Source organism: the organism of the source record quoted next, unplaced genomic scaffold, assembly GCF_019419815.1.
Source record: "Pyrus x bretschneideri cultivar Hongxiangsu unplaced genomic scaffold, Pyrus_bretschneideri_v1 Contig15, whole genome shotgun sequence".
NCBI lineage: Eukaryota > Viridiplantae > Streptophyta > Magnoliopsida > Rosales > Rosaceae > Pyrus > Pyrus x bretschneideri.
This window is the reverse complement of record NW_025999446.1, coordinates 5596426-5668514: the sequence shown is the minus strand read 5'-3', so window position 1 is coordinate 5668514 and position 72089 is coordinate 5596426. Positions and strand designations below refer to the sequence as shown.

The following is a 72089-nucleotide window of genomic DNA, read 5'->3' as shown; positions in this document are numbered from 1 at the left end:
AAAAACAAGATAAAACACTAAACTAGACTCAAAGAATGTGAAACTAAATGTTAAAACACTAAGACAAACCAAAAGACTCAAAATGCTTTAAAAACACAAACTAAATTGATTTCTAACTAATTTGACAATAAAGTAAAGGGGGGATTGTGTTTGGACGAGATTAAATTAAATGGAAAAATTGTAATTAAAGGCAAAACGTAAATATGAATGAGATGAAAATATGGATGATGGAATAGCCAAGGGGTTCATCTCCACACATGTTATACTTGCATACAAAATTGATTCTCAGTTGGTCTTTCGATAAATTATGAAACTCAACACTCCGGATTAATTAGGTCCGCTTAAATTAACCGTCAAGTTTTCCTTAAGTTAATGAATTGGATGGGTTTGCGCAACGCAATTCACAACATTCTCCAAAAGTCCTTTACGTGAACAGCACAATAAAGATACAATCAAAGATCATTAAGTATTATGAAAACTATAAGTGTTGACGAGGCATTCGTTACTATGATGAGCATGAAACTCGTGCCAAGAATTCATTTAACGCGATTGTTTATAAGCAACCTCCACTACTTGTGAATATAAGTTCATAACGATTAGGTGAAAATCACTTATATTCTAGCGTCATATTTATGCATGAAAATTAAGCGCGCATTCTTAATAAACATTCATAAATAAGTTATCAATCAAACGGTTAAACAAATTGAATCCACAACTTATGAAATTCCAACGAAAGTTAATCAATTCATGTTGCAAATATAAACATAGTTTTGAATCACCCCCTAGCTAAAGGGGGTTTAGTTCCTCATAACTTTGAAATCAAAGAAACACCTAAACATTCCAACAACTCAAAACTTGAATTGTATGAACGTTTAAGCACTCTTCTCTTCCATTCCTTATACGTACAAAACAAAGAGAATTAAAATGAAACTTTGAAATCAAAGAAACACCTAAACATTCCAACAACTCAAACTTGAATTGTATGAACGTTTAGGCACTCTTCTCTTCCTCGTTGTTGTAGACAAGGTTTAAGGATAGGTTGGTTGGGGGGATGGAAGTGTGGAATGGAGTGGAAATGGAGAAGATGGAGAAGGGGAAGTGTTTGTGTATTACAATGGAAAATGAGATGATTTGGTGAATGGAATGAATGGGTATTTATAGGAAGAGAATGGGTGTTAATGGATGTTTGTTTAAGGTATTTGGTGGATGAGAAAAGGTGTGGATGGTGGGAATTATGGTGGATGGATGGTTTAGTGGATGTAATTTAGGGTTTATTTAGGTGAATGTGGATGCATGGTTTAGTGGATGTAAAGGATAATGGGATGGTGTGGAATTGCGGATAGGTTTTAAAAAGGGTTAATGGCTGAAAGGAATCCACTAAACCCCCCCTAGGGTGCGGCTAAATTGTAAAAATGTGTAGGGTTTAAGAAATTCAAACCCTAGCTTATTTAAAATTAAATCAAAGGCTTACGAAAATAGGAAATTAAAACATAAATATAAAGGTGCGGCTAGGAAGGGAAATAGGGCTAGGGCCTTGGTTTTGTGTCCTAAAGTGCCTATAAGGCCGTCAAAGTGGCTAGAAAATACGGACGTTTAAGTTTAGGAAAGGTTACCAAAACGGGAAACTTAGGGTTAACTTTCCTAAAATAGGAAACCTTGTTTGAGTAGGATTCCTCGTTTTGGTAAGAATTCATCGTTGGAGTAGGATTTCGTCGTTTCTTCAAGTCTTCAACTCATTTGTTCCTCTTTCGCTTCAAAAGACTCCAATTTGCATCTTTTTACACACTTTGGCTTTATAATCTGAAAATACACAAAAGTGGCCTTAAACACTAAAACAACTAAGTAAACACAACATAAATGCACGAGAACAAGCTAATTAAGTCGCATGAATATGCTCCTATCAATCCACTAAACCATCCATCCACCATAATTCCCACCATCCACACCTTTTCCCATCCACCAAATACCTTAAACAAACATCCATTAACACCCATTCTCTTCCTATAAATACCCATTCATTCCATTCACCAAATCATCTCATTTTCCATTGTAATACACAAACACTTCCCCTTCTCCATCTTCTCCATTTCCACTCCATTCCACACTTCCATCCCCCCAACCAACCTATCCTTAAACCTTGTCTACAACAACGAGGAAGAGAAGAGTGCCTAAACGTTCATACAATTCAAGTTTGAGTTGTTGGAATGTTTAGGTGTTTCTTTGATTTCAAAAGTTTCATTTTAATTCTCTTTGTTTTGTACGTATAACGAATGGAAGAGAAGAGTGCTTAAACGTTCATACAATTCAAGTTTTGAGTTGTTGGAATGTTTAGGTGTTTCTTTGATTTCAAAGTTATGAGGAACTAAACCCCCTTTAGCTAGGGGGTGATTCGAAACTATGTTTATATTTGCAATATGAATTGATTACTTTTGGTTGGGATTTCATGAATGTTGGATTCAATTTGTTTAACCGTTTGATTGATAACTTATTTATGAATGTTTATTAAGAATGCGCGCTTAATTTTCATGCATAAATATGACGCTAGAATATAAGTGAATTTCACCTAATCGTTATGAACTTATATTCACAAGTAGTGGAGGTTGCTTATAAACAATCGCGTTAAATGAATTCTTGGCACGAGTATCATGCTTTTCATAGTTACAAATGCCTTGTCGATGCTTATAATTTCCAAAGAACGTAATGATTCTAACTTGTATCTTTATCATGCTGTTCATATAGAGAACTTGTTAGGAATAATTTGTTTGCGATGCATATTCATCCAATTCAATGATTCTAGGGAAATTTGAAGGTTAATTTAAGCGGACCTAATTAACTTGGAGTGTCGAGTTCCATAATTTATCGAAAGACCAACTGAGAATCAATTTTGTATGCAAGTATAACATGTGTGGAGATGAACCCCTTGGCTATTCCATCATCCATTCATTTCTGTAAAATCCATATTTACAATTTGTTTTATTTCCAAGTTTCCATTTTTAGTTTAATATCGTCCAAACACAATCCCCCCTTTACTTTATTGTCAAATTAGTTAGAAATCAATTTAGTTTGTGTTTTTAAAGAATTTTGAGTCTTTTGGTTTGTCTTAATATTTTAACGTTTAGTTTCACATTCTTTGAGTCTAGTTTAGTGTTTTATATTGTTTTTACGTTTTTGAGTCAAAAATCCAAGTGATTAACAATCCCTCCTAATCCCCGGTCCAGAACGATCCCTACTTATACTTATACTACAATTGTCAAAAAGAGGGTTTAATTTGTGCGCATAAAACTCGCATCACACAACGCGTAGAGTGAGTTTAAATTAAGAATTTTGGTATAGTGTTAGGGTAGGGAAGCAATGTGATGAATAATTTTATAGCAGAAACAACTGTTTTATTGTTCAAATATTTAGTTGGAGATCTTTTTCCAATAGCTCACAAGTTTGTAATTTTTTGGGATTAATTTAAGGTGTTGGACAACTGCATGAGGAGCTGTTAATTGTTTTGGATCACTTAAGTTGCACCCCTTTATATGTGGGATGAGCGTTTCTGAGAATTTGTGAATTTAGATATTACGATGAATGAACACTGATGAACGTTTTGTGACAGTTTATGATTGCAACCATTATTTCTTAATATCCTTCCATATTCGTACTTCTATAATGAATGAATTTAACTAAGTGACATTTGTAGTTATCGTTGCAAACAGATAAACAAATGATGAAAGAAATAAATAAATACTAGCATTTACCTACACACTTTGTGTGTAGTGTGTCGGAACACTTTAAAAAATAAAATAAATAAAAAGGGAAAGAGAAAGGGAGAGAGGGAACGTGGGTGGAAGTGGGAGGTTTTTCTTTTTCTTATTTTTTTTCTTTTTGTTTTAATATTAGAGATATCTTAATATGACTTCTAGGTGATGGTTCAATAAAAAATAGTAAAATTTAGATCTGTGAAATTACATTATTTCCCATCGTTTTTTTTTATGTGATAGAAGACTAAATAGTCTTTTCACCTTCTTTTGTTGATAAGGAAGGTTCTATTAATAGGTAGTTTGGATAATAACGTTACTTTGTTCCCCACATTGAAATGAAATTTGAGATTATCTGAACTAGAATTAAATAATGTACGAATTGCAAAATACAAAGATAAATTAAAGCGTCTTATAGATTAAATTAAACCATAAAGTACGGCAACATAAATTAAAACATTAAATTCAATCAGCGGCACTTGTACAGTGTTCAACTTTGGAATCAGTTCTTGTCACCGACCATCTTGCTGCTCCCTACACCTTCAGCCTTCGCATCTCTTTTTCTTTTTGTCGGACGAATCGCAGCCAGCCTAGTCATCATATCCCCGTCATCCCCTTCCAGACCCACTCTTGATTCGTCCCCTAGACCATCTTCCTTGCTACTTGCTGGTTACGGGATGTAAAGGATGAGATCGCCTTCTAAGTCTGCTAATGTAAAACAATCATCCTTAACAGTCATCCAAAAACACCCCCATTGAAGTAAAAAAACTAAAATTATAATATCACACCACCCTCATCCCCTCTCTAGCGGCCAAAAACACCCCCAGTGAAGTAAAAGAAATAAAATTATAAGATCACTCCCCCACTCTCTCTAGTGGCCAAAAACACACTTAGTGAAGTAAAAATAATAATAATAATTATAATTATAAAATCACCCCCCCCCACTATTTATTTCCTTTTCAACGCGCCAAGTATACGTCACCTGCCTGCCTTCAACTTTGTATTAGACAAATACATACCCAACCAAAAGAATGAAATTTATAATTATTTTATTTATGCTGGTGCACACCCACCCTGTCCAAACCAGATCATAAATGACCAGTCACTTATTGAAAATGGTAACCGGCATCATTTCAAAATTTGGGGAATATAAATTGTCCCCACCCCCTTCCCCACTCCCACATTAATAGTTACATCATAAAGGTGCCTTCTCTTGACAAAACCCTCCATCTCCCGCCAACCCTTAAACATCCTTGCATTTGTTTTTTTCTTTTGCTTCTCGTCATTTGAGTTGCAGTACATGGTGCTTTCTTCTTTTCCGTTGGCTTTAAAGACATTGCTTCCCAAATAGTGGATGGCATACTTCATTTCTCAAACTAAATTTCAAATTCGGTGAGTTTCGAAATACCCAACTATAAATTCAAATTTGGTTATTTGTGTTAATTTGATTCATTATGGAAGTTGGTTGATGAAATTAGATGAATTAGGTTTCAGTATTGGTGAAATTATTTGATGGTATAGGATATATATGGAATTTTGGGAAAATTTATGTGGGATGTGGGCTTATGATGTATTGTTGACAGTTTGTGTATAAGGGGTAGGTCATTCTGTTTTTTATTTATTTAGTTGTATTGTTCTGTTGCAAATGATTTGCGTTGATGAAATCATTGTTAATCATATGAATTGAGTACACACAACTTGCTCATATTAGGGAATCATGCTTTGGACACTTAGATAGTGTCGACCAGCTAACCTTTAGTGGGAAATTGGTCCTAAATTGTCATTGCATAGAGTGAGTAATCAAGGGGTGAAATATTTAGAGAGATTGACATATTTAATCGGTTGCAAAGTAACGTAATTCACGAAGTACTTTTGCCTCATTACAGGGCTTCATTGTGACGAACCCTATGATATAGAGGTTGAGCCTTCCAATATCAAGCTTCTTATTGTTTCCTCATAAATTTGGTTTTGTTGGGGAGAGTAGCAAAGATAAGGGTAGGAAAGGCAATGGTAAAGCAAAGCATGTCCCAAAGAAAGGTAGGAAAAAGATTTCGGTCACCTTTTGTGGAACTTGAAAGGGCTTTTCAAGAATGCAAAAATGAGGACAAAGCGTTCAAGCTAGAACTGCTATACTTCGTCAAGGGTGTCTTGATAGAGGTGAAGAGTAATGTGGCTGTCAACCTTGAGTACTTCAAGCTCGTAAACGACATGGATAAGTTCAACAGTTATTCATAGGGTGCAATTTCTTTTGAGCAACTACAAGACAACCTCTCTTTGTGCAGCTTCTAGGAGAGGGAGAGGAAGAGTGGAGGGTGATGTTGAAGAAGATGGGGAGAAGGAAGAAAAGGAAAGTAAAGGAAGCAAAAGGTGACAGAGATCAGGATGGGGCTGCAAATAGGTTAGTTATGTTTTTCAAGTATTGTTTGTTGGTTTCATTGTGCAATAATATTGTTTAAATTTTTTGGTTGAGTACTAAATCACTTTACGTGGAGTTGTGGGCATATAAAATAATTCCCCAATTGGAGAAGCCATTAAGGTATTACAAGATGACTGATCCAGTAGCCATCTCAAGAATTCTCTGGTGGGCGACGACAAAAAAGCAGCCCATCCATGAGCAATTGCAAATGTACATCACCGAGAGCCGAAAGGTATGACTTAATTTAAAAGTTTATGAACTTGATGAATGGTGGTGAACATGTGTGAATGTTTATGAGTGTTTATGTACGTATACAATAATAATTCTGATGAGTTGCACAAAATGGCAAGTGATAGAGATTCATGAGATTGTGCCCACTGAAGCACAGAGGGACAGCGGCTTCTAGATATGGGGCGATGATGCCAATGTGGTGATGCCTAACACTTCTCATACTGTTTAGTGGGATAGTCCCGATGTTGTATGCAAAGAGATGCTTAGAGTAATTGGAGAACATGTACTAGAACAGTATGAAGAGGCTGAAAGTTTTGATTATGATGATGTTCTTATTTATGAAGCTTAAGGTGAGTCTGGGGGGAAGAAAAGGAAGGGTTGGTCCACAAGGGGGACTTCAATGACTATGGCAACAAAATGAAGGGCAAAGAAAAAGACCAAAGTCTTTTCCTATACGACTTTCATCTTTGACATCACAAAGTGCAACAAAATGGAACACGGTGAGCCGAATGATGGTGTTCTGCTAAGGGATGACGTGTTTAGACCATTGGACAAAAAAATGTGTGGTTGAGGCGATGAGTTTTTCTATCAATTCAAGAAGGCAAAGGAGAATCAGAAAAAGTAAGCAATAATTGACCTTTGGATTTTATGCATTGTAAATTATATTAATTAAACTACAGTGATGAGCCTTATTGGTTTTTGGTTACATTGTCAGGCAAGTTGTCGAGTTGGAGAATGCGGTGGTTAGAAACACTAATTTTTTGTGGCAGCTCCTTGAAATGGCAGGGTGGCTATCAACGGATTGCATTGGTGTCATCGTTTAATTACAATTTTTGCATTGCAATACATTAATTTGCAGTTGAATCTCTTAAGGAAGCATGCCGAAAAAAAAATGAGGGTAGGGAAAGTGTTGACCATGAACGTAACTAACTGGTTTCTGGTAAATATCTAACCAAATTTCTACTAATATACTAAAGTTTGGAAATTTTGATGTTGGGTGTGTTTCTAAATGTTTTAAGTGTTGCACATTCTTTTTTATTTATTTTCCAATTGTGGACAAACGTATTGTAAGCGCTTCTACAATGCAATGACAGCTTAAAGAACAACTAAAGGGCGTAAAGCAGATGCGCACAAAGAATTCTGACCAATCCTATTAAAGATGGTCAAGGGGGAGGGGAGCAGTTTTCTACATCATGGTTGGTGGATGTGGAGAAGTTCTACATGCCCCTCAACCTTGATCACCATAGGTTGTGGTTGAGAGATGAATCTTACAGTTGGGAGAATAATGGTGTATGACTCATTGATGTCTAAAACCAACATACGTAAAGCAACTACCAAATTGGCTTCACTCGCTTCCGTGTTACCGGATGTTCTTTAAAGCCTATCGAATGAGGTGAAGAACAGACTTTGGCCCATCATCGCAAGTCAAAAGTGCCCACAACAACACTATGGGTGAGTTAAAATCTAATTACATTGTTAGTCAGTTTAAAATGAATGGTCTATGAATTGATTTTCAAACTTGTTGAATTGTTGTGTGCAACAGGGGGGATTGCTGTATTTTCACTTTAAAAATGATTGAGTTCTTGTTTTGTGGCCTTCCTTCAGATAGAATTACAGCCGCCACCATCCCTAAATACCGACTCAGGATGGCGATCAACATGTTGCATCACCTTCACAATGTGCAGTGCATGGTGCATGATTCAAACTTATGGTTAACAATCAATTTTCTGTACATTTGTCATTGAAACAATGGTAGTCCATAAATAAGTATTACCTTGTTTGTATCTGGTCTTGGATAATTTTTTAATTTTTTGAGACAGTTCGTAGTTTGTTCAGATGAATTACATTTGTTCGACAACTTGTTCATTGTGGATGTTTGTAACTGATTTCTCTATATTATTACTTCTTAAGTGCCCTTGCACTTTCATATATTGAAACATTATTTGGGACAATATCTGAAACCGTCCCTTATGTTTTATTGTGGTGTCACAATTGCTCAACCGAATCTTGTATGTCATGAAGGTTTTTCACAATATACCATCACCTATGTATAATGAAACTTCGTGAACGTTTATGAATCATGAACTTTTCATAAGAAGCTGTCACAGTTCTACCAACCAAAAATTATGTGTTATGAACACTGGTGAATATTTATGAATGAAGAACTAGTCCTTATGAATCTGTGATAGTTCTGCCAACCAACCATTATGTGTTATGAAAGCTTGTGAGTGTTTATTAAAACACACACAGTGGAGACAACCCTAATCTACCCCTCCCACACCTAAACCCTAAACTGAACAAAAAAAAAAATTAAACTTATTGGATTGTCGGGTTGCAGCCGCAACCCAACTTCAATCCACCTCAAATCCGTTCCAAACTCCAATTCTCTTTCTACCTCTCTTTCCTTCTCTTTCCCAATTCAACGCACTCAATACCCAACCCTTCTTTTCTGCTTGCTCATGTTTCCGTCCGTCAAACAAAAGATACCAACTGAATAAAAAAAAGTTGAAAATTTTCTAAATCCACCGGGTCACAACAACCTGGTTCTTTGGATAATTTAATAATAATATTATTATATTAAATTTATTAATTGAATGTAAATTAGAAGTAGAGCCTTTTGGTAGAAAGATATGTCTACTTAAATGAAGTGTTACAACTTTTGACTCTTCACGAATAGTCACATGCTTTCCGAAGAGGTATCTCACATTCTATAAATAGGGAAGTCCCTTATAATAACTGAAATAGCAATTAGAACTTTTCATTCTTTACATAATCATACATAGAGTGCACTAAATATTAGAGAGTCTCATTGAGTCCATATGTGAGAGTTTTCAACACAATCGTGGTTCATAGAGCCTTGTGATTTGGAGTGCTACTATTACAAGGACGTGGTCGTTGTATCTTGGGAGATAAGCGCCGATCAACCATGAGCACCGAAGTGGGGTGTAAACTTGTCTTAAGGACAAAATGTCCAACACTTACCTCCACCGTATTTTCTAGGTTTTTCTAATCCATTATATCATGTTCATATAACATTGGTTACTTATGTGCATGCATTACCTTGATATATAAGTGCATGAATTATTTCTTGATTTTTCATGTGATTTAATATAACAATTAGACCCTAATTTTTCCAACAGTCCATTCTCAGCTATTAGATCCTTGTTCATACTGATGGTCTGCACGATTTGTCAGCACCTTAGACATGCCCAACGTCGAAGATGAGTAGGTGAAATATTAACTTCTGTTTATAACCCAGCCACTGATCCTGCGACACTAGCAATAAACTCAACAAAAGACTTTTGAAGCTTCTCATGATGTGAATTGATGTACAAATTTTAATTAATGACATGCAACTAGAAAGGGAGAAATTGGGAATTAAAGAACTACGGGCAGACATGTACTGATTGATTCATATAGATTACAGATTATACTGTACCTTAGTATGCATTTTCTTCAAATAATTACAACTAAATATAATTCATATATATATATATATATATTTACATTTCTACGTGATCCGTGTATTGGTTGCATGCACGTGAGGTGGTAGAGATGTTTGTGACGTTCTCGCACAATGATAAAAGTTACCTCTTTTCTTTTACTTTTTAGTCCTCCAATATCTTTTACATCATGCTCTCAGACCCCCCCCTAAATGTCCACCTCTTTGATCTTTTCTTTGCACGGTTTTCCACCCTTTTCCCATCTGCAAATATACGTTCATCTTTTGCTACAGGAAACGTTGGCTTTCGGGCCTTTAGCTACAAAACGAAATACAAAATCCGTCATTTTTTCTACCAAAAAATTCCTCTTTATTTAGATCCTATTTTCCAAACCAGATAGACTAATCATATTTTTGTGTGGAGAATATGATCATGAATTCAGTATTCAAGGAACTATGTATGGGACTGTAGTGCCAAACTGCGAATTCACGACTCATCAATCCTTATGCTAACCCTAACCCAAGCTAACGGCCTCTCGAAAAGCCTTAGCCCAAGTATTGCCAAAGTTTCTTTCTGAAGATGGTATGGATGTAACAATGTTGCTAGTTTTTGTATAATTTTGGTTTTTGATACAACAATAAATATACATTAAGACTTTTCACTTACAAGTAAAAAAAATACTACTAGATATTAGTCTAAGTAACTTCTTAAAGAAATGAAATAACAACACAAAATGCCAAGGACAACCATTGACAATCAAAATTGAAGGTTAAAAGAAATCAAGAGATGAAAAATTTGTAATTTGTAGGGAGTGGTCAAGAGATGTCAACATATATATTTGCTATGAAATTTGTCCCTCTAAAGATATGGTTAAATGAGATCACCACGAATAAATTAGTCAAAATGGTGAATGTTGCATGATTGTCGGAACACGCCAAGTAATAGCACACAATATATATTCCCCCAATGGGGTCCACAAAAAGTTTTGAATAAGGTTGTTAAATGTTTGTATCCCTGGTCTAGTACGTTTGTATATCAAAACATGATTCATGATTATAAAGGAGACATTAATTTGGGTAAAATGCTCTGAACAATAACTCATCTACAATAGGAGAGAGGCCCTTCCAAGTAAGTTTAGGGAATGATCTGCCTCAAAGAAGGCTAATTCTTCTCTCCACTAATTATCATAATAAGATCACTTCAAAACTAAAGACATCTGATTTTCTAGAAAAGAGGACGTCCATGGTATACTCCGAAAAATATAACCACTAATTCTTCTCTCCATTAAAATTTCATTTGTTAACTACTTACGGATTTTTTATTCTGAAAGGGAAAGAAATTAGTTAGGCTTATTTCTTAGTTCTCAAGCCTGCAGATTTTATTTGCTGATCTTCTACATCCACGGAATCAGAAATAAGGCTTCGGGAATAAGATATATTTGTATGAAATGTACTGTTAACTCATGGAGCGTAATGGTTAATCTTTTAGGATTAAATTGCAGTTGGATGGGAAGCTATGTGCCTGGAGCGTAATGAAATTTGTTTGGAAGCTGAGATTGGACATCCTTTTTCACTTGATTAAAATGAATAACCGTCCTGTCTTTAGATTGAAATATACATCAGAGATTGCAATATTTTTTTTTTCTTTTGAAACAAGTGATTGGTCTATTGTTAACTCACTAGAACGACTCAAAAACGCTGGATCTCTAGGAAGAGGCAAAGCTAGCAATGGCAACAACATGCGACAAGGTTGGTCGATCCGTAGCTCTTTCTTGCACACACAAAAGACCCATCTGAATGCATCTCACAACTTCGCTGCTAGAACAAGATGCACTCAGTGTTGAGTCCATCCACTCCATGCTCTTGTTTTCTTTCCACAAATTCCAAGCCTAAAGCAGTCAAATTTTGAAAATGTTAGCAACAAATACATAATCACAAATAAAAAGTGATTGGATATACTTGGAAGGTTTATTAGAATTGCTTACTTTGCCTAGTAAATTTAGAGATTGATCATTCTCAAAGAATGGTATATTAATTCTTCTCTCCACTTATGATCTCTAATAAGACCACCCCAGAGCTGAACACATCTGATTTTTCAACCAAAGAACCTAAATATAACTTGTTTTTCAAAAATAAAAATATAACTCATTGACGAGAATGAGAATGTAAATTCTCCAGAGGTGGACATGCTGCACAGAATTTACTTACAATGTACCAAGAACCCGATTTGTTTGTCCCCTAGTGCCACTATCGTAAAAAATTCTTGCATGCCAAAATCGGGTATTTTTGGGTTCAAATCATTGTCCAACATAATATTGCTAGTCTTTAGATCACGGTGAAATATCCTTAATCTTGAGCATCTGTGAAGGTACAAAAGGCCTTGAGCAATCCCTTCGATTATGTTCATGCGCTTTGTCCAATCTAAAAGCACGCGTTTTGCTTAATCTTGTTAACTACATTGTAAAAGATGAAGAATTGGTACAGTGGAAGAGGAGAGAGAAATAAAAGAGATTATAGAGAGAGAAATATAATTTGCTACTGACTAAATGAAGATTACAAACACTGTTTTTATAAGAGAAATCCTAACAACCTTACTAACTATATTACTAACTGTATTTCTAACTGTATTACACTTGTACCCTTAATACTCCCCCTTAATCTCAATTGGGGAAACCCAGTTTGAGATTGGAAGAACATCTGCAATCACTACCATGAAACCCAGAAAAACAGAACAGCTTGAACCAACTGCAACCTCGATTCTACAAATATTGAAATTCTCTTGAACCTTTTTTGAATAAAGAGTTTGTTATAGCTGCAGAGCAAAGGCACGAGTGTTATATCAACAAGAACCTTTTATGACAGATACAAGCTGCAGAGCAGCAAACTCAATCTACCCCAAACTCAATCTTCCCCAAACTCAATCTGCAAGCTCAGTAGGAAGCACATCCAAAAGTCTAATATTCATCTGCCTTGTGCCGAAGCTTTAATCAAAGAACAGACTCTTGTAAAGTTATAACACACCCTTATGCCGGTTATAATAATTTCTTGCGGGTTTACCCTTCGTGGGATTTACCGTCAACAATCTCATTCAACTTGGCTTCAGCCTTTAATATTTAAAAAAAAAAAAATTAACAATCTATAGTGTGACATCAGCCTTAACTATAGCACCACGGGATCGCACTTTGTGGATTTTACCAAAAATCAACTTCTTTGAACAATGGCATCGGCCTTCACAATTTCAACAACTAAAAATCAACATCTATGTAGGATTACCCTTCGTGGGATTTACTGATAGGATTAAAAGCACACCACAAAGTAGCACACAAATGTCCTATTGATTTTCCTTATTAACACTAAGATTTGTCAATTGTAGCATATGAAAATAAGGGTCTTTCCCGCAAAAGATTGTTTTATCTAACAACTCAAAATGTCACAAAAACTGGGCTGCTATCCCTACTGGCCAACCATCGAAAAATAATTATTAGACGAACTTACAATTATCTAAAGTCTACGAAATTTTATACACAGATACTAGACACACAGAGCTACACTCACACAATTTTTGGTATTTTTGGAGTTGATTTGCTATTTAAATTAAATCGAACAAAAATAGAACAGAAACAGATTTTAAGTAGTTCACAAATTAAGAAAAACGAGTTAGGGGAATTGCTATCCACCACCAAATAATCATACAAACATATTATGTTTCATTCAAATTCCTTCTATTTTCGGATGAAGATGCTCAAGTTGGCTCAATATTAGAACTCAACCTATTACTCTTTCTTATGTAGTATGTTAAGAGAATGGTGTTTTCAACTTAACTTAGTCCCTAACATGCAATCTAGAATGGCGTGTTCATAGATTTAACAAGTAGAAATCATTAAGAACAAAAAGAGTTTGAATCATCACAAGGCATCGTAAGTACTAGTGTTGTCTTACTTATCCTACAAATTGGTTCACATGTTAATCGCAATTAACAAGTACTACTCTAGAACATATGTAGGTCCTTATTCGACATGGGCAGGCACACACATATTCATAGCATTAGAATCCTAGATATGCTTACTAAGTATGCATCCGTAGAAAACACATAAAGAATTCATCAACGAGACAAGTAGTGAATCAATTTTCATCCGTTCATAAAAGTAATTCAAACGAAATGTCATAACAAACTTGCAATCACATTTGGGGCTTCAAACAGCCCCTAACTACTAAAAATTTAGTTACACAATCCTTAAGCTAAAACAAAAGATAGACATGAGTTTGAGAAAATAGAACCGAAAGAAATCGACTAAGGCTCTGTCTTTCCTACCTTCCCCAACACTACTTTTAAACCAATTCTTGCTGCATCATTTTCTTCTCCTTAACTCACCCACTAATAGCCATTTAGTGATGACAATAAGTGAGAGGAAATGGTGAAACAATTGTAACTCCTTGGGTAGCCTTTATGCCAATAACTCCCTCTTAACCCTCATCTTTAATTCTATGTCCTCTGATATTTGAATAGGTGTCAGCTGGCTTGTTCTTGATTGCATCAGTTTTGGCTGCAAGATTTATTGGATTTATTGCTTTCAATGCTTTCTTGTCAGTTACAAACTGCTCAGCCTCTTGGAAACCTTTCAGTGTTAAAACAGCCATAACTTCTTGTAGAAAAATGATATTAACAATCCGTGAAATGTTCCAGAGAATAGACATCTGTAGCTTTCCAACCATATAAGGCTCATTCTCTAAATCATTCTGAGCTGTCCACAACTTGCTTCCAAAATCAGCTGACGTGCACAGGCAGTTTTGACGAATTTGTTACTTAAAATCTCACTTGTGCTATTTTTCTTTTCTTTGCTTGACAAATCCTACAAAACACAAAAACAAAGTAAATAGCTCAAAAATATAAGGAACTAACTAAGAAAAGACAAGTGAATTTGATATAAAATATATATAAATATGAGCTTGTCAAATACCCCCACACTTAGCTTTTGCTAGTCCTCGAGCAAAACAATGAAAACATGAAAAAGTAGCAACATGAAAAACATTAGCTTCCCCCTATGTGACCCTCATAGAATTTCATTCAAGGAAACAAATCATCAAGAGCCTTAGCTAGCACCAAACAAGCTAATCCAAGCTCATCTTCCTAATTCAAATATTAACAACGACCTTTTAATCATCCTTGAAGTGTAGTGTGTGTAATAGCCATGCTAATGCAATTTCAAGTTTTGTTTTAAAACACCACATGCAAACTAGTGACCTTCTCACGGGATATACACTCAATCACACATATGTTTAGTTTAACATGTTTTGCTCAAAGAATCAAATGTGAAAGATCTACCATAAGCTTGCATAAGATCTCATCTCCACAATCATAATTGCAAAACTAAAATCAAGAGGACTTTTATTGGATATAATGAGGCTTAGGGAGAGGGTTATAGAACTGAAAGGATAGGTAAACACAAGTTCCAAGCTACATTGCAAGCAATTCTCTTGTTGAGATTTATAAGAACTCAAGCTCTCCAACCACTCTACTAATACCTCCAACCACACCCCTAAACTTTTTATTTGCTTTGTATACAATTTTTTCTTTTTCTTCTTTTTTCTTTTTTTCTTTCTTCTTCTTCTTCTTCTTCTTCTTCTTCTTCTTCTTCTTCTTCTTCTTCTTCTTCTTCTTCTTCTTCTTCTTCTTCTTCTTTTTTTTCTTTTTTTTTTTTTGAACCAATTTTGCACATAACTAAATACAAACATGAAATACCCCCACACTTTTTCTTTTGCCAAACTCCTTCAAAGTACTTCACAAACATTTCTCATAAGACAATCTCACATTGCTCACTAGCTAGCTTGGAAAGGGTAAGGAAAAATGTTTAAGGTATAAGGGCAGACATATCTAGTGATAAGAAATAAAAGGCTTAACATATACAGCTCAAATTGGCAATCTAATGATATCATTTTTCTTTTGGAAACATGCTTATTTGGGCCATGGTGATAAACCTAATGCCTTTATCCTTTTCAAGTTCATGCAATCAATGACAAACATTTCAAAAGATCGTTACACAAGTTCTAGAGATGTAAGTCACACAAGTTCATCACACATGAAAGAATAGGAGTGTATGAAAAATGCACACACTTTCAATAGGCTCAAAAGCTCACATAGGTTGTATATGGTCACTATATTCACATACAAAGCTTTAAGTCATGCTTTAGTCTCACATCAACAAGGCTATGTGCATTTGGTTTTTCAAAGATGATTAAAGGTGTACAAGGCTAAAAAGAGAATAAGGAATTTCACACAATACATGCTTACTAAGTTCTTGATCATCGTGGTTCAAATTCAATCCAATTATATCATTGGGTCGGGAAACTAACAAAAATCTAATTCAAAACAATAAATAAAACAAGACAATATTTTTGGATTTTCAAATATTCAGAATTTTTTTTTTTTTTGGGTTTTTTTTTTTTTTTTAGGGTAAACAAAACTAATTAAGAAAACAAAAGCAACAACAAGGAAACAAATTAAACCAATTCTTAGTCAAAGGGACGAAAATTTTCAATTTGGTCATTTTTTCAATCCTTACCCCCAAACTTAAACTGGACATTGTCCCCAATGTCAGAAAACACAATAATGCATAAAATAAAAATAAAATAAAATAGTAAGAAACAAAATAAAGCATTTGGACTAAAAACTTCCCCAATTTGTAGTAAAAGCAAACGATGACCCCCAAACTTCAATTCTGCAATCAACTCCAAGGGTGGACATAACCAAATGTTCCTCCACATCATGCTCCGCAAAAGACTCATAATATGGGTTGAGTATATGTCCATTCACTTTTAACACGTTTCCGGTTTTCGTAGGAAGCTAGGTCAATGCTCTTGGACCTTTGAGTATGCATATACTACATAGAGTACCTGAAATAAAAACAAAAACAAAAACACTAATTAGACAAGAAAAGAAAACAATAGAAAAATGAGTAATTAGAAATAACAATCCCTGGCGACACGGCGCCAAAAATTTGATAAGATTAAAAGCACACCATAAAGTAGCACACAAATGTCGTATTGATTTTCCTTATTAACACTAAGATTTGTCAATTATAGCATATGAAAATAAGGTTCTTTCCCGCAGAAGATTGTTTTATCTACCTACTTAAAATGTCAAAAAAACTGGGCTGCTGTCCCTACTGGCCAGCCATCGAAAAATAATTATTAGACTGACTTACACTTATCTAAAGTCTACGAAATTTTATATGCAGATACTAGACACACAGAGCTACACTCACACAAATTTTTGGGATTTTGGAGTTGATTTGCTATTTAAATTAAATCAAACAAAAATAGAACAGAAATAGATTTTAAGTAGTTCACAAATTAAGAAAAACGAGTTAGGGGAATTGTTATCCACCACCAAATAATCATACAAACATATTACGTTTCATTCAAATCCCTTCTATTTTCGGATGAAGATGCTTAAGTTGGCTCAATGTTAGAACTCAACCTATTACTCTTTCTTATGTAGTATGTTAAGAGAATGGCGTTTTCAACTTAACTTAGTCCCTAACATGCAATCTAGAATGGCGTGTTCATAAATTTAACAAGTAGAAATCATTAAGAACAAAAAGAGTTTGAGTCATCACAAGACATCGTAAGTACTGGTGTTGTCTTACTTATCCTAGAAATTGGTTCACATGTTAATCGCAATTAACAAGTACTACTCTAGAACATATGTAGGTCCTTATTCGACAAGGGCAGGCACACACATATTCATAGCATTAGAATCCTAGATATGCTTACTAAGTATGCATCCGTAGAAAACACATAAAGAATTCATCAATGAGACAAGTAGTGAATTAATTTTCATCCGTTCATAAAAGTAATTCAAACGAAATGTCATAACAAACTTGCAATCACATTTGGGGCTTCAAACAGCCCCTAACTACTAAAAATTTAGTTACACAATCCTTAAGCTAAAACAAAAGATAGACATGTGTTTGAGAATAGAACCGAAAGAAATCGACTAAGGCTCTCTCTTTCCTTCCTTCCCCAACACTACTTTTAAACCAATTCTTACTGCATCATTTTCTTCTCCTTAACTCACCCACTAATAGCCATTTAGTGCTGACAATAAGTAAGAGGAAATGGTGAAACAATTATAACTCCTTGGGTAGCCTTTATGCCAATAACTCCCTCTTAATCCTCGTCTTTAATTCCATATCCTCTGATATTTGAATAGGTGTCAGCTAGCTTGTTCTTGATTGCAACAGTTTTGGCTGCTAGATTTGTTGGATTTATTGCTTTCAATGCTTTCTTGTTAGTTACAAATTGCTCAGCCTCTTAGAAACCTTTCAATGTTAAAACGGCCATAACTTCTTGTAGAAAAATGATATTAACAATCCGTGAAATGTTCCAGAGAATAGACATCTGTAGCTTTCCAATACCATATAAGGCTCATTCTCTAATTCATTCTGAGCTGTCCGCAACTTGCTTCCAAAGTCAGCTGACATGCACAGGTAGTTTTGACAAATTTGTTACTTAAAATCTCACTTGTGCTATTTTTCTTTTCCTTACTTGACAAATCCTACAAAACACAAAAACAAAGTAAATAGCTAAAAAATATAAGGAACTAATTAAGAAAAGACAAGTGAATTTGATATAAAATATATATAAATATGAGCTTGTCATTTACCTTCTCACATCACGGACTTACCCTTTGTGGGATTTATCGTTAACAACTTCTTCTATCCTTTGTGGGATTTACCTATTCACCACACGGAACTACCCTTCATGGGATTTACCGTTTACAACTTCTTCAAACTTCATCGTATAACCGGACTTACTGTAGATTCATGCTAACAACTAAGTTGTGTAGACTCAACATTATAAGCTGAGATAAGGGAAAATTACTGCACAAGCTCCTCAACATAATTGCAGAAAAATAGTGAAGCAAAGAAACAAGAATTGGATACTGCAAAACTTCTTGAGTAATTCGACAATGAACATGAGAATCCAAGAATCCATACCCATTTCACCAAACACATCAAGATTTGTAGAAAAATCGAAAGCATGAACCCAATGAAAAGTCCAATCGAAGCAACAAAGACCAACACAATCAGAAACTTGAACATCTTGGCCATAACAACTATTGAGAGAATATTGCACCATATAACTGAAATGAAGGAAGTTATCCCCATCCGAACTAAGCTATCAAAGCCCTTTAAAGTGCAATCCAACCAGGCCATTGATAAAAGAAACAATATACTCCCAAACTGCATAAGCCACTTCAAAAAACATATGGATATGCCTGCTCAAACTTTGTTTTGACATAATCACAGGCATACAGTGCCTTACTTCCAAAGAAAACTCAAACTGGTAGTGCCACTTTCCATAATCCAACAAGATTCTTGAAATTAGGAGCACACAGACACACGAATACCCAAATCTTGAACAAATATACTTCCAATCAACAACATAAGCCACAACCAAGTAGTAGAACCATAATTCTTAACCAACAACAAAAACTTGAAAACCCCAGAAAAGATCCATTCTAATTGTGCAAGAATTCAGAGAAAAATAGACTGAAAACATAAACTTCAAATGAAACTTTTGAGCTGGGACTTTCTTCAACCACTTAGACCTGCATTAAGCATTGCTGCCAAGTCCATTCTTCAAAAGATCAGCCACACACATTCTCATACATCGTCGTCTTCCTCCCAAAGCATCAACCTTTCACTAGAATTAGTATTACAGACACCCTACATTCATCTTCTCCGTCAAAACCCATTTCCTAGAAATCAAAACAACCCACTTGCATTCTTCAAGATTTTATCTTTGTCGTCTCCAATGCCGACTTCTTCATCCCACCAATAGAATCCACAAAAGGTTCAATTCCCATTGGACTCCACCACTTACAAAAACCTCCAAGAAATTGACTCTGGCGACAAGAACTTCATCAAGAAGCACACTGGACCCGGAATTTTGTCTATAGCCAACGCTGGTCCCGGAACCAACGAATCTCAGTTCTTCATCTGTACCATCTAGACCGAGTGGCTCAATGGCAAGGCTGTCGTCAACAAGGCCGTCTGCATCCCCATAAACTCTGCAATCGTCGCAATCAAGTTCGTCAACCTCGACCAGTCCACGACTAATTTCGAAAGCAAGCTACACGCCTCCCCCAAGACAACCCAATAAGAACAATCGCGATCCCAACAATCGCATAACAATCAACCCAAGAACAATCGCAGAGGCACCGAAAATCCAATGGAAATTTGAAGAGAAACTAATCTAGGGGAAAACAAATGTAAACTAATACGAAGAGAAACCACCAAAATCCATGGCGTGAGCATGGTGGCTCTGATACCATGTTAACAACATTGTCAAAAGATGAAGAATTAGTACAGAGGAAGAGGAAGATGATAGAGAGAAACAAAAGAGATTATAAGAGAAGAGTTTAGAAAGAGAAATAGGATTTGTATTAACTAACTAAATGAAGATTACACACACTGTTTTTATAAGAGAAATCCTAACAACCTTACTAACTATATTACTAACTGTATTTCTAACTGTATGACACTTGTACCCTTAATAAATCTGCACATTATTGAACAAAAATTATTTACAAGATAAATATGAAAATTGTATAGAACATGTCAAAATTAGCTCAAAAGATATATGAGCGAACCAAAAATTAAAGAATCCAGGCTTTTGTTAGGCATGTACTCATGAACTAGTATACTTTCTTCTTCTTCAATGCAGCATTCCAAAAGCCTAACCAAGCTCCTATGATAGAGCTTACAAATCACAGAAAATTTCCTTTTTGAACTCCTTGAAGCCTTGCCTGGAAATTTTGGACAGCCCCGTCACCGCTATTTCTTGTCCGTTGAGAAGTAACTTACCCTGAATTTTCCATATACTGTATAAATGTTCAAGTAAATTAATTAAGAAAATCATGGCAGTGCCAAATATGATCAGGGATGCCTTGCCTTGTACAGCTTCCCAAAGTTTGTTAGCCTTGCCTTGCCAACTTTTATTGGAGACAGAAAACTAACTCTACTAAAATTTAAGCAATTAAAACGAAACGTGCCTAAACCATTTTAACAACGACAATACTAGCTTAGATTATGCAAAACTTTGAAAACACCTAGCGGTAAGGTGCGAATAAAGTTTGAAACAAATTAGTAATCTTGTTTGGACCAAAATTAAACACTGTGCATGTATTGGGGCCCAATACCCACGCGAAACCGTTGATGTTCAATGGGTATTTAATTTAGAGGATATGAACAGTGACCTGGCCCAATGTTTAACGATTATTATGACGTGGCAGGTTGGTTGGCAAACAAGACTGGGGGGAATTCTGCAGAGAGGTTTTGCGTGGAAATACATTTTCAATGGCAAAAACTTGTAAATTCAGGAGGATCAAGTGTGAACTCACTCCTTGCCAAGTATGTCATATCAACCACTTGACAAGAAGAGGGATCTACCTGAAGTAGAAAGCTTAGGCCATCTTCAACCGAAGGGTTATGTTTAGCACCCATACAGATTATAGCCCTGCAAGAAATTATTATTTAATGAATAATATCAGACTATATTTACATACTATCTACAACCGAATGAGACTATTTTTAGCCCCTTAATAATTATTATTTTAAGTTCTTTAATTTTATTGGTTAGTTGAATTAAATTACCATATTAAAATAAGTTTTCCATATATATTTTGAGTGCCACTTCCGCTAAATGAATAAGCCTCCAGACATATTTTGAGTGCCACTTCAAGATGTGCACATTTGAAAATTATTGAAACAATTAAAGGAAATATTATTGGAAGATGTAAGAGGGGGGTGTGTATGAAAAAAGTGTTTAAGGTGAATAGAATGTGTAGAATTGAAATAAAATAAGGTAAGATGGGCGAAAATGATGTGAGAAATGGTGTAGAAATGTCTTAGGTGCTTATAAGGAAAAACTTAGAATTTTAATTTTTTTTAATTTCGTCTAAAAAAAATCTACCCAACTGAAAAGGCTGGCTGGTTGGCTAAAAATTGCCAACTATCTGGCCATATGGCTGTCCCTGTTGGTCCCAAGATTTTTTAGCCCAGACCTCCATTAGACCATCTTCAACCCTTGGGCTAAAAGCCAAATTTTTTAGCCTGGGAAATTTAGTTTTAAGCCCATAAATAGTTTTTCTGCTCCAATCCTTATGACCTAAAATTTTAGCTCGGGATTATTAAAGAATAAACTTAGGCTAATTTTTTTCTTAAATTAAATTTTAAAAAAAAATAAATATGTAGACTATCGTAAATTAATTTTATGAATATTTTAATCTAAAAATATTTAAATTCATATAAATATTGAAAAATCACTAAATTTTCCACAAAGCAAGCCTTCTCACCAACTGTTTAACTTTCATCAATCATTCTTTATATAAACACAGGTCTAATATTAATTGATCACACAAGCTTTCAACCTTCAATCATCCTCTACGTTCACCAATATTTCAACTTTGAAAGAGTTTTTGTTTCCTAAAAATCCTCAATATCTCATCACTGGGTGATAGAAGAAGCCGTAGCAGGGCAATGCAGATGGCACAATACCAAGCAAGGCTTGACATTGATGATGCAAAATTGATCAATGCCGAAGCTGAACTTGTAAACTCGCTTATGCAATATGAGCACCATGGCGAATCTAACCATCGTGGTTCTGTCACATGGCGTTCATTTGTGTAGCATGATAAAGAAGAGTGTCATGATCGAATGATGAAAGATTATTTCATCGAGCGTCCGAGATTTCCTGCTCATGATTTTCGGAGGCAGTTTCGGATAGGGAAAGAGCTTTTTGAAAACATCTTGAACATAGTTGTCAATCATGACCACTACTTTGCAAGGAAGATAGATGTCATAAGCAGACAAAGTCTATCACCTCATCAATGGGTGAAAGATTATTTCATCGAGCGAGATAAAGAAGAGTGTCATGACCAAATGATGAAAGATTATTTCATCGAGTGTCTGAGATTTCGTGCTCATGATTTTCAGAAGCTCACATCTGCATTTCGGATGCTAGCTAATGGGTGCTCTGCAGACTCAACTGACGAGTATTGCTGACTTGCGAAGAGTACTGCTATTGAGAACCTAAAGCGTTTCTGTTAGGCAATTCAAGCCATTTATGGAGCCACATACCTCCGCAAGCCAAATCGTGAAGACTTGAAGAGGCTTCTACGCAAGGCAGACAAAAAGGCTTCCCTGGCATGATAGGAAGTCTCGATTTTATGCATTGGGAGTGGAAGAATTGTCCTACTGCTTAGACTGGCCAATTCAAGGGCCGTCATAACAAGCCAACCATCATGCTCGAGGCTATGACGCCTTACGACACATGGATTTGGCATGCTTTCTTCAGCGCTCCTGGATCAAACAAAGATATCAACGTTCTTTGGTCTTCTCCTCTGTTCAATGATGTTGTCAATGGATGGGCACCAGAATTTCAGTACAAGGTAAATGGTAATAGGTATGAGCTAGGTTACTACCTAACTGATGGTATTTATCTTAGTTGGTCTACCTTTGTCAAAAGTTTTTCTCATCCCGATAGTGCAAAGAAGAAATTTATTTTCCGAAGGCAAGAGTCTTACAGGAAGGATGTGGAGAGAGCATTCGGGATCCTACAAGCTTGATGGGCCATTATTAAAGAGCCTACATGACTTTGGCATACCGAAGACCTCCATTCAATCATGATGACGTGCATAATTTTGCACAACATGATTGTGGAAGATGAGTACATCAAAGTTGAAGAAGATTCAGACGAAGATGTGGATGATGACCAACCAACATATGTGTGAGCTATTGCAAGAGATGTTGAATATCTCGCTGCAACCACATATGAGACCTGATAGGATAGGGTCACCTTGAGTAAGTATATGAGACGTTTAAATAAATTCAAGCTCCTCAAGGTCATGACACGCTCCGCAAAGATTTGGTTGAGCAGTGTATGGCGCCAAGAGATGAACATTGATGATGTTGGTTGAGCATTTATGTAATAATTTTAGTTGCACTATGTTGTTATTTTGTAGTAATATCTTCTTATGCAAAGTATTTTGTCTAGTACGTTGGATAAATTATTGAATGGAGGTTAAATTATTGAAGGCATCTATTCTACATCGAAGTGTGGAATAATAAGTACAATAATTATTGAAGGCATCTAGATTAATAGAAACAATAATTAATAAGATATAAATTTAATAAAGTACATAAACCATATAATAAACCACATAAACTTAATACAACCGACAATTCATAAACTTAATTAATAAAGCACATAATTCATACACTACATAAACTTAATAATCATATCCACCATCTTGGCTTCGTGATGGACTTCGTGGTTGACTTAGGATATAGGGTTTATAGGATTCATCATCTTGAAATATACTCCTTAAGGCATACTTTAGCAAAATTTTCTTTTGCTTATCACGTAAGAACTTCTTCCTCTTTGGAGTGTATTTGTTGAGGTCATCATGAAATTAATTTCAAACCTATCTTGCTCCCTATCCCCTTCTTCCTTCATTTGCAAGCGCATTTAGGCCACTTTTTCTTGGCGAGTGCTATGGGTTTCGTTCAATTTTGCAATTCCGGTAGCAAAGTGTCTACTCATTGGATCTTGGACTTCCCTTTTCTCTTTGCTTCCTTTTGCTTATCTCTTCCCGAGGGCCTTGCAAAAGAAGGAGATGGGGTCATTTCATCGACACCTTCATCTCCTACATTTGTTGGTGCGGCTTCACGTTGAAATAATCTTCCCCATTGTTTGTCCTCATCGGTTCCCCACCTTGGACAATCCTTGAGGACATCCCAAGCATGTTGCAACTTAAAAACTTGATTTTCTTGGTGTTACTCTTGTCTTGTAAATTTCCATTGCTTTGTCACCCTATGCAAAAAATACATAAAAATAATTAGTTGCAAAATAATATGATGTACATGACAAATAAAGTATCAAGAAAAAAACTCACAATTTTTGTGGTGCTCATTCCACTAGCCATGCCAACCACGGCTCTCTCCAAGCTTCCCTTCCATAAAGTGTATGCTTTATTGATAGTCTTCCACCGATCATAAACATCACCACCGTCCCGCCTGCCGACATTGTAGTTTTCTTGAAACTTTGCAATGATTTTATCCCACAAAACCTTTTTATTTTGATTTGTGCTAACTGCACCATCTTCGCTAACAAAAACCCATGCCAAGCATAAAGCAACATCTTCCTCACAAGTCCAATTACGACCTCTAATATGCTCTCTTACCATGTTGAACAATTTGAAAATGGAAAGAAATGGTAGAAAGATAAACTGGAAGAATTGTAGGAGAAAATTGAGTTTTGTGTGGATATTTGAACAAATACATAGGTATTTAAAAAGGTTTTGGGTGAATTTTGAGTTAAATAATTTTTTTTTTATTATTTTAGCCGTTGGATTTAAATTTGGGTCGTTAGATCTTTTTTTACCGTTAGATTTGATTAAATTCAATCTTAGCTGTTAGATTCAATGTATTTTAAAATAACATATTCTTAAAAAATAAAATTTGAATCTAGACCATTAGAACAACCAATGGTCCTTAAATTGTGGCCGTTCAAAGTGGAAAAGAGTCGTTGGGCTCAGGGAAGTGGCCAACAGGGGCCCTGACAATAGGCCCCCCCCCGCTGTCGAGAGAGAATTGATACGAGCCGTGTGGGGCGCGTTGGCGAGTGGGCAGGCCGAGAATGGCCCAAATGCAGGCGAGTCCACACGTTTGGGGGGTGGGGGGGGAGGATTTTGTGTCAAAAAGGGCTATCCTTTTTCTTATACCACTATGACCAGCCCGGTTGCAGATGACCTTAGTCCATAGGGATTGAAACTCTATAAAAGCAATAGGAGAACAAAGGGAAAACATACTCAACTCAACGCTTAGACTTCTAAAACCCCAATCATTTTCTTTAAATCCCTTTTGTAGTCCAGTCATCATTATTTAGTTTTTAGTTCTGCTACATTCCTTTTGTAGTATCGATATTGCATCCTCTTAAGAGTTGGATTACTTGCGGCACAACCAATCCTTACATTTTGAGGATTCTAAGAATATAGGATACTTGTTGACTCCTTATTGGATCATGTTTTCGTATCTTGTGGAACAAGCATGGTCAATGTCAATGAAGTCGTCGGACTTTGCACACTGCTCTGGAACATGATGATGGTGGTAGTGCTAATCCATCTATGCAGCTCCACTATGGAAGTTGGTGAGTCCATGACAGGATTTTTGAGGTATTTAGAATCTGATCATCTTACTCCAGCCCAAGAAATTCATGGTCCCACAATTGCCCCTAACTAAGTATTTAAAAGGGTTGTTCCGCTTGAGGATGGATAGTTATCCAAAGACCATGTCTTTCGAAGTAAATCGGAATACATGATGTTCAAATCTTGCGGACCCCTAACAACTTGGCTTCCTCTCCCACGAACCATGACGTTACGTATTCAGACATGAGGTTTTGGAAACAATGGCACGAAGACATCAATGATGAGGGATGTTATGTTACTTATGCACAGCAAACAAGAGACTGCTCTTAGCGTTATCGTGTGACTTCGGCTTTCGGACACAAGAATCTCGAGATGAGGCGTTCCAAATTCAATGGAGGGGATCATTCAACTACTTCTTTTTAAATGCCTTAGGCTTTGTCTTATTTTTTTTCTAAGTCTTTTCTTCATAATTTCAAACCAAAGTATGCTTTCCTCCATTCTTTCCATAATGACTTGGAGCCTCCGATGAGTATATATGTAACCAGAGAATTTACAACATTTTCCTTCACTATTATCAAGAATTATTAGATGAAGCATGGATGAGCCATAACTTTTCAGTAAAGAACAAAGTTTTTAGGGCAACCAATATATATACTAGGAGTGATTCTAACATAATTGCATGTCGAGTCATTCGAAACCACACATAACCAAAAGTTATCGTCCAAAACTAGGCAAAGAAGCGAACACAAAATTCGCTTCACATAGAGACAACTACATATCATCAAAGTCATCTTATACTTTACACATTGAATAATTCTTAATTTTCACCAAATTAAGAAATTCTTATTTTTCAATCACTATACGATGGAATAGTAAAATTTAAACTCAAAGTGTATATCTTTAGTACTAGTGCATGTAATTTTAAATAGAGCGATAACGTTAGTGGTTTAGACAGTTAATTATTAAGGAAAGAAGAATCAGTAAGAATCGAACCTACACTAAAACGCATAAACATAATTATTTTTCGCCATTATGCTAAAACACTATCTACAGTGCATGTGCTTCATTTTATTGAAAAAACCAAACATACTTTCATGTGAACGTTACTATATTCAATTTACCGACCTCACAAAAATGTATATTTTTTCCTTTGGTACAAAGAATGAAGGGTGAATTACTGATTTATTTTTTTGGTGAAATAAGTCCTTAAATTCATTAAAAATTACAAATTTCATCCCTACTATTATATTCAATGCTATTTTTGTTATCAATTTTGTATTTAAGTGTGATTGTGTAAATCCTAGATTAGATTTGATTCTAGTTATTATTCCGTATTTGAACTTGTATTCTTGGAGGAGAAGGATTTTTCTCTCCCTTATTACTATAAATAAAGCCACTGCGTAGGGAGAATAGCACATCCTCTACACAATCCTGCAAACACATCTCTTTCCCTACTCTCTCTCTCTCTCTATCGTACACTCTCTCTCTCTTCCTGTCAGATAAAATAAGCCAGAACATGTTATCAGCACGCTCTACCGCCATGCTTAGGAATCTAACGTGGAAGTTTTCTGCATCAAACCAGCTCATTAATATCATCACGAAATCAGATTCTTCCAAATATCGGTTTTTATCTCGATATTTTTGCAGTCCTGATAGCATGAACATTCAATTGTTGAATTATGTGAATTGATAGTGCCATGAGTTGCATCAAATATATGTCCATGCATTGAATTATATGATGAATATGCGTTGAATTATAATCTAGAAATTTAAAAGAAAAAAAATAAAACTAGGGACTTTCAAGAAACCCATCCCATCACCACCACACCACGAGCCACTAGCTGTCGAGCCACGAGCACCAAGCTTGCAGCTTGTGTGGCTAAGCCGAGCGGCGAGACCATAAGTAGGAGCCATGAGTTCCTGGTTTGAAACCCAGCAAAACCCGATAACTTGAATGGCGTTTATACCATTGCAAGTAGGCTTACAGCCCATCTTTGACCTTGGGTCATCGTCTTGATGCCCTAACGAACGTCCCCTTGAGTTTTGTTGGAGATTCCTTCAAATCTCATCATATTTTTTTTGAAATTTTGATGTGAACTTCTAGGGTTTTGGTTGAAACGTTGAGATTTTCCTATCTTGTTCATATTCGTGATCCCTATTAATTCACAAACTCGCCCTAAGAATTTTTGTCCTAAAACACAGCAGCCTAAAGTAGACACACTGGTCTCTCTTCCCCGGCTATCGCACCAGCTGCGTTCAAACCTATACCCAGTTAGGGCTTGGTTCCTCTCAGCCCAAAGCTAAAACCAATTATTGGTTTTGGGCTTGCAGATTGCAACCTGCAGTAGCCCTATGTGACACCAGCCTATAGGGCTATGGTGTCCTCTTTGCACAAAATCGTACCAGATCCTAGCCTATAGCTGGTGAGTCAGTGCATCTGCACCATGACACATCTGATTGTAGCCCCCTAAGATTGCAATGTTCCTACGTGCTGCAACGCACTAGATCACGTCCCAAGAGCACCTGCGCTATGAAGTAGCGGATCAGTGCCCTTTACCGGCCCTTTTGGATCTAGCCTAAAAATTTGGGCATGCAACTCTAACCCATCCTCTGGTCTTGGACATGCAGCCTAGCCGAGCCCAACCCATCCCAATTTTTGGGCCTGGGCCACACAATGTTAGTTTTCTCAGCCCACCCGTGGGTTTTAACCTATTAGGCCCCAAGCTTAATTGTTTATCTTTTAGATAATTTGGGTTTTATAATTTTTTCACCCGCACTTTAATTATGCCCTGAAGTCCAAATAATTAATTCAATTATAATTCTAGACTTGAATATCTATTTGCATATTTTCTTGTTGCATATTTGGGTATATATACTTTTGTCTATCTGCAGGAACATATGAACTAAAGTTCATCATTCTTTCAAAACCTAAAGTTTCTAGAAACATGCCTTACTTGAAAAACCTAAAGTTTTTCCTTAAAAACATCACCCATGAAAACCCGAAGTTTTTTCAGGTAAATTTAAACCAATCAATATTTGTTAGAACCTGCGTGTTCTACGCCTATGTGAATGGATTGATTTTTTTTCCATTACACTAACCACATCCTTGTCCATTTATTTTGTGATAGGGACATGTTGAATATGAACAAACTCGATTCACCAAATTTGAGGTATTTAGAAGAAACAACATCAAGTTGGTCCAAGGTGTGAAGCTCTGCCTCACCGCAAAGAATTTGCATCCTGCCATTGAAAATGAGACGAACAACTTGGTTGGCTAAGCTGAGAAAGTCACTGCATCTTCATCGGAAAACACATTCATGGTGCACTGCAAACTGAGTACCTTGCTAAGGAAGATCCACAAGCACTTTGGCTGATTGCTTTAATCACCAAAATGACATCTTCTTGCCTTAAGCAAGACATAGCTGACAGCATCTGGGTTTCCAAGACTTTAAGTCTATGAATGACTATAATAACGAAGTTTGTCGAATCCAAACACTTCTCAAGTTTTGTAATGAGAACTTGATTAAAGATGATCTCCTAGAGAAGACCTATTTGACCTTCTCTCTACCAATATTGTCTTGCAACAACAATATAGGGCTCAGAAGTTCACTAAGTTTTCAGATTTGATCTCTGTACTTCTCGCTGAAAAGCAGAATCAGCTATTGATGAAAAATCATCAAGCTCGACATATTAGGCGATTGTTGTGCTTGAAGCACACTATAGCACAAACCAACGCCCAAAACGCCAACATAGGGGTGGTAGGGGTGGCCGGAAACCAGCCCATCAAGGTCAATAGAGCCAGGGCCCATCTAAGGGAGGAAACCGAGCCTTGAAAAGCCTTACCCTTACACATAAGGCCCCAAACTTCAAGAATAAGGGCAAAGCACCTGACACCATGGATGTGGACATGTGCTACCGGTTCACATGACCATTGACACCGTGTTTGCCGTGCTCCCCAAAAGGTTGTAGCTGAATATCATTCTTATTGTAAGAAGTTTGAATCAAACTTTGTGCAAATGGATAAACCGGAGAGTTCCAAGATAGAGGTTTTTGACTTTCAAGAGGCTATTACTCCTATAAAAAATTAGAAACTTAGACATGAACTATTTTTAATTGCATTTTTAGAACAATGGGGCCGAATTCCACCTAGTGGATGAACCCCCCTTTCTTTGTTTTTGGTTTAAATTTAAACAATTTTCTTTTATGTTTGGATTATTTGTTGGTGATTTGTTTTTGGATAGTAAGTTTGTTTTTTAATCGCCATTCTTGAATACTTAAATTGTTTTGAATGGATATTTGTTTTAGAACTTTATGCATGTGATCGATTCAAATTAATTTTATTTCTAGGTATGACTAGTGGGAAAGTTAGTTGTCTGATAGATACTGTAACCACATACACCGTTTTGCGTGAATGCATCTATTTCGCTAACTTCATACCTAAGAATGCACCTCTGACAACCATTTCAGGGTCACCCAACCTGATCGAAGGATACGGTAAGGCACGTATAATGTTGTCCAATAGTACAATCTTGACCATTGAAGAGGCACTTTATTCTCGACGTTCCAGAAGGACGTTGTTGAGTTTCAAGGTCATTAGAGATAATAATTATCACGCTAAAACCTATGTAGAAAATGGAGTTGAATTTTAGTGCACCACTTTCTACGAATATGGCCAAAAGCAGTATTCTAGAGAAGAGTGAGCATATCCCGAGTGGTTTGTATACTACAACTATACGCCCTATAGAGAGCCACTATGCGGCCGACGCTACCTTTAGGACCGCACACAAAATTACACTTTGGCATGATAGTTTGGGATACCGTGGATGAACAATGCGTCGTATCCTCAAATCTTCACACGGGCATCCACTAACCCGAAGTTTAGATTTGATTCAAGGAATCGCATGTTAAACCTACTCTATAGGAAAGCTTATTATTAAGCCTTCTTATGGCAAGATTCGTTTGAATCCTCCTATTTTTATATAAAGATTCAGAACGATATTTGTGAACTAATTCACTCTCTCTGCAGACTATTTAGATATTTTATGATATTGGTTTATGCTTCCACATGTTGGTCACATGTGTGCTTGTTCTCCACAAGGAAAGCTGCATTATCCAAAATGTTGGCTCAGGTTATCAAACTCAGGGCTCACTACCCTGATTATCCAATCAAATCTATTCGATTGGATAATGCTGAAGAATTCACATCTAAAACTTTTGATGACAACTGCATGTCAATTGGAGTTAAAGTTGAACATCCAGTACCCCATGTTCATACCCGAACGACCTATCAGAGGTATTCATTAAGCGTTTACAAATGATGCTCGATCGTTGGTTATACATACCAAGATCTCAATCGTTGCTTGGGCCATACAATATTGCAGGCGGCCATGTTGGTTCGCCTGAGCCCTGTTGCAACCCAACCATATAGTGCCTTTCAGTTAGTTACCAGATACGAACTTAACATATCACATATGTGTGTTTTTTGTTGTGTGGTCTATGTGACAATTTCCCCGCCTTTACGTACAAAAAGGAAGCCTCAACGAAGGATATGAATATATGTCGGATATAATTCTCCTTTAATTATTCGTTACTTAGAACCTTTGACAAGTGATCTATATACCACTTGTCTCGCAGATTGTCACTTCTATGAGACAGTCTTCTCGTCGTTAATGGGATATAAGAACGTCACCAGTCTTAAAGAACGACATGAATTATCGTGGATAACTCCAACTTTGTCTCATTTAGATCCCCGCACTGCTCAGTCTGAAGCTAAAGTGCAATGCATATTAGATCTTCAGATCATAGCTTAAAACATGCAAGATGCTTTCACAAATCTAGCGAGAGTGACAAGATCACATATTCCAACTGCAAATGTGCCTACAAAGATGGATGTACCAAATGTACGACGGACTTCCCTCTTGGAGACTTGTGATGCCAACTTGGCCAATCCACGTACATTAGTGGCTAGCCAATCCTTTGCCCTTACATAAAAGCATGGTAGACCATTTGGTTCAAAGGATTCACACCCTCAGAAGAGGAAACCCACAGCACAAGCCCCTGTTGAGCCTACTGTGAATCCCAACTGTAGGCATACTCATTCGATGCAACTCATGAGGAAATTCTAGATTACGGAAACGTCCTTGAAGAAACGAATCCACTTCCCAATAATCGAGAGATTTCGGCACATTATGCTAGCTTGGATGATGTTTAGTGTAAAACTGAGATGATCATCGACGATGCATTAGCATATGCAATAGCTACTGAGTTCATGTTAAGCATGACATTGAACCTCATTCCATTAATGAATGTCGACGTAGAACTGATTGGTCAAACTGTAAACATGCAATCCAAGTCAAACTCGATTCGCTTACAAAATGTAAAGTGTTTAGACCTGTAGCTCATACTCCTCCACATGTGAAGCTCGTTGGCTACAAATGGGTTTTCAGTTCGGAAGTGTAATGAGAATAACAAAATTGTGCATTACAAAGCTCGTCTTGTTGCGCAAGGCTTTTCATAATGCTCCGAGATTGACTACGATGAAACTTATTCACCCGTTATGGATGTGATTACTTTTAGCTACCTTATCAGCTTGGTAGTTTTCGAAAAACTGAGTATGCAACTGATGGATGTTGTAACTGCGTATCTATATGGGATCTTGATACGAAAATTTATATGAAAGTTCCTGAATGACTTACATTGACTAGATCAAATATTTCCAAACCTGGAACATGCTCTCAATTCGGCTGAGGCGTTCACTCTACAATTTGAAGCAAGGTTCTTAAAGATGCTAGGTGCTAGTCGAGCAGCGGGCTGGAGCCTAGCCGCCTAGGCGAACTAGGCGAATTTAAGTAAATTCATTATATTTCGTGTAAATAAATGTTTGTTTATACTTAAAATATATATAATTTCATCATAAACTACAAAATAGAATGACATACGTATTATGAAGTATGGGAACATAATGAAAACATGGGGCCAAACTGACACATTCAAACCTGGAATGTGTCAGTTTGGTATCAGAACATGGTTATAGTCGGTCCCGCACTCATCACAGATGTGATGTTGAGCACTAATTTTTCTTGAAATCTCCGATGCCATGTAAGCCTTCCATGTGGCCGCAGACGGATTTCAATTCAGAGTTATAACGAACAAGTTAAGTTTGAAATTGTGTAAAAAAATACCCAAGACAAATTCAAAACCTAGCTCTGATACCAAACAGACACATCCCAACCCATAATGTCTACGTGTCTATCCAAATCGTGATGTTCTAGCCGAATCCCAGAGAACAAGCATATAGTGTGCTCATTTAAGTATTCAATAAGTCTCTTACAATTTATTGAAAAAAAAATTAAATGCAAAATGAAAGTTATCTATTTTATGTCTAAGTAAGTTGCAACATGGGCAGGTGCCTTAGCTGGTCTAGGAGCTCTTTCTTAATTTTCAAACGCCTAGGCATTAATAGGGTCAGTGGCTAGGCGCCTAAGCGCTAGGCAGGGATTTTTAGAACAATGGTTTGAAGCAATCCGAAATAATGTGGTATAACCGTTTGAGTGAGTATTTGACTAGTCAAGGATTTGTGAACAACGAACTATACCCTTGCATGTTCATTAAGAAGTCTAATTCCAATTTTGCGATTGTTGCAGTTTATGTCGACGACATGAACCTCATCGGAACTCATGAAGAGCTCTAGGGAATTGTCGTGCACCTTATGTTATCTAGGAAATACTTAATATTGTCTCGGTCTCGCAATAGAGCACCAGTTGAATGGAATCTTAGTACATCAATCGAACTATAACTAGAAGATATTGCGCATCTTTAATGAGGATAAAGTGAAGCCTTCGAGTACTCTTATGGTCATTCAATCGCTAAATGCAAAGCGAGATCTCTTCTGTCTGAATGAGGATGATAAAAAGATTTTGGAGCTCAAAGTTCCTTATCTAAGTATGATAGGTGCTTTATTGTACTTAGCTCAATGCATTAGACCCAATCTTTTGGCAAGATACAGTAATGCACCGATACGCAGACACTGGACTGGTGTTAAAGACATCTTTCATTACCTTAAGTGTATTACAGATCTATGCTTGTTCTACCCCTGTGGATCCTCGAGTGATGTCGTACCCCTTATCTCGAGTCGATTCTCGCCTTGTTGGTTATCCTAACACAAAATACTTATATGATCCGCATAAGGCACGCTTTCAAATGGGTTATGTCTTTACCATTGGAGACACTACAATATTTTGGAGGTCAACTAAATAGACTTAGTTGCCACTTTGTTTAACCATGCTGAAATACTCGCCTTACACAAAACAACTCGAGAATGTTTCTGGTTGAGAGTAGTTATGGGCTATATTCGAAGCTTTTACGATCTTTACCTCATCGTTGATGTCCCAACGACGATCTATGAAGATAATGCATCATGCATCGAACAGCTCAAGAAGGGTTACATCAAATGACATAACACTAAGAACATTGTGCTGAAGTTCTTCTTCTAACATCAACAGCAAGAGCATCAAAAGATAGAAGTCACGCAAATCCGTTTACAAGACAATCTAGCCGACCTCTCCACCAATCACTACCAAATGCGACGTTTCAGAAGCTGGTTCAAGGAATAGGTATGTGTAAACTTTTTGAGTTGTAACATTGTTAGTTCTATTTAGAATTATGTTAAACTCAGGGGAGTAATCCTGAAGTATACTTGCTTGATCTTAATGTACGTTTTTTTCCCTACGATTAGGAGCATTTTTCCCTTTGGGTTTTTGCTACCTAACGAGGTTTTGACGAGGCACCCACCTTAGGTTGATCATATCCCTGATGACATCCCGTAGACGTTTCATTTAACTTTGCATTTCTCACCCATTTTTCCACTAGACTATGGATTTTGTCCTACTTGGGTTTTACCATAGCCATAAGGTTTTTTGTGAGACTTAGTTCCATTTGCAAGTTCCTACTTTACTTTAAGACTAGCGTGTCCCCATAATCAGTATCAGCGAGTTAACATCCTCAACTCTACATGATGCCGAATCTACTTGAGTATTAACACACTCAAGGGGGAGTGTTATAATTTTTGTATTTAAGTGTGATTGTGTAAATCTTAGATTAGATTTTATTCTAGTTAATCTTCCCTATTAGGACTCATATTCCTTGGAGGAGAAGGATTCTTCCCCCTTATTACTATAAATAAAGGCAATGCGTAGGGAGAATAACACATCCTCTACACAACCCTACAAACACATCTCTCTCCCTACTCTCTCTCTCTCTCTCTCCCTGTTAGATAAAATAAGCCACAACAATTTTATTCAATTTTTCATCAACTTAAGTCACTTGACATACTTTAGAGTGTAATAACATCATTTTCTCGCCTATATGCACTTAGCATTTCATATAAGTTGTGAATCTAACATCTAATTTACCCTCCAAAATTAACTTCATACACTATTTCTTTATGCAAAATTATCAATCTACCCTTCAATGTGTATCATATGAAAGTAACATGACTTAAATTGATGGAAAATTAAATATAGCATCTTTGAATCTAAGATTGGGGATGTGATTGGTAGATTTTTATAATTCAATAACTGATTTTCCTGAAAAAATAGTTTAGAGACCTAATTTTTACTCATGTGATAATACAAGGACTAAATTAGCAATTTCTCCAAGAATGAATGATGACCACAAAGATAGATGTATTGAATTTGACAATTTCAAACTTTCTTTCTCAATAAAATTATGGGCAGATTTCATCAATAAAGTCTGGTCAAACTTTTTCCCTAATCATCTCAACGCAAATATAGTAAACCTTGTTAATAGAAAGATCTTAGATAATCATCCACCAGATTTTTCAAAAGAGTGGTTTTTTTATACTCAAATTTTGTTTTTGGACATCTTTGTTTTTTATGTACACCCAATTTAATCTTACACGTTTATTTTACTTCTCGTGGATCTCCTTCTCTCCTCATATCCACACACCATTCTTCCTCTTAACAATTAAATACCATTATTGTTGAAGCCCGCATCTCAGGGTTGGTTTAAGATTGCTCAATTTTTTCTAAAACAGCTTCTTAAAAAAGTTGGGGCTCTTAATTGTGTTTGGTAAATAATAAAAAAAAAGTTTCTTTTTTCAAAATCACGAGTCCTTAACAACAGAAGTAGAAGCAACTCTACACATGTTTCTTGTAAAAACGCTGTTTTCATTGGTGGCAGGTGGACAATACCAGTTAATAAAACTTTCATAATGACAATCCTACCCCTATCTTTTTGTTTTGCTAAAAACACTTTTAGCACTACAGTTTATCAAGCACTTACCTACTTTTCTTTATTTATTTTTTCTTTTTTTTTAACTTACAATTGTTTATTTTCGAAGCACATCAAAAACAATTTTTTTTTAATTTATTATTATTATTATTATTATTATTATTTATTTTTATTTATTTTAAACACACCAACCCAAGACTTGCCCTCAAGCCCTTCCTTCCCAACTCACACGCAATATGTAGTTGTTACGAACTTTCATCTTGTTCTATATTTAATCTTCTAGGTTTGTAAATATTTATGCATTAGGACAAAAACTTGATGGGTTTGGTGTGATTTTTTGAATATTTTTCTGGAAAATGATGAAACTGATACTGGAAAATGAATCTCTCAAGAAAACGGTTCCGAAACTTTATTATCAACGGCATCAACTCTTCGCTTTTGCATCTCGTTTCTCGGCGAGGACATTTCTCTGCACATACAGTAGCAGCAATTTGACGTCGACTGTCAAATTTCCCAACATGTAAGTACCAAATTACAGAACATAAAAATTTGACGGATTTGGACCAATTTGGTGTTTTATTATTTGATGGGTTGGGTTTGTTTTTATTTATTTATGTTGTGGATGGAGAATGTGAGATTGGTGGTGGTGGAGGAGAAAAGGACGCGGCATGTGTGATGGACAATGGAGGCGATTAATGAGTTGAGTCGTTATTGAGTCATAAAACTGTTAATAGTTCAGGCCATTATTAGATTACATGTTAAAAATCGTTAAGATCAGGGTATGACACAAACACAAGACATTAGATATGACAATTTCTTACATGACCCAATAAACCGACATGAAACGATACGAATGGGAACAAGTTGGGTTGTTATAGTGTCACCTGTTAAGATAATGAGTATGACACGAAAACAATACGAACACAACAAACACGACCTGTTTGCTAGGTCTAGCTGAGTGCCAAAGAGGAAGAGACTAAAAAAGTCAGCATCCAACGAAAATAATTATTTGGCTTATTCTATTAACACCCCACAGATTGTTGAATAAACCTCACATACTTAATACACCCTACATTTGCTTTTTGAATTAAAAATTATCTTAATGCACCCCACATATTTTCACATAATACCCTCACATCCCACATTCTTAATATACACATTACATTTTCTACATGCACCCCATATTTTCTATACACCCCACATTTCTCAAATCTTATCAAGTTTTTAATTTTGACAAAAAATTTTGACTAAAATTTTGACAAAAGATGCCACCTGGGATTTAAAGCATATGTGAGTTGTTTTCAATTCCACCATTAAAACTCATGCCGCCTGTTTTTAATATTTGATGGTAATTTTAGGTGTTTAATTCTTCATGTAATCCCTAAAAGATGAATACGAACATAGAAGCTTGAATAATGCATCAAAGGCAAGATAAATAATTATCGATGTCGTCAAAATGACTAAAAAAATTAAAAAAATGAAGTCTTACCTCATGTGAAACTTCCAAAACATCGATTTCATGTTTCATTCATCAAAAATAATTTTTCTCAATCAACATGTTTGTAGTTTAATTGGTTAGGGTTTTGTTCAACAATGGATGGTCAGAGGGGTTTTGATAGTTGAAAAATATAAATAATAAGTTAAAAGTGATTTGGGGTGCATATAGAAAATTTTATTGTTTTTTAACCTAAAAAGGTCAAAATTGTCATTGCATAGTAGGGTAAATAAGTTATTTGATATTAAATTTTAATGTGGGTTGCATTCAACATTTTATGAGATGCTAATAAAGCCTAATTATTTTTCTTAATAAATCACTAAGTCTTTTGTGATAATTTTATATACGGATATAAAGGACTCTTTATTAATAAAATTGATGTGTGTCAACTTGGAGCCGGCCCATACAATTTAGCGCTTGGAGCCGGCCCATTATTTAAAACAAGGGCCATTAAAACGAGCCCAAATCCGCATTAAATTACAATTCCCGCTTGGTTTTTAAAATCCCGCCGCTTCGCCCAAACGTCTCTCTTGTCTTCTCTTTTTAAGCCAAAAAAAGAAATTAAAAAAAAAAAAAAATGTAAAAACTCACATTTTCTCTGAGACTTTCACATTGTCTCACCCATCGGTTTCAGGAGAGAGAGGTTAGTAAAGTGGGAAAATGCAAAATGGAGAATTGTAGGGTTAGGGTTTCGATTAAGCTTACTGATTCACGCCATGGATTCACCTGAAATTCCCAAAATCATGTCCAACACATCACCTTCCTCAGATTCTCCTCCAGTTCAAGTAAATTTACTTTTCCTCAATTTTCAATGCCAATTTTCAATATTTCTTCTGTTTTAGATTAAGGATTTTTTACTTGGCTTATTTGTGCTAATTTGTAATCTGTAGGTAGATCTTTACAACTATTTTTACTTCCTTTTTTGTTGTGATTTTTGAATTAATTATTTTCTATTTTTGTGAAATGGGTGATATGGCGATGCGGGTTTTGTTTAACTTTTGTGGGTTGAGGTTGGTGGCATTGGTGCTTTGTAGGGGTAGGTCAAAGTTAGGGTTTTGGACTTTTGGAATTTGAGGGTTTAGTGGTGGTGAAGTTTAATTTGTGATGTCTCTCAATGTGCAACGCAATCGGGTTTCTGTGAGTAATCAATGATTAAATGTTGATTCAAGGCGTTTGGAGTATGTCATTTCTGCTCCTGAAATGAGCATTAGCTATATTGATAGGAAAATCTAATCTTTTATTCATATATGTTTTCTTCGATTCAGGAGTCACCAGTTTTCAGTTACATTAGCAATCTATCACCAATACAGCCTGTGAAGGCTTCACATGCAGCGCAAGGGTTCCCGGGACTTAGCTCTCCTCCTCTTGTGTTCACGTCACCACGTGTAAATACACTCCGAGAAACAAGTTTTTTGAAAAGGTCTGTTATACATTGAATTCTAGCTCCAAATGTTTTTTTTTTCTTTGGTTGTCTCTTTGTTGTTCTTGTATTTGCTCACTTGACAGTTTCATGATTTTCATCAGGCCTCAATACCCACAATTATCTAGTGCAGAAAAGCCTAAAGCACAAGATGAAGCCAAGAAATTTGTTGATGGTCCAGTTGATTCCAAGAAACATATTACCCAACTGAAGATGGGATCGATTACTGATACTCAGGACTGTGAAACCAACAGTTCCTCAGAGGGTGTTGATGAATACTTAGCCGATCCCATGGAGATGGACGGTACAAATTCTGCTCAATCAGTCAATCCATGTTTGAAAGAATCTAAAAATTCCTATAAATCTGAGGAACCATCAGAGCAGGCTACAGAGGACCTTCAAGGAAAGCAAACATTTGATGCAAAACCTGTGAAAATTAAAGAGCTTAGTCATGGTGCGTTGCCATCTTCCGAGCGCCCAAAGGTTGGATCCAGAATATCTGTCGATAATGCTTTCAATGGAGAGTATCACCATGGTTTGCATAATCAGGTAACTTCAGATTGTTGGCTTTACATTATAAAAGAAAAGAACTAGGACATTTGTTTACAAAGGATGTGATTGTTGGACACGTTCTTACACTTTATCCAACTTTTAAGTCACAGGGCTTCGGAGGTGAATACCAGGATGATTGTGATCATACCCGTCAATCTCCTCCTGGACGTTTGCAGATTGGTCAGGTGTATGAGGATTGTAGAGAGAACGTCGGTGGAACGTCTAAGGGAATGATCGGGAACATGATATTGCATGCTCCTAATAAGGTATGCCATTTCATCTGAGTTTTTTTGTTACTGTATCCCGCTAGAATATATTTAATTTCCTTGCATAATAAATGCAAGATTATTGTAGGTCAAAAATGACCAAGGTGGCATGCATAGACGTTGTCTTCAGTTTGAAGAGGCTCCTCCTTGTGCCACTGGAAAAAGAGACAGTTCTTCTAAAGAGAAAGTTAACAATTCAGAACCACCTGCCAGCACTGCAGAATTGGAGATTGTGAAAGTATCTTATGCAGCAACTTCCAAGAGACAGATGGGTGCTTCATTGCCACCTCTATATGGTGGAAGCTCTCCTTTAACTGTGCCCAAACCATCAGGTATTGGCTTGCACCTAAACAGCATAGTCAATGCTGTACCCGTTGTTCGTGGTGCAACAACAAGCATAAAATTAGCAGATCACTACATTGGTTTGCAAGTTATGAAATCATCAGCTGTTGTGAGCCACCTTTTATTGGAGAATGTGAGGGATGACACTGAAACTTCAATTGCTGCAAGTTCCTCCATCACCCAGTCTCCCCACACTGTGGAATTTGAGCATCATGGATCTCCACTTGAGGAGAGGAAATCTGATTCTCAGAATGTTGACAGTTATAAGGAGTTGAACCAATATAGTTCACAAAAGAAAAGGTCAGAGGCATGGTCTTTCATGTAGTGTGGTAGGATTCATTCATCATATAGGTTTGCAGTTTACATGTGTGTTTGTGTATGACCCTCCAGGAAAAGAACACCAAGCTCTAAAGATAGTGATGGGTGCAAGCGGTGCAACTGTAAGAAGACCAAGTGCTTGAAACTGTAAGTGTTCTACTTTTGGTATGATATTATAAGTGCATATTTGTTTGTCACATTTCAATACATTGCTTTGCAGTTATTGCGATTGTTTTGCTGCTGGAGTTTATTGTGCCGAAACTTGTGCTTGCCAAGGATGCTTTAATATACCCGATTATGAAGATACAGTTCTTGAGACTAGGCAACAAATTGAAGCCCGTAATCCATTTGCATTTGCTCCCAAGATTGTACAGCTTGTGAGTTTCCAACAAAATTCTGGTACTAAACCCTTTTCAACTTGGTGAACTTGATGATTGTATTTGCTTGTGACAGGAAGAAGAAATTCAGTTTACACCAGCCTCGGCAAGACACAAAAGGGGGTGCAATTGCAAAAAGTCAATGTGTCTGAAAAAATATTGTGAATGCTATCAGGTCTCGAATACTTATCTATATTTCCTTGTCACAGTGCTTGTTATCTTTTCCTTTTCAATTCATCCTAAATTTGTAAATCACTTCATCTTAAAGGCCAATGTTGGATGCTCCAGTGGATGTCGCTGTGATGGATGTAAAAATGTTTATGGCAGGAAGGGAGGTAAGGCTCTAAACCAAGAAAATGTGTTCCCACATCCGTGTGATAACATTTGTAGCTTTACTCATTGTACTATGGATAACAAAGAATATCCCGTTGATATTTATAGAATTATAACATATAGTCTAGTATGTTGTGTTGTCTACTTGTTGGAACGTGATTTGACAAGATCAATGGTCTTGATAGGCAATCCAGAAACAGAATGCAGAAAAATTGTGTTAGAATATTACATATTATATTATATTATTATATCTTACTTTTATCTAAGCATAATGCCTAAAAGAATGGGCTTGTGAAAGTAAACTACAAACAATTGTTGGGTGCTTTGCTGAAAGATATCTGGAAGAACTTCACATAAATATTTGTGTGCTAGAAAAATTTATCAGTTAATCTCTATTTGTCTTATTATGTACTTCAATCTCATTTTTTAGATTACGGTCCAATAGATCATGGTGTGACTAAAGACATGATTAGTGACAAAGCCGGCAAGGAAACATTTGATGAGAAGCTGGAAATGGTGGCAACAAAGAAAGATGCTTTGTCTATTGAGTTGTATGATTCACACAACCACACTTCATTGACGCCATCATTTCAGTAGCTCAGAGTAAGAAGTCATTGATTTTGAAGTCCCAGTTATCCTGAATTTCTATATCATAATGTGATCCTAGTTAATTTTAATTATTTATTTTCTTGTTTCTCTAGTCATGCAGATAATGTACCAAAATCCCCTTGCCTTATTACAAGTTACCTTCGATCACCTGAATCTGATCTTACCGTCATATCATCTTATGAAAAATCAACAATATCCTCTCTGAGAAATTCAGAGACCAGTGGAATTCTTCTGGAGACAAGTAAAGAATTATCAGATATGGGTTATTACTGCTGGCAGGAGGACTATGACAACATTGGAATAGCAGACACTTTTTCACCAAGACACGACGCTGCCCCAACTATATGCCATATTACTCCATTATCAGATCTTTGCTCAAAGGCCTCAGCTTCTTCCACATCATCAAGAAGTCATTGGAAAAATGCTTCACAAATTCAGCTACGCCCTGGAAGTCAGGGTCTGTCATCCAATAGTTCTCTTCGTTGGTGTAGTTCACCACTCACCCCAATGACTCGGTTAGGTGGAACGGAATGTTCTCAAGGTCTGGACTTTGACCATGGGCTTTCTGACATTATGCAAGAAGAAATGCCTGAGATACTGAAGGACATTTCTGCTACCAATAAGTCGGTGAAAGTAAGTTCCCCCAATAAGAAACGGGTTTCTCCACCCCACAACCACAATCATGAGCTTGGTGCAAGCTCTTCAGGGAGCTTGAGAAGTGGCCGCAAGTTCATATTGAAGGCTGTCCCTTCGTTCCCACCCCTTACCCCTTGTAGCAGTTCCAAAGGTAGTAATACCATTCAGAGCACTGGTAATCTTCACGATAAGGGTAGGAAGAAATGATTGACTGTGACACTGATGGAGTCCACGGTGAGTCCTCGTCATTCTACATCTTGCTATGCATATTATACTTCCGAAGTTGTCATCAAAATGCTTACCTTTACATGTTTCTTGTTTCAGTTTTTACTCCGGGGTGTCACTGTGGTAACTTCTCGCAATTGGAAGCAGAAGACGTTTGTATACATTGTTATGTAGGTTAAATTATTGTTACGTTCGAATGCAGAAATATCTTCAGATATCTTATATATTCGCCTCCCCCCTATTTTTGTGATGAGCGAATTCAATTGGGTATGTAAGTGTACCAAGAGGCTGCATTTCTCAAGGTTATTGCAGAAAATTGGAAACACAACATTGTCATCTTGTTTCTCATGATCTTAGTTTTCATTTATTTGTTGTTAAATTTCATTCCTCCTTGGTTAGAGGCAATGACTGATTTGTCCCAATTCTTGGTAATTTTTGTTTTCCTTTTTTATTTGTTGTAATTTCGAAAAATAAGTTTGAGACAATCTTATGGAATAATTTATACAATAAATATGACGTCATAATTCTAATTTAATTAGGAGTGTGATTGTAAATCTTAGTAGATTGTAATTAGAATTGTATACTAGGTCTAGCCTATTGGACGTTGTATTCCTTGTAGTGCAAGAAAGTTTGTTATGTTTAGTATAAATAAAAACACAAAATGATGAGAACATCAACATAGAAATTTCCCAACTCTCTTTTCACTCTCTCTGTGCCGCCCTTCTTATTCCCTCACAAAAAAAAAAAAAAGCTTACAACACGTTATCAGAAAGATGTGTTGTAGATTTGGACAAGGATCTTTCATAACCAAGTTTACACCCTCATCTATTTCATTAATCAAGCACCTTCTAAAACACAGTTTTAATTTCAATATTTTAATTAGCCTTGATAGCGGGAATATTCACCATGACGGATAAAGCCTAACTTTTTTTTAATGTCAATTGTTGTTCATATTTCTTCAATATTATGTTATATTATATTGTATTGCTATGATGAATTGATTGTGTGAAAACAAAAAAAAAAAAAAAAAAAAAAAAAAAAAGAAGCAAAATTAGGGTTTTGCGCAACCCTGGCCCGTGCGAGCCATGATAAAGTCGTTTGCGCCTCGCCGCCAAGTAGCAAAACCCCAAAACCCTGGATCGAAAACAGCACGGTTGTCGTCCCTGTCCTTCGATCCCCACAGCCCTCACCATCTCTGGTGAGCTCTGCGTCTTTTCCGACAATATGCATTCGTCCTTCAAACTCAAGAAGGTGTTTCCATGATGGAAACACTTTCCAGATTCTTGATGAATCTCAAAGGATGCTGAGCTTGGAACCCCTCTTTGACCTGCAGTCAAACCACCACGCCCGCAACTGTAGACCCCCTACCATCGTCTGCCACTTTGCAGACCTCCGATAACCTGCACGTCGTTGATTTCGAAGCCACCACCGTGAAATTCCCCCCTTCCCGCCTAAGATCACCGCGCTAGCAGCAACGCCATTGGATTTCCTGACGAAACCGCCACCCATCTTTGCTGTGTTGACGTCGCCCGAATCAAGACCCCATGGGTGTCCTCTGTTCGGCCTGTAATCTTGAACTCAGGAAAAAAAAAACACAAAATTAGATAAAAGCACTCCAATTCTACATCTTATTAATTAAACATACATTTGTGAGTTTTCAACTTTTTATTAAAACGCTTTGTACTTTGATTAAGCTGCTTTCATCTTTATCCATATCATTTTTTTAATTTCCAACTCATCATTTTAAGTAAATTTTAAAGGAAAAAAAAATGAAAATAAGAGTTATTTATATTGAAACTGATATCTAAAATCCCTAAATTTTTGGAAAGAAAATAAGTTTGAAATTTTTTATCAAGTCATTATCCCAATAATCAATTGTTAAGAATTTAATATAATTAATTTTCAGTACAAATTTTTAATATGAAAAATTCTCTCTTGGTCATAACGTATCACTAGATTGTATGTACCAAAGTTAAGTTAACACATTGTACCAATACCATGGTACATACTAAAACAAGAATAACATAACGTACCAAAATTAGTAATCTAATGTACCCAAATATTAATTCGTACCAAAACTAAGATTATATAATGTACCAATTATGTACCAAGTTATTGGTACGTTATGTTTAATAGGATGTTAGTTGTATTTTAAGAATTTTAATGATATTTTTTATTTGAGTAATGAAAAGTATCGTTTAAAATGAATTATGGGATAATATATCTCCTAGATTTTAGGATTTAGGTGATATTAATTTGTCATTTGATTGGTAAACCAAATATATGTAATTTTTGTTATTAAAATTTAGATAAGAATGTTTGATCAAAAGTCAAAAAGTAATGGATGTTAAATATAAGAATTTTAAAACTAAGCGCGTATATCAAAACACCCAAAAAAAAAAAACAATTCTTTTAGTAGCGCCAACCACTCCAATAATTTATTGGGCCTGCAACCCATCTTATATTTCAACCAAATATTTTATTCTTTTTTTTAGGCCGTGACGTATGTTTAATAGTCCTGTAGATTACTCACATTAGGGTCCCGAAGCCACCCAAATCCTCTACACTTGTTGTATTTTCTATATTGTATTTGCTTGTAGGTAGGCAATGAACTGGAAGTTCATTAAAATTGTACGCAAAGTTTCGAATGAGTACCATTGAAACTTGAGGTTTCATGAAACAATACACCAATGAAAACATGAAGTTTTTTATGCTAAAATTAAACCAAACATGTAAAATAGAACACCGAATGTTCTACCTTTTGTTCTATGGATATTTCTTTTTCCATAGTACTAACCACAAACCTTAACAAAAACTTTACCGCTTTGGAATCTTCGACAAAAACTAACTCAAATGGGTCCAAAATGTAAAGCTCCACCGTACTGCAAAGAGTCTTAAAGCTACCATCGAAGCTAAGGTAGAAAAACCAACTGGCGAAGCTAATAAAGCAACAACCATGATCTTCATTAGAAGGCATATGCATGAAGCACTGCAAACCGAGTACCTCGCTGAAGAGAATTCACGAGCTTGATGTTTTGCACTTACGCATATTTGGGTGCGCCGTTTATGTGCCAATAGAGCCACCACTACATACCAAAAAGGGTCTTAAAAAAATGGGAATCTATGTCATTTATGATTTGCCTTCCATTATTCACCACTTAGAGCCTTTAATAGATGGTTTACTGTTTACTTTACTAATTATCACTTTGATGAGATAGTCTTCTTGTCAATAAGGGGAGATAAGAACGTCACAAATTGTCATGGATGAACTCCACTATATCTCATCCCCGTGCAACACAGTTTGGAACGAAAGTGCGACATATTTAGATCTTTACACGTAGCTCGGAGCTTTGCCGGATGCGTTTATTAATCTAACGAAGGTGACAAGATTACATATACCAGCATCAAACACGCCTGCAAGGATAAACTTGTCTCACGTGTGTAGGAAACATTGTTGATGAGCTATCTCCGAATGACGGTTGGCCACACCTATAGTACAACCAGGTACATTAGCAGCTAGCTAATCTTCTGCCCTTACTTGAATGTGGTAGAACTATAGGTTCGAAAGATTCACAACCATAAGAATGATGAAACATAGCATAATCGAATCCTCCAGTCGCTAACTCATCCATTCCAACGGATGATGTTATTCTAGATTATAAAAATGTCTTTGAAGAGACAAATCTGCCTCCGAGAATAATGAGATTTCAGTCAATTATGCTAGCTTGGATGTAGTCTGGAATCGTAATGAGATGACAGTCGACGATATATTCGCATATGCAGTAGCTACTGATATCATGTTGCATGATGACATCGAACCTCGTTTCATTGATGTATGTCAACCAAGAACTGATCAGACTAGTAACAAGCAATTCAGGTCTAACTTCATTCCTTAGTGAAACATAAAGTGTTTGGGTCTATAGTTCATAGACCTCCAAATGTGAAGCCTTGGGTAACAAGTGGGTTTTTGTAAGGAACTGTAATGAGAAAAATGAAATAGTGTGATATAAGGCATGCCTCATGGCCCAAGGCTTCTCTCAACGTCTTGAGATTGATTATGAGGAGACTTATTCTCCCATAATGGATGTCCTTATGTTCCGCTTCCTTTTGAGTTTGGTAGTTTCCGAAAAACTAAATATGCAGCTTACGGACATGGTAACCGTGTATCTCTATGAGGATCCTGATACGGAAATCTATATGAAATTTTCTATATGACCAACATTGACTAGAACAAATAGTTCTAGACCACGAAACTACTTCTCCATTAGATTGAGGCGTTCACTCTATGGATTGAAACAATCAGAACGGATCCAGGATAACCTTCTGAATGAGTATTTGATTGGTCCGGGATATGTGAAGAGTGAAATATTTTTATCAAGAAGTTGCATTCTAGATTTGCAATAGTTGCCGTTTATTTCGATGACATGATTCTCATTGGAACTCCCGAAGAGCTTGAGAAAACTGCCTCGCACTTGAAGTCGAAATTTGAGATGAAAGACCTTGGAAAAACTCAATATTGTCTCGGCCTAGAGCTTGGGCATTGTTCAGATGGTATTCTGTTCCACCAATCGAACTACCGGTAGAAGGTGTTGTGTCGTTTTAATGAAGATAAAGCGAACCTTCGAGTACTCCTATGCTCTTTCGAATGCTAGATGCTAAACAAGACTTTTTCTACCCTAAAGACGGTGAGGAAGAGATTTTAATTCCGTATATGAGTGCAATTAACTTGTAAGCTCAATGTACTAGAACAAACATATCCTTCGCTAATAATTTTGTAGTAGGATGTAGCAACATGCCAACACTAGAATGGTGTTCAAGAGATCATTCATTACCTAGAATGTACTATGGATTTGGGCTTGTTCTATCCCTATTCATCCTCAAGTGGAGATGTCACCCCCTCAGTCCTCGAGTCGATCCTTGCCTTCTTACTGACGCATGTTATTTATCTAACTCATACAAGGCATGTTCTCAAACACGTTTTGCCTTTACCGTCAGAGACACAACAATATCTTGAAAAAGTCAACCAAGCTAACCTTAGTTGCGACTTCTTTTAACCATGCAGACTTTCTTCCATACTTGACGTCCCTACATTATGAGGACAACGCCGCTTGTATTGACCAGATTGAGGATACATCAAAGGAGACAACACCAAGAATATTGCGCCGAATTCTTATTTTCACATCAGTAGCAAGAGCATCAGAAGATTGAAGTCAAGCAGACTCATTTTTAAGACTACCTTGCTAATCTCTTGACAAAGTAATTGCTAAAGTCCACCCTTCATAAGCTTGTTCAAGGAATTAGCATGTGTAAATTTTCATATAACGTTTGTAGTTTTCATTGGGAGTGTTTTGTCAAATTCAGAGAGAGTATCCTGAAGTATACTCATTTAAACTTTGTATTCCTTGTAAAGCAAGGAAGCCTACTATATTTACAATAAATAAAGGCACAATATGGTGAGAAACATCACTATAGAAATTCCCCAACTTATTTCTCTTTTTTTTTCCATGTTATGCACCTTCTTCCTATTCCCTCACTAAAATAGGCTACATTAGATACTAAAAAAAGGTTGAAATTTGCTTTTGTATATTCACTTATGTACAGATTGGTGAGGACACTCCGTATTTGAAAAAGAATTGACATAGGATTTGGAGCTCAAGTGATTAAAGAAATATACTAATGAACCCGAGATCCTACGTTCCATTCATGCCGCTTGCATAAAAGAAACAAACATAAAAAAGAGAATTCGGTTGTGGGCCGGGAGTGCTAATCCAGGCTTTAAATCACAAAGGTCTTATGGATCTAGGAAATCCAACGGCTAATTCAGGCCTATAAACCAGATAAATAATTAAATAGATAAATAAATTCAAAAATGCATAAGAACCATTTCATTATCTAGCATTTTACATGCACCATTAAATTCTCAAAAGCTCAGAAATATATTCGTACTCACTTTATTACCAAAGCAACAAAATTTCGTCGATGCAGACAGACCCTCCATCTAGCTCCCATCCCCTACCCTAACCGAAGAACACCGATACAAAACTCGTAGCAACTGGGACTCGAGTACAAGAGTGAGCCTCCGTTAGGAAGTTATGTCGACGAAAAGAGAGTAACACAGAGAGAGAGAGAGAGAGAGAGAGAGATCATAAGGCAATAGTAGTTACAAGAAATGCCAGTACCATGTATATATACCCATGCCACCATCTATTCTAGTATGCCCCTTCTAATCCTCTTCTTTGTTTGTATTCCTTGTGCTATCTCGCCATTCACAGAGAGTTTTCACTACTAAGATCGGGACCCCTCAAGCCCCAAACTTGCAGTTAGCCAAGTACAAACGTCATCGGTCTCTCAGGGATTGTGTAGTGACCTAGCCTGCATTGCCAAACTAAGCACTCACGAAACTGATACTGAAAAGAACAAACCTATACAAATCGTTGATGATAGGCAGAATGACTTACCCGTTGTATTTTCTAAACACGAGGTTTCTAAATCCTGCTGAACTCAAGGTCTGCGCAGATTTCTCTCCGTGTGCATATGCAACCTCGTCATCACCTGCGATGAAGAATTAAGGCATCCGAGGGGGTTCCAATTGTAACAAAGCAAAACGAGCGAGCAACTGGAAACTTGCAAATTCTTCAATATTTACTTATGGGAAGGGGAGGTAGAGGAAGACCGGAAGAGAGACTATGCCAAAGAACTGAAGCTACACTACCAAATATGGGAAGAACGTGATTACCTAAGCCATGACATAGCAAAATGGGCAATGATGCTGCATGCCTTGCAGCCTCGTGCGACCTTTCCATCCGATTCCTCAAAGTTCTGCCATAAATTAAAAGAAGGATGAACTGATTGCTTCTTAACTAAATGTCAGTGCACACACGAAAGAAGTCGAACCTTGAACACGGAAGCCAGCCACTTAAACCAACAATTGCACTTAGGTTAATTGGGTACGGGTTTCCATTCCCATATTGCCCTAAAACACGGCACGTAGCAGAGTAGAGGGCAGTTGCAGCACCCATACTGAAGCCCCCAACACCAAGTTTTACTGTTCATGATAGTAAAAAGAACCATGAGTTATACAACGCATTTGCAACTCCAACCAGAAAAAATTACCTCAAGACACATCATTTTATAAGAATATCCAACAAACATCAGTAGTTATTCTCCTCATAGATCTTGTTGTAATAACTGCTAAAAAACCAACTTCCTCCGGTTCTAGTTCTTGGTTAACTATTACCATATTATTGATTGCATAAATCTCCCGAGAACAACCTTGAAACAATAAGGTTATCGATATTTCAGTAGCAGAGGTGAAGATCAAGTGAGCATGCAAATTAATTGGTAAAAATCAATCATGCATTGAACTTGTTCCATGGTGGAAACAAAATTTAATAAACTCGATAGGGAAATAAAAGAGATAATAGGGAGAACTGAGCAGTATAAACTTTTTCTCAGGTAAGTCATGATTCATTAGATATGTATGAACAAGAAGTCAAATAACTCTGCTATAGATCAGTTGATGATGGAATTTATAGAGAAATTTAACTATATTATTCTATATTTCAATTTTTAAGAAGAGAAAACAGCTTGAATCCAGAGGACAGTTTCCCAAAACCCCGAATTTTACATTTTGTTCTTTTAAGTCTACCAAGATATATCATCGGTCCAATTATCTTATGTTAAATCCTTTCACTGTACATGTTTCTAACAACTATAACTAGATACTAGAGTTTTAAGAGCTTTCCAGAGAAGAACTTACCATTAGCAGGCTCCGTTGACAAAAGGTTTGCGACATGCGCTGCTGAGGCATCTAACCCCTCGATATCATCAGGAGCATCTTCTGAAATCTCTCCCATGTCAAACCCTGTAATAAATCACCCCAACGCTTTAGAATATGTGTTAAACATACAATATTAAAAGAAATAAACTGCTATCCTCCTAGTTCATGGATAACTCGTTATTTTAGGCAATCAATGTCCATGCGATAAAAGCTCAATGCCAACCTACAACTTGATGGTGGGTTTCAGAAAGAAGATAAATACAGAAACTAAAACAATCAATCTTACAGGCAGTACAAGGAAATCCGCCAAATAGAGCCACAGGTCGAGAAGGAGCAGTAGGGCAAATCCACTTAATCTGTATAATAAGTTCAACAGAAACAGATAATAAATTCTATTAACCAAACTTGGCAGTATATTCTCTAATAAAAGAAGGTTGAAGGCTGCTGGTGATGAATGCTGCATAATGGTACAACGAAACTTTAAGTTACTACCCTTACATTAGGAAGAGGAAGGCTTTCCAAGAGCTGGGACCAGCTGCAAAACAAAGCACAAAGTGGGAAAATCCAGCTGAGTCACTACTCTCGCTAACCAAAATCGTCAAATGAGCAAAAAGGGAGTTGGAATAACATAATATTTTTGAGTCCAATAGCTGCGAAGGTTGGTGGCACACTTCGAGCTTGAAATCATTACAATACAACTTAAGAAGCACTTCTTAAAATCATACAAAATATAATTTAGGGAGCACAAACAACCAAATAGCATAAAACTAATCAATAATTGCAGAGTTCTGATGCTTTCCAATGTCTTAGCTCCAAATGGTTCCATCATCCTTCGTTAAAACAAATATTTGAAATTAATTAGTCCTGAATTATTAATTAGTATATTTCAACTTGATTAGCAGCTTAGAGGGCAACTAAGGTATTGAAAAAGTGGTCCCCTGTTCTAGGCATTGGTATATTCAAATACTTGATTCAAAACTTCTCCATCAGGACTTATAACGAAACGAAAAGGAAGAAAAAGGCAACTAATCACATTGTACTCGGGATTCAATTGGAAACAGAATCTTCTACAGAGTTCAAGGAATTAGTTAAATAACAGACTTTTCCCGATCAGGACAAAGACATTGACATTCTCCGATTTCCCCCACTTCGTCTTTTATGTCGAACAAACAAGTCCACCATCCTCTTACAAGCATATGCTCATTTAAAAGAAAAAGGAATCACACTCACACCAAGTGCATCATATAAAGGAAGGAATATCAGGTTCATACAGCTGACTATAAAACTCCAAATTCTTCATATCATAACTATTGATCCATGCACGTTTGCAATCCATGACGAGCTATAAATTAATCATGCATAGAACTTCAGTTCCACTGATGAGTTTGCATACATGGACTAAACACAAGGATAAATTGTACCACAGCACAAAGATCGTTTTCAAATCACAATAGAACATATGAGAGTCTGCAAAAGAATAGCATTAGTACCTTGAGCCCTTATCACCAAGGCCATGCAGCCAAACTATTGTTGCTTGATGTCTCCCTTTAGGCCTGATCACATGGGTCCTTCCGAACTCAAACGCCCTGCTAGCAGTTCTACTACCTGACATATTAAAACAGAAAATTCTCAAAACACAAAACCAGCAGCCCTAATGATCAAGATATCGGCAAGAACCAAGATAAATGATATAGACAAATGACAAAAAACTTCACTCCATATTCCATATAGACACCATCACAGGAAAATAACTAACCAGAACCAGCGTTGGAGCTATTGTAGCTCATCCTCGCCCCCAAAATACACACGAAATGCACAAAGCTATGCTGACTTCCTGCAATGGAGAAAAGCCAATGTTGGTCATATCTATTTATACCCATGAAAGGGGGTGAAAATGTAATAAAACCCTTGAATCTGCATAAAACGAGTTTAAACGGTAGTTCTAATAAACAATATCAGAGAGGGAAAGGCATCCAGAAAAGAAGAAAGGACAGGAAAAGCTAGGAGGCTTTATGGACACATAAATGCAGAAAATGAACTATCAAACTATCAAAGTCTTTGAGTTTGCAATGCTCATTGCTCCCAGAGATTGAAAGCAAAGAATCTAATGCTAGTGGACAGCAGGCAAAGTAAAGCACTTCCAACTACAGCAACCCAAGAATACAAAACCACAAATGGCATTTCTTTCTGAAATAAGAAAGAAAGTTTCATTTTTTTTTCTCCAAAATAAATTTAAAAAATGACATCTTGAAAGATACCCATTAAACAAAAATTGAAGTTTGAAATGTTTCACTTGTTGAATGAGGTGATGAAATTGCAGGTGCAGAAAAAGATCTGAGAAATATATATATATATATATATATATTGGTAATAAATATTGCAAGTGAGAAAGAGAAGTGGGGTTTAAGCTTTAATTTAGTACCAACCTGGTTCCCAAACTTTGCTTTTCTTTGCTTCTCACAACTCTCTCTCTCTCTCTCTCTCAGTCTCTATTCACATTCCTTTTCTTTTTGTTTGTTCACACGAAATCAATCATACCTCAAAAATACAATGTCTGAAAACTACTCATTTACTTTACAGGTTTTTGCCAAATGCCCAGACCAAAATGCCCTTCCCATGCCCCACTTGTTTTAAATTTACCAAAGTTTTCTTCTTTTTTGTAAGTTTTGCAAATATACTGCTAGAAAGATGAAAAAGCGACTGACTTTCACACTCATGTTTATCACCTTACATTTTCTCTTATTTCTATTCATACAGTGGAAAATACAAAAATTCCATATCAAAAAATTGAAATTCAATAGGACATGTATCAAGTGATTCTACTTCTACTTACACCGAGACTTTTTTATGATAAAATTTACACATTTCGTAATGTGTAGATGGTAAATGAAATTTAAAGATAATATTCGTGTAACGAGTCGTTTCCCAATTTCTTTAAAATCTAAACAAAGAGAAAAATAAGACTGCATACTCGAATAAGAGAACAACGCCAAGTTTGGTCAACCAGGACCAAGCCCAATGTGATAGTTCATGTTAATTTTCAAAAATAAAATTGGCATCCCTTCTATAATAATTTGATTATACTTGGTATTACATTTAATAATTCTACAATAAGGAAAGGGGTAGTGTTTTAATCCAACATGAAATAGATTGAAGAGGAAGATTCTAATCTAGAACGCAATGGATTGGTTTTTAAACCTTAATAAAGATGGTAGTGAGATGCTAAACCGTAAATCGGTAAATCCAATCTTTTTTCAAAACTTTAAACTCCACATACCTCAGTGGAGATTGGACATGCTTGCTTCCTGGATTTGGTCATTGAGCTGAACATGGTATCTTTCACTTTTTTTTTTTTTTTTAATAAACGATATTATCTACACTAAGAAGATAAGTGTGTGCACTAAGCTTCACAATGAACTAGTAATAATGTGGTTCAAATTCACCTTTAGCAAGAATCGAACCTAAGATCTGTTCCTTATAAGTAGAGAAAAATATTATTAGATCGTGGTGCTAATAACTCAATGACTTAAAACATAAATAAGTGCAAATTCAGCAATAAGTACTTTATGAACTATAGAATAATGCTTGGAACTTTGGATGAGGGGTTTCCAAGTATCAAGAGATTTAGGTTAAATTAGTTAAATACATTACAAAATATTAGATAAAGACATTAAAAATGCACTACATAAACATCACAAATCTACAAAACAAAGAATTTTCAAATGACTCCTTACAAGAAGTCATGTACGAATCCGAAAGTATTTAAAACTCCCTCCACATACATTGCTTGGGGTAGACATCTCAATTCAAATCTCTGTCTTCCATTTTTTTTATTAAGATTCTTCATCTTTTCTGCCTTTTCTTTTTTGTGTGTAAATTCACCTAGTATCCTTGGGTTTGTTCCACAGATGGCATACTTGTTTACCGCAAGAAAAATTGGCACTCCATCTGTCGCAATATAGGTGATGCCAACTCTCACACATTTGTGAAGATGCTCGTCTAAAGTAGGTAGCTTGGCATTATAAAACGCGTTCCAATTACTAACATATTTCATCATGCTACTTGTGCTAAACCGCATGACCATGCATTTTATTTTTCTTGATATCCAGTACCAAAATCGATCAAACATTACCTATAATTCTTACATTGGTATTTCCATGTTGGTTTGCTAAGCTCCAACTTTCTCGTGGTTACATTGAAAGCCATTTAGGGACCAAAATGGTCCTAGGCTTACCTTGACATTTTCTTCACACAAGAAAAAAAAAAAAATTATGCCTCTGATTTTCAAAGATTTTTCAGGATATTAGGGCCCCAACCAAAATGTTTTCCTTATTTCTTTCATTAGGTTCGATTTAAGGTTGGAGGTTGTTATGGAGTTAATCGGCACCATTGTGAGTTTTGGAGGACTCAGGTGATCAGAAGAAGGAGAGATAGAAAGTAGGTGAGAGACCTTCTTTCATTCTTCCGCTTAAAAGGACTTTTATTTTGAATTTGAATTGTGATGCTAGGCATGGGAGTTGAATTGAGGAAAAGGATGACACGAACGACGTCATACCAAATCCAAATGATGATGGTCAGTAGCTCAAGACACGACATATCTTTATTTTTTTTAAATCAGAGAAGCATTTTAGGCTGAGACTTTTGGACCTCTCCTAATTTAAAATTCTCGCTCCTCCCCTAACTCAGTTACTGATCTCACCTACTCTCCCTCGCCACTTGGGTTAACCCAGGCATATTTTCTTAAACGTTGAAAATGAAATAAAGTGGGTTTGTTTGCTAAGATGGAACAAACATTGGTGGCTTTTCCAAATTAGCGTCTTAGGTGTGATGTATATGTCTTCATCATCCAGCTAAATTTACATGTCTATTAGGAATTTAGGACGAAAGAAAGTCCTAAAGTTTTAGTGCTTTGTTTTATGTGACTTTTAGGTTGTCCCTTTTAAGTTGTCAACTATCACACCTATTCAAAGCAGAATCATAGTTATTGTATTTGTGCAAGAAACTTTGGTTTGCACACAGAAGTGAAACTCGTAATCTTCTTTGCCTTTGGAATAAGGGAGTTTTAATAAAAAGTTCACGGTACTATTCACTTTAACGAAAAATCACATTTTTACATTAAAAAGTTAATATTGATACTATTTACTTTACCCTTTATTTTGTCTTTATCATTAAAACTCAAAGTTTTCAAGTCTTTTTTATTAGTTTTCCTTTGAAATAATCATGGGATGGGACTTTCTAGCCTTATTTAACGTATAAATCACATATTCTCATCCATCAAAGTGGAGATCTAAGTGTTACGAAATCATACGGTAAAGATGAATATGATTTGTCCATAGTATTCTGATTGGTTTTTTTTTTTATTCCTTTTGTACTGTGATGCCAATTTAAAAGCATAATATGATTGTTGATAGTTTGGCATCAAAGTCTAAACAATTCAATATTGTAACAAAAATACCAAATTAATGCCTAAGATTGGCTCAAAATGGAGACTAGACTAAAGTTAATGATCCTTAAGGAATAATTTTTCGCGTTGTCGGGAATTTTCTGAATTTTTTTATGATTTACACATTCCAAGTGTTCTCCACTCTGCAGGTTCCAAGGCCTTGCTAATTATTTTGGTTTCTTTTATAATATTTAGGTTTCAAATTCATCTGCTAAATGCTAGGTTGTGACAGCTATCATGTATATGTAAGGCTTTTTAATCATTTTGATCCCTAAGATTTACATAACTCCTCACTTTGGTCTCTGAGATTTGAAATCAATAGAAGTGATCCCTAAGATTGTCCACCATCAATCATTTTGGTCTTTACGTAAAAAAATTATGTTAAATAAAGATCAAAATGACAAAAATATCATTAATCTAATAAACAATAGGTCAAATGATTTGACAAAAATTGAGGGAATTTTTGTCATTATATGCTTATTTAATAGAGATTTTCACGGAATGACCAAAATGATTGATAGTGAACAAATTTAGGGTACAATTCTATTGATTTTAAATCTCTAAGACCAAAGTGAAGAGTTATGCAAATCTCAGAAATCATTTTAGCTAAAAAGCCTATTATATATATAGAAGCAAGTTTCAATGTGGTTTGTTGCATGTGGTCCAACATCCTAATTGATCGCGTGTTGAGTTTCTACACATGCGTCGTATTTTTGAAACTGTACCTTCTTCTAAACTATTGTAATAGTTTCAAACCTTCCCCATCCCCTTAATAAAAATTAATTTGAAAAAAAATGTGGTTTGTTGAATAGGTTCCCTAGGTACTCTTGTCTTGTGAGATAAGGCTTCAAATGTTTTCAGTACAAAACCAACTCTATGTTTTATGAAGTAAGATTATCTCCTCTCATATTCACATGTCATGAGTAAGTTGGTGTTCAGTGTACCTGTTGAAAACCTTAAGAACTTTTTTTTTCTTTTCTCACCTCTCAATATATACTATTAGATTGCGTCCGACCACCCGATCGATGAAGACTCGAACCTAACCACCCGGGATGACGGAGACTTTATTCAACGTCTTGGTAAGAATCCCCTGTTTTCAACACCATGGATATCAGAAAGTGAAGAAGTCAAATCTTCTCTCACCGGGAAAAAATTCTACTCTAAGAATCTTGCTCTTGGAGTTACGAGCTTAGCCCCTCTTGTCTTACATTTTGCTTTTTGTCTTATTATTTTTATAAAAAAATCAATATAAATGTTGACGTAGCTTAACTCTAACCGTTGAAATATGAGAGAAGGAAAGAGAAGAGAAATTAGGAGGTGAGATAATCATACTCCATGTTTTATAGCGAGGGGCTGTGCTGCTGGGCCTGGTGGGGCGAAGTAATCCCTCATGAGTCATGAGCAGCTCGGCATATTGTTTCGTTTGTTTATTTTTGGAGACTCGGCAGTGCTGTGAACTTGGTTGGGTCACCTAACTTGGGTGGCTGGATTGGAAGACGAGCTCTAATATTTTGGCATGGAAAGGGATCCTCTTCAGATCCCTTCCTCCTAATCCACCAAATTAAAGAATCTATGTCATTGAAATTTGATTCAACATGCACAGATTTCCTGATTTGATGGATTAGGAGGAAAGGATCCGGAAATGATCCCTTTCCTTTTGGCATTGCGCCAAAGAAACCATATTTTCCTCACGATCTTGGATCCTTTTGTTTAGCAACCTGTCCATCGTAGAAATATAGGAGGAGAAATATTGAAGTGATGGGTTTTCAAGTGTACAAATGAGTTGGTTAGATTTGGAATAAGATGAGATAAAATTTAAAGAATCTTATCAGAAATTAAGAAAAAAAGTTTTTAAAATAATTTTATAAATTTTAAGATCTAGATAAGAAATCGTATAAAAGAGAAGCCGTGGCTTTATATGATGCTCCAGTACTACAGCATAAGATGAGATAAGATTTTTATGAGAAATAAGTTTATAATATATTAATTAATAAATTTAAATTCTATCAATAGTGTCATTCTCGGACATAGTTTTAGTATTGTAAGCTTGATGCATATTGTTGGTTCGTTATCTAATAATCTCAACTTTTGAATCTAGTTCTTACTTAACAAGATTTCAGAGCCTCCTTTGCAAGGAGTCCTGAGTTTGATTTTCGTTCCCCACTTCTTTGTTGGTTCATAGAAAATACATATATGATGGGGTTACACCTCACCATTTGCATATGCTTTGATAGTAACCTTGTTATTTTTGGTTTTTACTTTCCAATTTACTGGTCTAGTTTTGGTTCTTTCCAAGTATTTTCCACTTTGGTTATAGATTATTGAAGTTTAATGTGGTGTGAGAGCCTCATAACTAATTCCCGTTTTAAAAAAAAATGGAGATCCATTACCTTAAAGCCCTCCTATATACATCACATATATTCATGGGATTAGCTTGTCATCATCATTTCCTTTTTTATTGTTGAGATGAAGGTAAAAATTGAAATTAAATAATCAATTTCAATGAGTCATCATATACCTTGATATTTCAACTTAACTTCACGAGTCTTTTCAATATATGAATATTTTTAGCACATTTTCGTATCAAATATTTTTTTGTTTTAAGGAAAAAAAAAGAAAAAAAGAAAGATGATTATGATGGCTGTGGTGTTGACAGTGGTGTTATTGCAAATAGTTTATGAACAGCGGTGGAAACTAAGATGTAATTGCTATATTTTTGAGATTTTTTTTTGTATGCTCCACGATACTTTGAGATTTTTTTGGCCATTAGATTCTTACACTAACCAAGATGAAGCATAATCGAAAATGTGATATATTGATTTTATTGAAAATTTCTCTGAGAAATCAGAATCTGAAAATGTCTATAGGACAGATAAAATTCAACATTACAAAGCTCTTATCCTTCAAGATTCTGTTGAGCAACTTGTAGCATTAAAATCTATGAATTTTAAACCATTTCAATTTGTCGAGCAGCTTTTCTGCTTTTGGCAGCTGATGATTCAATATCATATCCTCCAGACTTTGAATTTCCAAGCTTTTCACCTTGTCCCCAGATAGCATAAGCTTCTTCGCCATGAGCTGCTTCATCACCAATCTCCATATCCTCCGTGGACATTCGCAGCGGCATGATGGATTGTATCACAAGACATATAATGCTTGTGACCACAACATTTAGTGTAACAACATAAAAGATCCCGAGAAGTTGGATTCCCACTTGACGAAAGCCGGTGCTGACATCTCCCATATGGAAACCGTAGAATAAGCCAACGTACTGTCCATATTTGGTATAGAACAAGAAGCTAAGCCGTGGGTGGGCAAAGAGACCGGTGAGGATTCCACCAAGGGCACCTGCAATGGCATGAGTGTGGAAGACAGCCATTGTGTCGTCAACTTTCTGAAGGAGCAAAGATCTCTTGTGAACAACCATCATGGTAAACCAAGGGATTGAGCCCGAAAATATCCCCATTATTATTGCTGCCCATCCTTGCACAACACCTATATATATGAGTTTGAAAATGCATCAATGGCTATTAGCATCTGGTACTGAAATTTGATACTTAAAATCTCAAACCGGAATTTGAAAAAAATTGAGTAGATGTGAGATTTTATCAGGGCGTTGTGCCTCTTAAAGACAAGATGTCCCGCATCGAGCATTCATATGAAGGATGTGCAGAACTGTAGATTTTGTGAACTTACCAGCAGCAGGGGTGATGCAAACTAAGCCAGTGATCATTCCCTGAACTGCCCCGATGACCGAAGGTTTACGGAAGAAAGTGATGTCAAGCAAGAGCCAAGTGAGCAAACTGGTAGCAGTGCAGATGTGAGTGTTCAGCACAGCCAAGGAGGCATCAACGCTGACCACATAAGGGTCTCCTCCATTAAACCCTGTCCAGCCCATCCAGAGAAGTCCTGCACCAGTCAACATAAGAAGAATGTTGTTGGGTGGAAACCTTTCCCTGTCTTTGTTTGAACGAGGACCAACCTGCATCGCGTATTAGATCCCGAATCAAATCATACTTCTCAATAAGTTTCTGGTTTTGAGACGTATTGCAAAAATGTTTGAAAAGAGGGAGACTTCAAAGGGTTGTAGAGAAGGTCATTTTTGCTACAAAATGTGCTCCACATAAAAGTTTAGCAATTGAAAACATACTTGGTGTAACTATTAATGTTAGTGAGGAACACTTGAAGAATCGAACTACATAAAGAAAACAAGAAACTCGCCGATCAACTGTTAATGTTCGATGCAATAATATTCGAGTCCAATGACAGTTTAGTCCATTTTCAACATCAAAACGTTGCTTATTGTTTCTTCCATGAAGAAAGAGATTTCCGAGGGACATATTGGTGAAGAACTCGGAAAAAGAATGAACAAAATAGAATGAGAGAGAAGGGTTTTCTACCCAGAAGGCAGCTGTGAACCCAGCAGCACCAGAAGAAAGGTGGATTACGTACCCACCAGAATAATCAATGATTCCTTTCTTGGCCAGAAATCCATCAGGGCTCCAAATACTAAAAGCTGCAATGGTGTATGAAAAAGTTAGCCACAAAGGCACAAACAACATCCAAGCATAAAAGTTCATCCTTCCCAAAAGTGCTCCAGCAATTAGAATCAAAGTAATTGCTGCAAACACAAATTGGAAATAAACCATTGTGGCATTTGGCAATTTCCCACTAAATGCAGGGTCCAAGAGATACTGCTGGTTCAGTGCCACGTTAGGTTTCCCCCAAAATGGAATATTCTTGATTAGGGCATCCCCAAATGACATATGGTATCCCCACCCAACCCAACAAACAAGAACACAAGCAAAAGCATAGAATCCCATGAAAGCCGAGTTCACAGCCCATTTCTTCTTCACTGCGCCACCGTATAGGATCATGAGCCCCGGGATACTCTGGAGGCCGACCAAAGTCGCGGCTGTCAACTGCCACGCGTTGTCGCCTTTGTTCATCCATGCCGGACTGGCCTCATCTGGTATGAGGTTACTAGGAAAAGGAACTGTGGCGTTGCTCATTTTGTTTCCTTATCACAATCCCAAGAAAATATGTGACGCTAAAGCATTACAAAAGAGTGCTTGAGATTAAGCAGTTCTGGGAACTTGTGGAGTTAGCACCAAGTAGTTCTTTTGTTATATAGAAGATTAGGGTTTTGATTCTCACGAATAGCTGTCACTGTGATGTATAATTTTTGGTGTTATTTGATTGATTTGTGTTGTTGTTAAACAATGTGTTTTTCTATGTCTTAATTAGTTGCCCAACTGCTACGTGTAGTTTTGGACATTTGGCGGGCACTCCAACCGCTTCAACGGTATTTCCAAAGATAACCCTCAGCCGTTTCTCTGTCCCCCAAAGAGAGATGAAAAAAGTTTAAATATTGGTTAATGGAGTATTAATTAGAAGGAAGAGTCGACGTTGATCAAAACTCATTTCTTAATATATCGTTGAAGTCTGATTATTATGTCGTTAATTTTTTACATTGTATCATTGATTTTTAATTAACATATTGTTGATAATTGATTTAATTAGTTCAACAATTAAAATTTAATTTCTATTCATTTTAGTCGATTTCTAGTGAAAATGGTAATTTTGTTTTTGACAGGAGGACATGGGGAGCTCCGACTAGTGTTTGTATTACATAAAACCATTTGTGCATGATATACTTTATGTGACTAAATAAGACTAGAAGACCAGCAATATTAAGTTCTAAAATACCAAAGGTATCATCAACAATCAAGACATGGGGAGCTCCAAATCTTTGTATTTACATAAAAACATTTTAGTCTGGGACTTTATGTGATAAAATAAGACTAGAAGACAAGCAAAATTAAGATTGAAAATTCCAAAGGTATAAGAATGAACCGAACCCGAAAAAAGAGTCCAGGGGGAGGGATTCAAATTGTAATCATCACTTTTAAGGCATTATATCCATATTAAGTTTTTTTTTTTTTTTGGTTGTTCTCTTTGGCGAATATTTTGGACAAAAACAATTTGAATAAAAATGCAATCATAAACATGTCGAAATAATAGTAAGTGTAGTGTTATTCATAAACCTATTTTTACCAACTACACACTCTTATTAGTTTTTGTTCATTGATCTTCTTCAATTCATTCGATCAGACAATTGAAAATTGAGACGGATGTGTAAGAGATAAAAATGAAGGTGTGAATAGCACCACTCTAATAATAATAGCATATCAGATAACCACGATGGTTAATCGTCCACCCAAGTACAGGAAACATAATTGTGTCGAAATTGTAGTGTTTAGTGGTGGAATACTCATCAAAATTTAGCAGCATTGTTGAAAGATAAAATGTTGAAGGTTCAAACTTCAAACTTCAAATGTTGAAGATTCACTCCTATCTTTTGTCCTTTATAGGGCTGCGGCTTCGGAAGAACAAAAATAAACAAAGCTTGTCTACGAAAAGGTGAAAGGATGCTTCTTGTTTATTATCAAGGAAATTGAAATTTCATCATAAAACAATTAGTAATATAGTGACTAGTTTAATTATTTATAAGCACATAAAAGGTTCATCATTTCATCAATATGGGATTTATTCTCAACAATTCTCTTCACGTTTGACGAATTTTCAAGCCTAACATGTGAACAACACAACTTGGGTGTCGTAGAGCACATGTGGCCATTGGACTTCACACGTGAGACAACATGTTCTAAAACCATGAAGAAGTTGAAGTTCCACCATAAAACCAATTGGCAATATGGTGAAATCCCATTTTATTCATGGTATCAGAGAAGGTTGGCCCACATGCGAAACGCAACGGCTACACGTCACCTAGTTATGTTGTCCATGTGTTTGGCTTGAAAAATCACCACACATGATGGGGCATGTGACGATGTGAAGGTAAAAGTGTCTCACATCGGTGAAAGGAGAAACCTTGTAAGGGTTTAATTACAAGAGGTTGGACTGCTTCCCATAATGCCAATTAGTTTTATGATAGAACTTCAACTTCTTCAATATCCACAACCAATTAAAAAATTCAAGATGTTTTTTAAATTGAGTCCAATTGTACCATACCTATATTATAAGAAAACTACAACAATTTTCAAACGAAACATTTTTAAGATAGAATTGAATACAACTAATTCTGAAGAGATAGATTACAAACAAAAAATATCTATATAATATAGGTAGCCAAAAATGATTTATCTGTGATAGGTATGTTATTGACAAAAAAATCTATCACATAGATAGATATATTCAATAAGTAAAAAGACTGAATGCAGTACGGTTGAAGAGATTTAATTTTTATGATTTAAGATATTACAATTATTTAAAAAAAAATTCATTTTTAACTCAAACTTAGCAAAAAGATAATAGTCATTGGACCTATTTTTAGAAAGTTGACTGTTCATAATAATAGCTCACAAAATTGAATTTACCCTCACGAGATCTAAGGTATGTGGAATGAGAAAAAAAAATGTTGTCCAAATTTAAAGTATGAATGAGTTAAGTCATGAGGAAATTTATAAGTTTATTACAGTAAAGAACCTTCTTAAAGGAATAACCTTCGTAAAATCATAAAAATTTCAAGTCCCAACTTGAGACCAATATCTATGGGAATAAACTCCACATTGTAATTAGTTATATTTTTTATTGATCTCATCTTAAGAAAACACACCTCCACATAGGAATAATTGTCAATAAGTACAAAAATATATAATATCTCAAATAAAATTATTTGATGAACTAGAATATTTTTCTACAGTTGTTTGGAACAAATACTTTAGTTTTTAGAGATGTTGTCACATCTTTAAGCTTTATGGTACGTAATACTACATTTAAAAAAAAAACAAATTTCAAAATTATTATTATTAAAAGAAGGGAAGGGTTCAAAACTATTAATTTAAGAGAGATGGAGTTTCGAATCCAGGATGCATGTGTGCGTGGAAACCCAACACCAAGTACGTATTACTTTGTCAACATAAACACTTCTTATTGAAGCCAAAATGTTTCTAACTTTAGTGATGCAAATGCATTGGGATATGATGCGGTGATCTTGAGACTTATATCTAAATAAGTATTTATGCATTGTATTAAAAGTAATTTTGGATTTGGCTTTATAACCTAGGGTCATAATAAAATTTCTTACTAGGCTCAGGGCTGGTTTGGTATTGCTGTACTTTGAAAAAAAACTGTTTTTGCTGTACTGTGAGAATAAGCAGCTGTGAAATAAAGCAGCATAGTGTTTGGTAAACTTTTTTGTAAAAGTGCTTTTGAAAAAAAAAAAAAAAAAGCAGTATTACAGGTTTGGTAAACTTTTATGTAAAACAGATGTGATAACAAGGCGATTTTTCAAAGCTGGGTTTTGCAGCTTCTTGTTTTTGGCTTTTTTTCACCCAAAATTGTGAAAAAAGCTGAAACTGAATGTTTACCAAACACAAAAACAGCTCCCAGCTTTTTTTGATACCAGCTTTTTTCATAATCACCTCAGTACCAAACCAGGCCTCAATGTATTAAGACTACTAGGGTTCAGCCTCTTTTTTTTTTTTTTTACCACAAGTAGAAATTCAGCCTTTTCATCTTATATTTCCTTGTAAGCCTAGATGGCAGGGTAGTTTTGGAATCTTAAAGTAAAAGTAAGAGTTTATTCTCATCAACTTGGGTATTTTGTAGAAATCAACGAGGCATAGATTTTCCTTGTTCTTGATTATTCTCATATGTGAGAATCAACAAGAATTAAGGATTGTGTTCGCAAGTTGGTTTCATTTTTCCAATATTATCTGCTGCATCAATTGGCGTCAGAGCTTAGGTCAATCATGCCACCACGAAGGGGACGTGGTGGAAGGGGACTAGGACGTGGAACCAACCATGATAATGTGTATGAGAGAGAACATATTGCACGATTAGCACAACAGGTTAACTGAAAGCTTACTCAACAAATGGAGACTTTACTTGCTCGACAACAGGGAAATGAAACAAATTTGATAACACAATAAACCCTTATTGTTGTTGTCTCTTATAGATGAGAATAGCCAAGGACAATGAAAATATATGCTTTATTGATTCCTACGAAATACTCAGGTTCAATGGCGAAGCCAGGATTTTCCGAGGGGAGGGGCGAAATTCAAAAGAGTGCAAGGTTCAATCAAAGCGGTTGCTTTCACATTGGAGAGTGCAAAGTTTTGAGTCAATATTCATAACAGAAAATTGTCTCTTCACCAAAGCAGTTGTAAACGGTAATATCAAAGCTATGTAAGAAGCTTAATTTAGTTAGGATTAGATTCTAAAAAACTCGAAGCCCTTCATCGATCCCATCATAGCCTTCTCCTCCAAGTTGTGATGGATCCAGGATTTTAATATTGGGTGGTCCTAATATTCAAGCTAAAACAAAATTAGATGAAAATACCATTGAAATATTAAACGATAAATTACAACTTTTTATTCATAATCTTTATACAAACAACAATTTAGTGTAACCCCTTTCCATCATTTTTTAATAAGATCATTAATTCCTTGCAATTAAAAAAAGTTATTTCTCAAACACATAGAATGAATTAAATATCAAATTGATTATGAAATGCCTAACTAAGTTGATCTTGAAGTGTCGATTGGTACGTGAAGTCTGGGAAGAGATTGGTGGTGTGCTGATGATGGTGGACTCCAGTTGGGTGGAGTGGGATTTAGGATATGGAGGATTAGGGAGTTAATTTGGGTGGGGTGGACGAATATTAGCCTCCCATGTGACCTAGGTGGTGTACAACACATCAATGCTCATTGTTTTACTTAAAAACTCACGTGGACTAGATAGCACGTGACTTAGGATGCTTTTTGAATAGAAATTGATCGTCTTGTTCTCTGCTTCTGGTTTGTAGAAAGCCAGAACATTGCAACCGTTGAAAATTTGATGCCTTTGTTCCCTTCACCCAACCTTCTCCCTCATTGCTTTTCCTCTGAAAATCTGACGCCTTCGTCTGCAAATCCCGACCGAACCAGCACCTGACCCTCGATTTCAACGAGAGCGAAGGGGCTGAACTAGCGCTCCTAGGCATGTTTTCCGGCGAAGGGAGTGGCGGCCGCCACTCCTCCCCTCATGTAGCTTCGCCACTGCCCAAGTTGATAGAACCAAAAAGAACAAACTCTTACTTTTACTTTAACACTAAAAATCTACCTTGTCATCTAGGGCTTACAAGGAAATATAAGATGAAAAGGCTGAACCCCAATAACCCCAGGACATTAAGCCTAGTTAGGAATTTATTATGACTCTAGGTAATAAAGTCAAACCCAAGATTACTTCTAATACAATCCATCAATACTTATTTAGATATTTAATGCATAGATGAATGCAACCTATCCCAATACATCTGCATCATTTAGCATGTTCAGCTTCTTGAGAGATTAAAATGTTTTGGAAATACAACATTCATTAACTAATTTTTTTATTTTCATTAAGGATAAATAAATAAATATTAATTTATTAAGTACACATTAAGTAATAACCTCTTAATGTTATAAAATTGGTTTGGTCTCAACTTTATTACTTTATAGAGGTTTTGTAGTATTATGGCCGGTCCATGGGATTTTTATAGGGCTATGCAAATTCCTTTGAGGCCTTATTTTTGTAGGCCTAATTTACTTAACAATATAAAGGACACAGAGAGAGGGGGTGCGGTATAGAGAAATATGAGAGAAATGTGTATTTATGAGTTGTGTGTTATCTCACTCTATTGTGCCTTTATTTATAGTAATAGGAAATGTAAATTCTTTACCCCAATAAGGTTACAACTCTAATAGGATAATATTTAGTCTAAAAGATATGGTAGAATCTCATAAGGATATCTCAGATATGATAGGATTTACACAATCACATTCCTAATCTAATAGGACTGCAACACTCTCCCTTGAGTGTGTAAATACTCAAGCAAATAGCATATCAAGTCTTTAGCAATGAAGTAAGTTGAGTTGAAGAAGTCATCGGCACAACGAGGGAATGCGAGTCTCAGATCAACGGAAGAATGCATAAAAGTTACAACTCACAAAACCTCGCTACGGTAAAACCAAGGTGGGATAAAAACCCATAAACTAAGGAGAAAAGTGAGAAGTTGCATTAAGTCAAAACTATAAGTCTTTTGAACACAAGTAAAAGAGCTCATAAGGGTATGACCAACCCAGGATAGGTGCCTTATCAAAACCTAGTTAAGTAGCAAAAACCCGGTGGGAAAAATGCTCATAATCGTAGGGGAAAATAGTACATTAAGATCCTGGATACTCCCCATGACTTTGATAAAACTTACAAATATGAAGTACAAACATTGCATATGAATAGTTAGGCATACAAATTCCTCAGACAAGCTTCTGGAAGTTTGACTTCAACAGTGACACCTTAAAGAGGTTGGCAAGGTTGTCTGGGATCGGCTTGCTTGACTTCAGTCTCTTGATGCTTTGGTGATGTGATGTAGATGCAATATGTCCTGGCGTTGACTTTGTTGATGTATCATATTTTGGTTGGGTTGATACATGCGACATAGTCTTCATAAATCGTCGTCAGAACTCACAATGAATGAAAACAGTAGGTACTTCGAATATGCTTAACAAGGGCTCTCAACCATGTCTCACATTGTGGCAAAATGAAGTAAGGTGAGTCTTGAAACGATTCGAAGATTTCGCAACTATGGTCATATCGTGGACCTCCAAGATATTGTGATATCCCTACTGGTGAAGACATAACCAATCAGGGATGTGCCTTGTGTGGGTTTGATAAGTAACCTGCGTTAGCATAACAAACAAGGCAAATATCATTTTAAGGATCAAGGGGTCGAATCTGCTCCAAATGCATTGTGCATTAACCCAAACCCGTAGTACCTTTGGGGTAGTGGAAAATGTCTTTAATGCCTAATTCAGTGGCTACGTGTATACATGGTGCTGTATCTTTATCAATAAATCAACAGTGAAGTAGATGTTTTGTCTAACATAATAAGCTAAATGCAACAAAGCGTAAAGTTGAACTCAGATATGGAACTTTGGATTCTATAACTTCGGATTCTATAACCTCTTCAAGGGTCTCATTCCTATTCCTAAAGGTTCATCAGGCCCTCGTTCAGTCACTCACTACAAATGGATCTGGATGACCGCTAAATCTAACATCCGTCAAGTCGGATTACTGGTGAATGCCAGAACTTTCTTACTTTATCGTAAATTTTTGTTTATATTCCAGTTTCCTTGCTGCCATTGTTCTAGGATTTCAAGCTTTGTCATTTAGGCATGCTTTTATTATATTGGCATAATGTATAGCTTCTCACTGGACAAATGGATAAGGTCTGTAATCTCTGTTAATATTCACTATTTTCATTTTCCTCTCCTTTAGTTTGGTTGCTTTCACAAATATTAACTTTTGGGTTATTGGTTGTGGCAGTATTTCATTTGTATAAGATTGAATGTTTTGGGTGTTCAATTACCAGTTGTTGGAACTCATTGTTGTCCCACATTGACCAGAGGGCCAAAGAGAAAGTAGTTTAAATAGAAATACCCCTCTCTAACTAACACCGAAGCCTTTTGTGATAAAACCCCATACCTGAGGATTATGCAGGTGGTTAAGTGAGGACAGTATCGGTGTTGTTAGAGTGGGCCCTTGGCCCATTGACCTGAAAAATTCTACATGGTATCAGAGCGAGGAGGCGGGCCAATACTACCACGTGATTGGGTGGGTCCCCATTTGGCCCCGCACGATGGGTGAGTCCCAACATGGCTCCACGTAGGCCAAAGATGCCACGTGATTGGGTGGGTCCCCATTTGGCCCCGCGTGATGGGTGAGCCCCGACTTGGCTCCAAATGGTTGCCGATGTGTGGATCTCCACGTGTGACCCATAAAATGGGGTCTCACATGTGGGGGAGTGTTAGAACTCATTGTTGTCCCACATCGGCCAGAGGGCCAAAGAGAAAGTAGTTCAAATAGAAATACCCCTCTCTAACTAACACCAAGATCTTTTGTGATAAAACCCCACACCTGAGGATCGTGCAAGTGGTTAAGTGGGGATAATATCAGTGTTGTTGGAGTGGGCCCTCAGCCCGTCAACCTGAAAAAGTTCTACACCACTTACAGGTATGTTTGAATTACGTGATTTCTTGACTTTCATTTGAAGTTTTCTATTGAATGTTTAATTGGTAGACAAGTGCCGTAAGAGTCTTTTTTTCCCGTCTCTAATATTGGTTGTCCTTCATGAAATTCAGGGGTAGTTATTTCGTTTGGTGTTTTATTAATTTGGCTTGGCTTTACTCCCATATCACTCTACGTGCTTTAATTTTGTTTCCTTTGGTGTTGTGCTTTAATTTTGTTTGGCTTGGCTTCAAATTGTTGTATTGCATAATTTCAGTTTACTATCTACAATAGATTTAGTGAGATTACTCTCTATGGTTTATCTTCTACTGATCATTATGCCAATAAACATTATGCCTTCAAAACATCTGGGCTTTTTAATACAACAGTTTTTTTTTTCAAAGACGAATCTGACAACGATCCCACGCACTGGAGAGTTAATTGGGTCCTTTCAGTTCCACATGGCCAGAAAAAGAGAACAAATGACGAAGAAATGGACTGTCTTTTCAGAAAACATTTACTTGGTGAGTACTTCAGTAGGCAGTTTCATTTGTAATTCACAGTTTAACTTATGTTTTTCAATGTTCTACTTAAATAAATTGCAGCCTGCATACAATGCGATTAGTTTTCGACCTGACTACTTTTCAGAAGAATGTTTTTTTTCCCTACTCTATGTATTCTTCTCTTTGTTGCTGTAAACATACAAAGATAAGAAAGAAGAGAAAAAAGAAAAATACATTCTTAGTCTTCGATTAATATCACAATTCCCATTTTGCCCAAACCACTTCTGACTTGGGCAATCATTTTTCCCCCTCTATTTCAATCTATTTTTACATGATTATTGTAATTTAGGCTTAGTTTGGTTGTTAATGTTCATATTTATGTCTCAATCATAAGAAGGTTGACTTCATTTTTACGTTTTCTAATCGGTTTCATTCTAAAGTTTAATTTCCCTTTGACATTCAATCTCCCTTTAACAGTTGTGGGTTCCTCTGTCAAAATTAAGCACAAGGGAAGGACATCCAGAGAAAAAGTCGTCATAGCATACAACAAGGTTCTCATTTTTAGCTAACATTTTTGTTGTGCTATTGTTAGTTTACTGCTGATATGATTTTCTTTTAGTTTTTAGGAATGTGAGAAATAATTTAAATATTTTATTAATTTGATTATTCGTTATGTTGGTATATGTTGGGTGACTAATTCGGACTTAAAGTTGTAATTTTACTGTGACCTTTTTTTAGTTAAATCATTAGTTTTCTCTTTGTATATTGGTGTGGTATTTTTGCGTTGTTTATTTACTCAGTTTGATGACATTTTAAATGATGTATTCATATCTATATTTTTCTGCTATCGTTTGGACATAAAGTTCCATTTTTTGTGGCATTTGCGATATACGAGATTGATAGAAACATCATATTTTGCTTCATTTTGTTTATGTGCTCCTCTCTTTGCAGGTTCAGAGGCTTACAGTATCTTAATTTAAAATCTAATGGGCAAAAGTTTTTACAATTTGTTAACTAAAAAAATTAAATAAATGTATCTTGACAAGTACAAACGTACAAATTAAAATTAAACATTGTACGTCGTACGTGGTAATTATGAGAATGTCTCTTAATGCGTAAACAAATGTAAAAAGGAAAGAGAAAAAAAAAACAAAAACAAAACAAAACAAAACTTCACACACCAAGCGTAGCGCGCGTAATATAAAAAAGGCATTTCGCACGCGCATGAGTGAGTGTAGAAAGGCTAGCTATCTCTAAAGCGAATACAATGGCTAGGTTTTAGGAAAGATGTTGCTATTTTTTGGTTTAATTGGTCAGAAGACAATCCTTGTGGTAAAAAAAAAAAAAAAAAAAAAAATTAGATTTTAAGCCCAGGTTGTGACATATTTTAGGATTTAGGCACAAAATTGAAAATTCCGTCAACTTTCCGTTAATTATTAGCAAGTGTGTGCACATATGAAGGTAAAACGAAACTCTTTATTAATTGTTAGAACGTGAGACTTACGTGTGAGGCTAACTTTATCTTTTTAGCCTCACAGGTGAGCTTCATGTGCTAATAATTAATAGAGAGTTGACAAAGTTTTTAATTTTGGGTTTAAATCCTAATTTTTCTTTTTCTTTTTTTTTTATTTATTTATTTTTTATTTTTACTACAGGGGCTATCTGTGGATTATCCTATCACTACGCGGACTATTAATCCAATTAAGCATCTCTTTCTTGTGATGAAAAATTCCTAAATTATGGGAGTGGCATATCTTGTAATTTTGGTACAAAAAGAAAGTTAGTTATCATACATAGGGCTGGACAAAATTCCCGAAAATCCCAAACCAAACCGAAAAAAAATCCCTATCCCAAACTGAAACTATCTCGAACTTTGATAACCCCGTACCGAAAAATACCAAAATATTCGGTATGGGATTGGTTTCCAGATTTCATTTGTTCGAGAATCCCGAAATCCTGAAATCTTCTTTTCCTTTTGCTTCGCTTCGTACTTCCCAAACTACCAAAGAACAAAGTGTGTAGAAAAGCAAACTGCAATATCTATTATATATTATTAAAATAATCAAAGTGTGCAGAAAAGCACGTGACTGTTGTGTGTTGTCTAAATTACTATCAAGCAAACTGCAAATATTAGCTTATTATATAATATTAAAATAAGTAAAGTTTGTAGAAAGATGTCTAAAGAGACTCAGACTCTTTAGACAAAGTGTCTCTTCCATCCCACTCTCTCCCACCTCTGCCTTCACCAAAGTCTCAGAGTCTAAAGCCTTGTACGTTCCTTCATTTCCTTTTCAACTTCTCTCAATTGGAAAAATCACACGTGCATTAAACTGTTCAGTTACTTTCTCCCCTTATACTGTCATTTTTCAGGACTATATCACCAAGAAGAAGATTGGTGAAGGTTTTTTCTTAAATGGTCTCTATTACCTATCCAAGGAGACATCAT

General features: G+C 36.1%; 2 protein-coding genes and 1 pseudogene across 2 annotated transcripts; 1 reads left to right on the top strand and 2 right to left on the bottom strand.

Annotated features, from left to right (window-relative positions):
• The first annotated feature begins 38339 nt into the window (after positions 1-38339).
• On the top strand, positions 38340-43291 carry LOC103939291 (protein tesmin/TSO1-like CXC 2). Its single transcript, XM_048580460.1, has 12 exons — positions 38340-38576; positions 39057-39211; positions 39316-39760; positions 39874-40029; positions 40118-40671; positions 40762-40836; positions 40910-41066; positions 41143-41241; positions 41335-41401; positions 41830-41992; positions 42101-42878; positions 42969-43291. The coding sequence occupies exons 1-11, from the start codon at positions 38508-38510 to the stop codon at positions 42849-42851; spliced, it is 2691 nt and encodes an 896-aa protein (XP_048436417.1). The 5' UTR covers positions 38340-38507; the 3' UTR covers positions 42852-42878; positions 42969-43291.
• A 5440-nt stretch (positions 43292-48731) lies between these two features.
• On the bottom strand, positions 48732-53052 carry LOC103939292 (annotated as a pseudogene).
• Positions 53053-59039: 5987 nt separating this feature from the next.
• On the bottom strand, positions 59040-61104 carry LOC103939299 (ammonium transporter 2 member 5-like). The gene is made up of 3 exons (XM_009349371.2): positions 60493-61104; positions 59789-60074; positions 59040-59587 (listed from the first exon to the last, which is right to left on the bottom strand). The coding sequence occupies exons 1-3, from the start codon at positions 61102-61104 to the stop codon at positions 59040-59042; spliced, it is 1446 nt and encodes a 481-aa protein (XP_009347646.2).
• Positions 61105-72089: the final 10985 nt, after the last annotated feature.

Bases quoted from the DNA above. Each gene is read 5' to 3' on its own strand.
- LOC103939299 (XM_009349371.2), bottom strand. From the start codon at position 61,104: ATGAGCAACGCCACAGTTCCTTTTCCTAGTAACCTCATACCAGATGAG. The intron at 60,075-60,492 runs GTAGAAAACCCT...TACGCGATGCAG, and splicing joins GGTTCACAGCTGCCTTCTGG to GTTGGTCCTCGTTCAAACAA. The intron at 59,588-59,788 runs GTAAGTTCACAA...TCATATATATAG, and splicing joins TTGCATCACCCCTGCTGCTG to GTGTTGTGCAAGGATGGGCA.
- LOC103939291 (XM_048580460.1), top strand. From the start codon at position 38,508: ATGGATTCACCTGAAATTCCCAAAATCATGTCCAACACATCACCTTCC. The intron at 39,212-39,315 runs GTCTGTTATACA...GATTTTCATCAG, and splicing joins GAAACAAGTTTTTTGAAAAG to GCCTCAATACCCACAATTAT. The intron at 40,672-40,761 runs GTCAGAGGCATG...ATGACCCTCCAG, and splicing joins TATAGTTCACAAAAGAAAAG to GAAAAGAACACCAAGCTCTA.